General features: G+C 34.4%; 1 non-coding gene across 1 annotated transcript; it reads left to right on the top strand.

Annotated features, from left to right (window-relative positions):
* The first annotated feature begins 54146 nt into the window (after positions 1 to 54146).
* Positions 54147 to 54253, top strand: LOC139856448 (small nucleolar RNA R71). The gene has a single exon (XR_011761931.1). It is a non-coding gene; the product is annotated as a small nucleolar RNA R71 (small nucleolar RNA).
* Positions 54254 to 72089: the final 17836 nt, after the last annotated feature.

Here is a 72089-nt window from a genome sequence, read left to right as displayed (position 1 = left end):
GGATCGAATATTTTGATCGAGAAAGATTTTAAACAGACAAAGTATTGTTTGGTGGTGTCTAAGAAAGACAATTATACACGGACTTGGTTATTGGATTTTTCGAACAGTCTCCAATTATATTGGAACCAAAAGGATCCTGCCTCTCCGTAGTCGGCCTGGTCACCTCGATACAAGTAATCTGTGAGAAGTCCTATCAGTTAAGATATCCGATCTGGTTAGCGACCGAATTTCAAGAATAATTGTTTTTATTAAATTATCGATCCTTTTAGTAAATTAATATTTTCTAAAAGTTACTTTTAAGTCTTTTTAAACAGAAAATCTAAAAATGGAACAACAAGACACCCTTGCTTCTATGCATAAGTCATGCTTAGAGGAAAGAGGAGGACCAATCACCTTAGGAACCGAAGGAATTCCTGAAATTAGTTCACATATGATTAAATTAGTCAGTATGATCTGTAAATTTCAAGGATTACCGACTGACGATCCTAACTTTCATATAAACAAATTTATCAGTCTGGTTGACTCTTTTAAGAAGGAATTAAATGAGAAAAACATTTTAAAACTTCATCTTTTTCAATATTCACTTTCTGCACACGCTTCAGCATGGTTTGACGCACTTAACCCGAATTCAATCCATACATGGGAGGAATTAGCCACTAAATTTCTAAACAAATTTTATCCACCCTCCCTACAAACCTGTTTAAGGAATGACATCACTAACTTTTCTCAAAAAGAAAATGAGTCATTGTGTCTAGCATGGAATAGAGTAAAGATGATGCTTAAAAGTGGTCCGAATCATTCGTTAAGTCGGGCAGATATAATCTGTACGCTTTACAATGATTTGACTAAGGATGATAAGTCTCTCCTAGACATGGCCTCGCAAGGCAATTTCATGTCTCGAACAGCAGATGAAACATGGGATTTCTTGGACACAATAGCTGCACAGCAGGAAGATTGGAACAATGAAGCTGCTGAGAAAGATGACGTCTTCGTTCATACGGTAAAAATGCTGGAAACCGGGTTACAAGATCTCACCCCCACTCTTCAAAGTTAACAAATTCCTAGAAACTCCGATGCTACTAGAACCAATCTAAGGTATCCTTACCCTAGATGGGCACACAAACAGCAAAATATCTCGGATCATAATATTATTTTCCCATTGCATAAACCTACTCTCCACTCTAAGGAAATTTTAGCTGAATTTATGAAAAAGCAATATATGATAAACCTTCAAGTCATAGAATGCCAGAATAAGTTCGACACTTTGATAAATACTTTTGAAGAATTAATCACTAACTTTCAGCTTACGCTTAAACGATTAACCACTAAAATTGATATAGAGTGTAGTGAGTTTGATGCCCTAGTAATTACTAGAGGAGGGAAAGAAACAACTGTCAATAAACCCATACAAGATTTTTCCGATAAGGAACCTGTGTCAAATGACCCTGTCGTCAATCCACCGGACCCTATCTCTCCTAAAGCCCAGGAAATTATTCCGCGCGCCCGCATACCTTTCCCAGGTAGGCTTAGGAAGGAAAAACAAGAAGCACAATTTGCTAAGTATTGGAATATTATTAAGAATTTACATTTGAATGTACGTCTAGTTGATGCTTTAGTAGAGATGCCAAACTGCGCTAAATTTTTCAAAGAACTGCTTTCAAACAAAGAGAGATTAAGAGAGATAGTTAGCTTACCCTTAAGTGAAGAATGCTCGTTAGTGTTACAACATGGAATTCCCCTTAAGTTAGGAGATACAGGAAGATTTACGGTACCTTGCTACCTGCAGGATGTCCAAATTAGCAATGCGTTAGCAGACATAGGAGCCAGTGTAAACCTAATGCCCTATTCATTATTCAAGAAGCTTGGATTAAATGACTTAAGGCCAACCAGCATGACTATCCAACTCATGGACAGATCAGCTAAGATTCCTTAGGGAATAGCTGAAGATGTCCTAGTTAGAGCGGATAAGTTCGCGTTTCCCGTCGATTTCGTCATTATGGATATTGAGGAAGAGACGAAGGTCCCACTCATTCTTGGCAGACCATTCCTGAATACTGCCAAGGCTGTAATTGACGTTCACGAGAAATCTCTGAAGTTAAGGGTTGGAGGAGAAGAAATCACATTTAATGTTGATCGCCTCATGAACCATCCTAAGGAAGAAGATGTGAATCTCTCTGATTCTTTTCAAGAACTCGTCACAAATACCTGGAAGAGACTATGGCTATATGCAGTCAAGATCAAATTTCTAAGGATATGTTCTTTACACCTCCTGAAGAAAATCTCGACAACTATTCCGCCATAGACCTTAGTCAACACAAATCTCCCCTCTCTGAAAGTAACTTTCTTGGCAATACTATTCAAATAGCACCACTAGGACAATTCATTCCTTTACCTCTATTAAGAAAAAGACCGAATGAAGAAACAAACTTCATTCCGGTATATCAGGAACCCCAGTCAAGGGAAGACTGTGAGGAATTTTCCGAACCTACCTTCGAAACTAAAGAAGAAGTTTCTGAAGAGGAAGCATTAAGAAGGACAATTTCCAGAAATGAAGAACAGATAGCATCAGTAACCGCTACTGAAGAATCAGAATTCCAGGAGAAGTACGACTCGTTAGACTGAAAAGAGATAGTTAGGATGAAGCCATCTATCGAGGAGCCTCTGGAGTTGGAATTGAAGAAGTTACTCGACAATCTAGAGTATGCATTCTTAGAAGGAGAATCGAAACTCCCTGTGATCATATCGAAAGACCTCACGCCACAAGAGAAGGCGAAATTGATTCAAGTTTTGAAATCACATAAGAAGGCAATTGCGTGGAAGATCTTCGACATCAAAGGGATCAACCCAAACTATTGCAACCACAAGATCTTCATGGAAGATGATTTCAAACCATCAGTTCAGAGGCAAAGAAGGGTCAATCCTATGATTCAAGAAGTCATCAAGAAAGAAGTAATCAAACTTCTGGACGCCGGTCTGATCTATCCCATCTCTGATTCACCATGGGTCAGTCCTGTTTAAGTAGTACCCAAAAAGGGAGGGACAACCGTAATTCAAAATGAGAATAATGAGCTTATTCCAACTCAGGAAGTCAGCGGTTGGAGGGTTTGCATAGATTATCGTAAACTAAACCATGCAACCCGAAAGGATCATTTTTCATTACCTTTCATCGATCAAATGTTGGAACGTCTATCAGGAAATGAATACTACTGTTTCCTATACGGTTTTTCCGGCTACTTTCAAATTCCCCTCGATCCAAAGGACCAAGAGAAAATAACCTTTACCTGTCCTTAGGGAACATTTGCATATCGTCGTATGCCCTTTGGGTTATGCAATGCACCAGCTACATTTTAGCGATGCATGGTGACAATATTCCACGACATGATTGAGCGTTGTATGGAAGTCTTCATGGGTGACTTCTCAGTCTTTGGTAGTACCTTTGAATCGTGCCTTTCAAACCTTGGCAAGATGCTCACCCGGTGTGAAGAGTCAAATTTAGTTCTGAATTGGGAAACATGTCACTTCATGGTAAAAGAAGGGATAGTTTTAGGACATAAGATTTCGAAAGGAGGAATAGAAGCTGATAAGGCTAAGATTGAGACCATTACTAAACTTCCGAAACCTACCACAGTAAGAGCGGTAAGGAGTTTCCTAGGACACGCCGGTTTCTACCGATGTTTCATTAAGGTTTTTCAAAGGTCACACAACCTCTCACTCATCTCCTAGGAAAGGAAGTCCCGTTTGTCTTCGATGAAGAATATAGAAAAGCATTCAACTATCTGAAAGAGCAGTTAACACATGCACCAATCATGATAGCTCCTGATTCGAGTCTACCCTTTGAGATCATGTGTGATGCGAGTGATTTCGCAGTTGGATTAGTGCTTGGACAACGGGTAGATAAAAACTTTCATCCAATCTATTACGCAAGCAAAACCTTGACCGGAGCTCAAGAGAATTACACTACCACGGAGAAGGAGCTGCTAGCCGTAGTACTCGCCTTCAACAAATTTCGTTCCTACCTCATCCTGTCCAAGACTACAGTCTATACAGAACATTCAGCCCTCAAATATCTATTCACAAAGCAAGACGCGAAACCAAGACTCCTACGATGGATCTTACTCCTTCAAGAATTCGACGTTGAGATTAAAGACAAGAAAGGAGCAGAGAACGTCACAGCAGATCATCTTAGTCGTTTGGAGAACCCAACGATGGAAAAACTTGCAGAACAAGATATCAGAGATAAATTTCCAGAAGAACAGCTTATGAGTTTAGGACAAACTCACATAGGATCACAATTTACTGACACTCCTTGGTATGCCGACATGGCCAACTACTTAGTTGCCGGAGTAGTACAAAAGGGAATGAGTACCTCCCGAAGAAGGAAGTTCTTCAGGGATGCCAAGTACTACTACTGGGAAGATCCCTACCTATTTAGAATTTGCCCTGATCAGATAATCAGGAGGTGCGTAGATGAAAAGAAAGCAGCAGGGATTCTTCACCAATGTCACCATGGACCAACTGGAGGTCATCATGGAGAAAATTTAATCGCGAGAAAAGTCTACGAATCAGGATTTTATTGGCCGTCTATATTTTGAGATGCGCAAGAGCTTGTGAAGCGTTGCGACGCATGCCAAAGGCAAGGCATTATCTCTATGAAGAACGAGATGCCTCGGACTAATATCCAAGCTTACGAAATCTTCAATATATGGGGATTAGACTTCATGGGCCCATTCCCAAAGTCTAACGAGAAAGAATATGTCCTCGTAGCAGTAGATTACGTCTCTAGATGGGTCAAAATTAAAGCATTTCCAACTAATGATGCCAAAGTCGTCACAAATTTCCTGAAGAGACTCTTCTGCAGATTTAGAGCTCCCCGTGCGATAATAAGTGGTAGAGGCACACACTTCTGTAACACTCAGTTTATGAAGGTGATGCAACAATACGGAGTTACCCACAAGATGTCCACTGCCTATCATCCGCAGACCAACGGACAAGCAGAGGTCACGAACAGAGCACTCATAAGAATCTTGGAACGAACTGTCAGCCATCATGGATATAAATGGGCCTAGAAGCTAGATGATGCTCTGTGTGCATTCTGGACTGCCTACAAGAACCCTGTAGGAACTACACCCTACCGCATGATCTATGGAAAAGCTTGTCACCTTCCGCTAGAACTTGAATATAAAGCTCTCTGGGCGCTGAAGACCTGCAACCTCGATCCCTCAGTTATCGGAAGACATAGGAAAATGCAAATGAACGAACTCGCCGAATTGAGAGACCAAACATATGAAGCGTCATACATCTACAAGGAATGAACAAAGCTTACGCATGATGCAAAATTAATTTCTACAAAGTTCGCCCCTGGAGATAAAGTTCTTCTCTTCAATTCTCGATTCAAGAAGTTCACGGGAAAATTTAGGTCAAGATGGAGTGGCCCATACAAAGTTGTACACGCTTTTCCACATGGAGCTGTGGAATTGGAAGGACCTACTGGTAACTTCAAGGTCAATGGCCACCGGTTGAAAGCTTATCTAGAAGACCACGATAAGGAGGAGCATCTCTTCTCCTTTGATCCATTATGAAGATCTGACAAGGAAAAGTCGAGCTGTAACGACTTGATAAACAAAGCGCTCTTGGGAGGCACCCCTTGCTTATCCTTTTTATTACTTATTTTTATTTTTATTTTATTTTCAGTCTTAAGATATTACCTCTGTGCACTAACAACTAAGCGCCATACTTGCGCTTAGTACTTACAAGTTTGTTGAATGTGTTTAGGCAAAGTGCCAAGTTCAGGAGCATCAGCTTACATTCCCGTTCGCAGGAGGAGAACTCCTGCAGTTTACTCTTCCGGAAGCAGTGCTGATTAGAACAGGCCATCAACAGGGCAATTAGGCCCAAGGCGTTTGATATTAGAGAGCGTTAAGGAGGATAACAGCACATCACCGCTAGCTCCTCCCGTCCGACCATCTAGACGTTTAGCAAGGAGACCAGCCGAGCATACACAGTTGCCAGATACGCATGAGTCAAAGATAGTGATACATTACGGAGCTACTTTGAGTGACCCTGATGTTGCATGGGCACTACTCAGAGATCAGCAGAGACTCTACAAAGCTCTGAGAGTATACCTCCAGCGCGAGGGGATGCCACACAGTAATCTGGGCCCATCTTCATTTAGGCTAGCGCGCCGTGTTCAGCCAACACGAAGAGCTACACCCAAGCGTTCCACACTGGCCTTAGTTCACTCAGTTGCCTCAGCTGCTATGCCTGCACATGCTACTACTATTCCTATCACGCCGCCTGCTCCAGTCATCTAGCCAGTTCCAGTCACTGAGTTACCAGAGGGTTGTCACCTAGTCACTATTCCTATTTCAGTGGAGCCACCAATGGACCAGGCATTTAAGATCACTGGGAACATACCTGACGAGGAGCCTTTTCCAGACTTATCCCACCTGGAGATGCCAACAGACTTATGTCTAGATTCTTTACTTTGCCCTGAGTTGGATATAGGGAAACCTCTCGAGTACTTGCCAAACCTAGAGGATGATGAGATCTTCAGATACTTCGCAGAGCCAACACAGCGCATTGACCAGGATAGTATCCCATAGACTACTTTATCTTTATCTTATTTCTATCTTTTTGAAGCATTGTACTGAAAAATTATATATAGTGGAAATGCTGCCTTTCTCTTTTTGTTTCTCATGCAGAAATATTATCAAAAGAGACCGGTATGTAGGAGATTGACCGTACGAAGGCCCAGCACTAAGAAAGTAACACGACCATAGGGAAGTAATCCTTCCTCAAACCTATTTCAATTATAACGCACTAAAATCTCTAAGTGTAGGGTAACCCCCGCAACTAACTTAGAATTTTAGAAGTCAATGTCCTTAATTTATAAAGTATCAAAATATTCTTTCTAGAGAACATTAGGGATAATGTTCTTCTAAGTGTGGGGTAATGGGTAAGGTCGAAGTTTTAAAGTCAAGTAACCATAAAACGCCAAGTTTTGAAAAATTCTTTTGTCCAAAAAGTAATTAAGAAATGGATATTGGGTAATTTTGAAAAATTCTTACTTTGTCTTTGCCCAAAAGATCTAATAAAATTGCTAGAAATCGGTTTTCGGAACATTTATTAGAACGGAACGATTAAGCTGAAACTAATATTTTGTTTCAAAAGATTTATTTTAAGAAAATATGTAAAAGGCTACGCATGATCAAACACGACCCCTACTCTAAAAAGTGAGGAATATTAGACCCAAAGTATCTGTATGACCCATCAAATCTGCAGTGCTTTGTTATTTCAATTGATGAGCGTGCTGGTGTACGATTCAAGTTAGAACTTGGTTCAGTCATAAGTTTTAAGACCAATGGTTAGTGAGCGCCATACGTGGTGCAGGTGCGATACTCCTTCCAAAATCATTCTGAATAGAGAAGACAAAAAGCCCTCCATTTCCGTTTCCACTCCACGCAATTTAAACCTACCAACTCACATAAAGAGTTGATGAATCAGAAATATTCACCCCCAAATTCACTCCCAAAATACACCATTCACATTCACTCCCCTTTCCATTCATCTAAAGATCCAGAGATTGATGAAGAGATAGATAGATCAAATTTGCTTCAAAAGCACTAGTCGAAAGATTCCGAACCCCTGATTGTTTTTGATAGGTCAAAGACCTATTTTCAGTGGATTATCACTTCCTCTCTGGGCACCAGGTTCGAAAGACAAAAGTTATGAAGAAAGGGTATGCTAAAAAAAAAATTATTATGAAAGAGCAAAGTCTCTAATAAGGCAAAAAGAAACCCAGGAGAAGCCCTGAAGAAGAATACTGGAAGAGCAAAAGAAAATTCTAGACAAAGTCTTAGCAAAATCCGCCTCTTCTGAAGAAAACCTTTACGGAATTCTAAGCCATTATCTATCATGGATACTCTGAAAAATCAAAGTCTATCAATTCTCTCAAATCAAGAGATCTGGATCTCTTTCACCAAATTCATAAATTTCCAACCAAACCCTACAACCCGTCTTCCTCTTGGAAGAATGCTTAGGAAGAATATCAGTGCCGTCCTTACTTAACCGGTGGAGATATCGATGCTTTACCAAACCTGTGATGAGAACTGTTACACGACTGGCTTCTGAGCGACAATACAATTAGAATAGGACACCCTAAACACTTGAGTGAAATAAGTGATCCGTCAGTGAGGAGCCTGATCATGTATACTCTACATCCGAGAGTTGGAAAGTACGCCTTTTCCACTATGGACACAATTGAAATCTAGCGACCAAATCATCGAAGCTCAAAACTTTTTCTAATACTTTCGAAATATATGCCGACTTCTGATGAATGGATAATAAAAAGATCTACAGGTGGGGCAAGGGAGAGTCTATTAGAAAGATCCTTATATTCCAGCTTTCTTGCTTGAGGACAAGTAAAGCTAAGTGTGGGGTATTTGATATCGGGCAAAAAGTCACGTCTTTACCCCCTTTATTAAACCCCAAAACAATAAAGATTAAAACTTTTTCAGCAAAATTATCTCTTTTTCGGTTGATTTTGTAGATTAAGTAATTACAAAGGCGATGCAAAAAGAATCAAGTAAAACGGAGCTAAAACGAAGATTCTAGAGCGAAAACGGTGAAAGACAAGAAATCAAGTTACGATCCAGTAAATCAAGGCTGACCAGCACCAGATACGGCCTGCCATACGGGCTACCGTACAGCCTGCCAGTATGGAGTACGGCCTGCCAAATGGCCCAGCAAACGCCCCCAAGAAACGGCCTGCCAGTCAAACGGCCTGCCAAATAGGGCCACCAAACGAGCTGCCATACGGCTTGCCAGCCGTATTTTGGCAAAAACCTGGTCTATTTAAAGGGCCTTCTCCATCCATTCCAAAACACACTCAACTTGCAATTCAATTTATATTTTTAATCTTTTAGTTAGTTTTTAGTAGTAGTTAGCTTAGCTTTTATTTTCCGGAGGATATCCCGACGAGTCCCTGCGATCTCGGGCAGATTTGTTCAGCCTTTTCAGGTTTTTATCCGAAACGCTTGTCTTTTGTATTAAACATGTATTCTTACCTTTTATGTTTAATAATGCGTTCCGATATTGCCATGATAGCTTAATTTATCTGTATGTTGCCATGATAGAAGTTTGGGTTAGCGTAATTATGTTAATTTAGTACGATTACTGTTATAATACTGAACTAGGAAGTCTGATAGATTTGTATGCTAGCATCTTAAGGATTGACCAACTTAGGTTGTGATCAGGACTTATCCACCTATATGAAATTAGCTACTTTATAGGATTAAGACCCCTGGTTATACTGTATCTGAAGATTCTATGAACTCGGTATGGCCGGAGTTCCCGAGAGGCATCTAATGCACTTTTAGGACACGGAACCTAGGAATTGAGACATGAATGACCTAGTATGCCTATTGACTATTCCGAAGAGACCTCTTAGGAGCTATTAATATCTAGTTAGTGCCTTTACTGTATGACCCAAGCCTATTGCATGTTCTTGTCTGATTGTTGCCCTAGGTCTTAGTCATATTAACTGTTTACGTATTCATTAGGTTTCTATCTGCTTTACTATCAGTATGTTAATTGTAATGCTGTATAATGTTTGATTTGTTGTGATCTCATTAGTATGATGGAATGGTTGTTAGTTTTCATTTAAGGTTTTGTCAACTTAAACTGATGGACTCCTTCCGTTTGTGACCAGTGTTCAATCAACACGGCACGTTGTTATCCAGTTACCTAAACTGATAATAAGGGTTAGGATTAGAGCTTGACTCACTAATAAACCTAGTATTCTACTGAGGATAACCTCCGAGGTATTGTTACACTTCAGTTATACGACAAAGTGACATACTTCTCACTGCTCAAAGAGAACTCCGAGAGTTCAGAGACAAGTAGGTATGTGTAATTGGCTCATCCAACCAGATCTGCATCAACCCAAGCATAGTCTTAACATAAGCATAATTACCTTTCCCTAACCCAATACTGATATCTTGGTCAACATTTCCCTGATCTGCATACTCCGGATATCCTTCCACTTTATTTACTTTTCTGCATTTAGGACCTTTAGCTAAAATCAACTACTATCTTTTATCCAGGTAATTTAACTAAAAGACAATTATCCCCTTGATCTTCAATTCGTTAATCAGCATAAAATTCGACAATAGGTTAACTTACACCTTCTACACCTTAGAAAGTAAAAGTAAATTTAGGCCTCGCATAATATAAATAAACAAAACCACTGTGTGCTACCTTGATTAACTGAATCAGACGTCTTGTGGTCTAATGACACCGCACGAATATAACCGTCCATTTCGGCCATATCAATGTGTGTGTGGTTGAAATGAGACAGAAGCAGCTCACTGCTCTTTTTGTTCCTGACAAGCATTTGGTCCCCATGCGATCGCATGGGTTCCAAGTGCAAACCCCATGCGATCGCATGGGGTGTGGTATTTTTTTATATATATATTTTTTTATAAATCCTTTAACTTATAAAACAATTAATTAATAAATTTTAAAAATTTGTTTCTTTTTTGAATGAGGGTGTTTCGGTACGTTGACCTAGTTCGTCCCTCGACAAAATTTTAAATTTTGTCATTTTAAAGCGATTGTTTTAAAAGCAAAGATTTTTGGGTTTTTTTTAAATGTTTTTGGCATACTTTAAATCAATAAGATTAAAAATAATGATAATAAAATTTCTCGTCCCGCCCTCGGGTAAAGTAATTTCGGTTCAACGACCTAGTCTTTAACTCACGGCGAATTTTAAATATCAAATTTTTAACTTAATGAAATAAAGTAAATTTTTGTTTTTAAATTCACACCAAACTTAAAATGCAAATAATTTTATATTAATAATATTTATATATAGTAATTTTACAAAATTTCATTTAAAATATTATAATTATATATTGGTTTTAAAAATTTACAATAATAATTTAATATTTATATATTAATTTAAAAAAAACTTGATAAAAATAAAATTAAAATCTTTTTGGTCTTTTATCCCACTTTAATCAATGAAATATTAACAAAAATATACGGCCCTCTTTTGGGTAAAGTAATTTCGGCTATATTACCTAGTTTTACTCATGACGAATTTCTGAAATATTTTGAATTGATTGATTAAAGATATTTATACCTTATGAATAAACGGTAAATTTCGCAGTGATGTAATAAATTTTTGTATGATATCAATAATTTCGGTTTCGCATACCTAATTTTATTGAATATCAATTTAATACTTTATAGCGAACGATTCGGCGTTTATTATCAAAAGGTTAAAAGCAATAAAATAAAATAAAAAAATAAAAACTGTACATACCTACCTGTGAGATAAAATTCTCAGAGACATGCTTTAGTTGACTCATAGGAGAGTCGTTCGATTTGGTTTTCCATAGCTACATAAGCGTAACCTCGATTTTTCAATAACTTTTCTTCTAAACATATGAACGGTCATTCTCTGCATAAAGTAACGAACTCAGTATTGGAATGTGTTTGATTGTTCGAACATTTCCCTTCGTGTGACCATTTTCTGCATTTATGACATCTTTCAAGGTGTCGTGCTCTTCTTTTTGTTGCGGATTTTGATTTTCCTTTACCAAAATGTCTCTTATGATGATTCTTCCCGAGTTTTTTCCTCACTTCGTCCATTTTGTCTCTTATGAATGATACCAGTTCACTCGGGAAGATATTATTATTACGTTTAGTAATCATAGTGTGTAGTAGTAGACCATGGTTCAGATCAAAGGAATTCTTCATCTCGTAAAACCTAAAAGAAATAAAAATTCAGAATGGAGGGAGAAGATTAGTTCTTTAGGGTCTGCTAGGGAAAGAACATGCGGATTCCATTTTTGAGAATTACACGAAAACAGAACATCTAACTCTAACAGAATTTCATATTACCCTTAAAAGATTCGAATCTTCCCACACTTAGTTAGCTGTGGTGTCGAAATTGTGTTTAACTTCATCTTCAACTTCCATTGGTTTTATCTATGTAATGTTTAACTCTGTGACCATTAACTTTAAATTCAATCCCATTTGAATTTATTAACTCTACTGTTCCGTACGGGAAAACTCTTTTGACTATAAATGGTCCAGACCATCTTGATTTCAATTTTCCAGGAAATAGCTTGAATCTTGAATTGAAAAGAAGAACTCGGTCTCCTTCCTTGAATTCTTTTGAACTTCTGATTCTTTTATCATGCCATTTCTTCATTCTTTCCTTATAGATTAACGAATTTTCATATGCATCATGTCTTAAATCTTCTAATTCGTTTAGTTGACTTAACCGTAGATGTCCAGCTTCATGTAAATCAAGATTACACGTCTTCAAAGCCCAAAATGCTTTGTGCTCAATTTCTGCTGGAAGGAGACATGCTTTTTCGTAAACGAGTTTAAAAGGTGTGGTTCCAATTGGATTTTTGTAGGTTGTTCTAAAAGCCCAGAGTGCATCCTCCAATTTCATGGACCATTCCTTTGGATTTGATCCTACGGTTTTCTCTAGAATACGTTTTAATGCTCGGTTGGTATTTTCAACTTGTCCACTTATTTGTGGATGATAAGCGGTTGAGATTTTATGAGTTACTCCATATCTTTTGAGAACTTTCTCAAGTTGATTATTACAAAAATGAGTACCCCGATCACTTATTAAAGCTTTCGGTGTTCCAAACCTAGCAAAAAGACATTTTAAGAAGTTGACTACAACTCGTGCATCATTAGTTGGGAGAGCTTGTGCTTCCGCCCATTTAGATACATAATCAATGGCAACGAGAATGTAGAGATTATTATGAGATTTTAGAAATGGACCCATAAATTCAATACCCCAAACGTCAAATACTTCACATACTTGAATGACATTTTGTGGCATTTCATCACGTTGACTTATTTTCTCGGCCCTTTGACATGAATCACAAGATTTATAAAGAAGGTGTGCGTCTTTGAAAATTGTAGGCCAATAGAATCCAACATCATAGACTTTTCTTGCTGTGAGTTGAGGCCCATAATGCCCTCCTGTTGGTCCTGTGTGACAATGGTTTAAGATTTGACTAGCTTCATCTCCGAATACACATCGGCGTATTATTCCATCGGGACAACTTTTAAACAAATGTGGATCTTCCCAAAAATAGTGTTTTATATCACTAAAGAATTTCTTTCGTTTCTGGTAGGACAATCCTTTTTCAAGGAATCCACATACTAAGTAGTTTGCATAGTCTGCAAACCATGGAATTTTATTATAATCGATTTTAAAAGATATTCATCAGGAAAGTTGTCTTGTATGGCCGATTCATTTAGAACTTCTAATTCAGAATTTTCAAGGCGAGAAAGATGATCAGCGGCGAGATTTTCTGCTCCCTTTTTGTCTCGGATTTCAATATCAAACTCTTGTAAGAGCAATATCCAACGGATTAATCGTGGTTTGGCATCTTGTTTTGAAAATAGATATCTAAGGCAGAATGGTCAGTATAGACCACTGTTTTAGCTAGAACGAGATATGAACGAAATTTTTCAAAAGCAAAGACAATAGCAAGGAGTTCTTTTTCAGTAGTTGTATAATTTATTTATGCTCCTTGTAACGTCTTACTAGCGTAATAAATAGGTTGAAATCATTTTTCAATCCTTTGTCCTAAAATGGCTCCCATTGCAAAATCACTTGCATCGCACATGCGTTCAAATGGTAGATTCCAATGTGAAGTTATCATGATCGGTGCATTAGTGAGTTTTTCTTTAAGAATATTAAAAGATTTGATGCATTCATCTAAAAAGATGAATGGAGCATCCTTTTCTAGGAGTTTGTTCATAGGAGTGGCAATTTTGGAAAAATCTTTTATGAGACGTCGGTAAAAACCGGCATGCCCTAGAAAACTCCTAACTCCTCTAACATTGGTGGGATGTGGAAGTTTAGCAATTACATCTACTTTAGCTCTATTCACTTTAATTCCTTCCTTTGAAATTTTATGACCAAGAACGATGCCTTCTCTAACCATGAAATGGCATTTCTCCCAATTAAGTACTAGATTTGACTGCTCGCATCTAATAAGTATTCGTTCAAGATTAACTTGACATATTTCAAAAGTATCACCGAAGACTGAAAAGTCATCCATGAAAACTTCCAAGCATTCTTCTAGCATGTCGTGTAAAATTGCCATCATGCACCTTTGAAAGGTTGCAGGGGCGTTGCATAGTCCAAATGGCATGCGTTTGTAAGCAAAAGTACCATAAGGTCACGTGAACGTGGTTTTCTCTTGATCCTCGGTGCTATTGGAATTTGAAAGTATCCGGAGAAACCGTCAAGAAAACAATAGTAGCTATTTTCGGCTAATCTTTCCAACATTTGATCAATGAAAGGTAAGGGAAAGTGATCTTTTCTGGTGGCGTCATTTAATTTTCTATAATCAATACAAACACGCCATCCTGTTACAGTCCTAGTAGGAATAAGATCATCTTTTTCATTTGTGATGACAGTCATGCCACCCTTCTTAGGTACACATTGAACTGGGCTTACCCATGGACTATCAGAGATTGGATAAATTAAACCTGCATCAAGCAGTTTAATAATTTCTTTCTTAACAACATCTTGCATATTTGGATTTAGTCTTCGTTGGTGTTGCACATATGTTTTATGACCTTCTTCCATAAGGATTTTATGTGTGCAATACGAAGGACTTATGCATTTAATGTCATGAATCTTCCATGCAATAGCTGGTTTATGAGCTTTTAGCACAGAAATGAGTCGAGATTTTTCATTTTCAGTAAGAGAAGACGATATTATTACAGGTAATTCAGATTCACCATGTAAATAAGCGTATTCCAAATGGGTTGGAAGTGGCTTTAACTCTAATATCGGTGGTTCTTCTATCGATGATTTGTATCGATATCTGTCTTCCTCTTTTAACATTTGAAGTTCTTCTATTGTTGGTTCGTATTCATTAGCCTTAAGTGTAGCTAATATTTCAGCTTCATCAATTGGTTCAGTTCCTTCTCCTAAAGAACATTCTCCTGTTCCTTGTAATTCTGGAAATTCTTGTAACAATTCTGCAAGTGAATCTATAGTTTGAATATAATAACATGTATCATCTGCAGATTGCGGTTGTTGCATGGCTCTATCAACAGAAAAGGTAACACTCTTGTCCTCTATACTTAGGGTCAGTTTCTTACCAAACACGTCTATTATTGCTTTAGCCGTGTTTAAGAATGGTCTTCCCAATATGAGAGGAACTTGAGAATCTTCCTCCATGTCCAGAATAACTAAGTCTACTGAAAATACTAAGGTACCAACTTTAACTAGCATGTTCTCCATTATTCCTCTAGGATATTTTACTGATCGGTCGGGTAGTTGTATGCTTATTCTTGTTGGTTTCAATTCTCCATGGTCTAGTTTAGCGTATAGGGAATATGGCATTAGATTTATACTAGCACCTAAGTCTGCCAATGCTTCTATTGAACTAAGACTACCCAGAAAATATGGAATTGTGAAACTTCCTGGATCAGAGAGTTTTTCTGGTAGCTTATTCAACAGCATTGCAGAATAATTAGCATTCATAGTAACAGCCGAGAGTTCTTCCATTTTCTTTCTATTTGTGATTAGATCTTTAAGGAATTTAGCATATCTTGGCATTCCTGAAATCACATCAATGAAAGGAAGATTTACATTTATTTGTTTAAACATATCCAAAAATTTGGATTGCTTTACTTCAAGTCTTTCTTTTCTCATTTTACTCGGGTAAGGAAGTGGTGGTTGGTATGCTTTAACATAAGGTTTAGGCTTAACTGTGACGACCCGGAAATTTCCGATCAAATTTAAACTTAATCCTTACATGATTCCGACACGATAAGCAAAGTCTGTTAAGTTAAATCTCAAACATTTTGAACCATGTTCATGTAATCATATGACCTCGACCAAATTCCGACGATTCATGAACAACTATTTATAAATAGATATATATATGTATGTATCATAATTTGTACTATAATTTAAAATAGTATAAGATTTAATTATAGAAAAAAATAAATATGTAAAATAAAATAAGATATAATGAAATCTGTTATGAATCTATGTATATACATATATAAAGTATATATGGAACATAATTATTAATTAACTTCAATACTCGTTTATCATCTCGTTGATATTAAACAAGTTAAATACGAAATTAATAAACGAATAATTATATATGTTGATATTAAATAAGTTAAATACGAAATTAATAAACGAATAATTATATATAAACAATTATAGATATCAAATTATACTATACTATAAGTTCTATACATAACTACTATAGGTATATTGTAATTTATAGATATTGTATGTAAAATTTATAATATCTATTTTTTTTATATATAGTTATTATATGTATGTAATTATTATTATTGTTATTACTTATTAATATTATCATATTATTATTATTTATTTTTTTATTAGTATCTTTACCATAAATATATTTATTATTGTTATTATATTATTATTATTATTATTATTATTATTATTATTATTATTATTATTATTATTATTATTATTATTATTATTATCATTAATAATATTATTATTATCAAATTCACCAAAATTATTATTATTATGACTTATTATTATTACAATTATTATTATTAATATTATTATTAATTATTAATATTATTATTATTATTATTATTAGTATTTTGATTTTTATTAATTATAATTATTAATTATTAAAATTTGTCATATAAATCATAGAGAAGGATTTAGAATCAGAATTGGTGGTAGGTTGCTTTCATACTGTATTGTATTTCCAAAAATTCATACCAATCACAGATATAATCGATATTTTTGTTAGCAATCCCTTTCATCTCTTATTATTTTTTATTTATTTTTGGTACCTGATTGATATTACTGTCGACGAAATTCATTCACTTTAAATCTATCAATATCAGCTGCTAAGTAATACCATTCGAATGTATATTTATTTTTTTATTCAATTGAATTGAAACAGAAAAATGAAGAACACCCATTTACAACCTCTGTTCTTCACAATTTTTGTCAAATTTTGATTTCGAATTAAATTTCAAAATATAGTAATGCAGGAGTGTTAGGAATGATCTAATTAATCTATCTGTAAGTTTTCATGCTCTAAATCTTTTTATTAATTTCGAATTTACAAAGTCAAAGTTAAAATTAAAAAGTCAACAGTTTTTGTCATCAAGAAATTCGTAATGAGTTTGATGTTTCTTGATCAATGGATGATTCAAAAAGTATCTAGGAGTGATTTACTACCTATTTCAAGTTGAAATGTTTATCTAAAATGACTTAGAATTCAAATTTTGATTTTTAGTTCATGTTCATGAACTTTGAAAAAGCAATTGGTCAGATACAAAAAAGAATTAAAAATCTAATAACGCTGTTAGGTTAGGAGTCAGTTAGTAAATCTTTCTGTAAAATATCATCCTCCAATTCTTCAAATCAAATTCGAATTTTGAAGTCAAAATTTTGGTTCTAAAAAGGTCAAAGTTTGTTCTATGATCAAATTGAAAGTTTATGAGGTGTTTCTGTTATAATTAGCATTTTCAAAAGTTTATATGAATCATTTGAAACACAATTTATATTATAATTATTATTTAAAACATACTCAAATCCAAAAACCGATTTATATTTTTTTTTTGTTTTGTGAACACAGTCGCAACAACAAGTATGCTGTTTGAATTTTTTGTTTTTGTTTTTACGCTTGTTTTCTAATAATATTAATTTGTAAATAAGTGATGTTAATTGTGTTTAAGTATCAAAATATTTGATGAGAAGATTGGAAAATAGATGGTCGATCTCCAAGTTTGAAGAAAAAGAGAAATAGAGATAATAAATAATACGGTTAAATAAGTCTGGTTCTGTAATATTTCGAAAATGAGGCAATATCCCAACTGGTTTAGAGTGTTTGAGGGTATGCGAGAGGTCACGGGTTCGAGCCCCGTCTTGGGCAATTTTTTTTGGAGAAGGTTTTGGAAGGGTATACTCTTTTTATTTTTCTTTACTATTATTATTATCATTATTATTATTGTTGTTATTATTAGAATTGTTATTATTAAATTTTTGATATTATTACTTGTATTATAATAATTATAACTATTATTATTATTATTATTATTATTATTATTATTATTATTATTATTATTATTATTATTATTATTATTATTATTATTATTATTATTATTATTATTATTATTATTATTATTATTATTATTATTATATTATCATCATTATAATTACTAACATAAGTATTAGTTATCATTTATTAATATTATCATTACAATTATGATTATTATTATTATTATTATTATAGTTATTACTAAAATTATTATCATTACTAGTAATATCATGAAGTATTATTATTAATTATTATACATTTATGAACTACAATTGGAAATTTTGGAAAAATCTTGTGATCTTGAATAAGATAAGTATTTAAATAAATATAAGGTTTACATTGATTAGGATATAACAAGGATCGTGCATATTGTAAACACAGTATCTATACATATGTAAGAATAGATATAACACCGTTAAGTTCTTAGGATATTAATAAGAATTATTATTAATAACATTATTATTATTATTATTATTATTACTAATATTATATTATTATTATTATTATTATTATTATTATTATTATCATTATTATTACTATCACTGTTAATATTATTATTTCAAATAAATATTTCAAATATATTAATATAATGTTTTTAATACCTAATATGATATTTCCTAAAACGTCAATATAGGATAGGTATAATACATGACATATCTATTACTTTAAATCCATTATATATATAAATGTAGTTATACAAATTTTAAGTATTTAAAAAAATATAAACAAGTAGTTAATAGATTACTAATATAAGAAGTATATCAATATACAAATTTATTCAATTTCGATTATATGTTTTAATATATATATGAATAATATAGGTTCGTGAATCCGAGGCCAACCCTGCATTGTTCAATTTAGTCATATGTATTTTTACTACAAAATACAGTATGGTGAGTTCATTTGCTCCCTTTTACTCATTACATTTTTGGGCTGAGAATACATGCACTGTTTTAATAACAATTTTACAATATTTATATGCGTGAGTTCATTTGATTCCCTTTTACTCTTTACATTTTTGGGACTGAGAATACATGCGCTGTTTTTACAACTGCTTTATTAAATGCTTTTGAAATATATTTTGAACTGCGAATACATGAAATGCTTTTATAAATGTTTGACGAGATAGACACAAGCAAAACATTCCTCGAATGAATTATTATGCAGACAGAAGTTCTGTTGATTATTATGGAATTAGTTGGACGTGATATATAACGACCCGTCCTAATCCATCTGGACGAATACATTACATTTGGTTACATCGCGAGGTACTTGACCTCTATATGATACATTTTACAAACATTGCATTCGTTTTTAAAAGACAACCTTTCATTACATCGAAATTTGACGGCATGCATACCATTTCATAATATATCCAACTATAATTGACTTAGTAATAATCTTGATAAACTCGACGACTCGAATGCAACATCTTTTGAAATATGTCATGAATGACTCCAAGTAATATCTCTAATATGAGCAAATGCACAGCGGAAGATTTCTTTCATACCTGAGAATAAACATGCTTTAAAGTGTCAACCAAAAGGTTGGTGAGTTCATTAGTTTATCATAATCAATCATTTTCATCATTTTAATAGATCACAAGATTTTCATTTTCAGTTCCCATAAATATACGTCCCATGCATAGAGACAAAAATATCATTCATATGGATTGAACACCTGGTAACCGACATTAACATGATGCATATAAGAATATCCCCATCATTCTGGGACATCCATCGGACATGATATAAAAACTCGAAGTACTAAAGCATCCGCTACAACGGATGGGGTTTGTTAGGCCCAATAGATCTATCTTTAGGATTCGCGTCAATTAGTAGACTGGTTTACTAATTCTTAGGTTACCAAGTAAAAAGGGGCATATTCGGCTTCGATCATTCAACCATATAATGTAGTTTCGATTACTTGTGTCTATTTCGTAAAACATTTATAAAAGCGCATGTATTCTCAGTCCCAAAAATATATATTGCAAAAGCATTTAAAAGGGAGTAATGAAACTCACTATACTGTATTTCGTAGTAAAAATACATATGACGTCATTGAACAAGTGCAAGGTTGGCCTCGGATTCACGAACCTATATCATTTATATATATTAACACATATAATGGTAATCGAACAAATTTATATATTATTAGTGATTTAATTATTATTTTAATCATGTGTTTCATTAATAACTTTATTAATTATGTTTAATATATAAATAAATGTAGTATTAATATAATTATAGTATATGTAATAAGTATATTTTTGGTATACAAAATATATATTTGTTTTAGTATAATAATAATAATAATAATAGTTATAATAAAAATGATACTTTTTAAAAATGTTGATTTTAATAATAATGATAATAATAATAATGTTAATAATATTAATGATGATAATAAAAATAATGATAATTATTAATAATACTAGTAGTAATATTTATAATGATATTTTTAGTAATGATAATACTAATAATGATATTAATAATAGTAATCATAAAATAATAATAATAATGTTAAAAATAATAATAAAAGTTATAATAATAATAATAATAATAATAATAATAATAATAATAATAATAATAATAATAATATAGTTGTAATAATAATAATAATACTTATTGATAATACTTAGTAATAACAAAAATGATAATAATATTAATTATACTAATAATCTTATTACTAATATTAGTAATAATAATAATTACTTAATAACCACAATAATATTAGTAGATAATAATAATAATCATAATAATAATGAAATAATAATAATAATAACAATAAGAAAAAAGGGCTACCTTTAAAAGTTTTCCCAACAAAAAATGCCGCAGACAGGGCTCGAACACAAGACCTCTCGTTCACCCACCAAACGCCCAACCATTCCTCTGTTTATTATTAACTATTTTAACTACTAACTAACAACATATATCCCGTGTATCTTCATCCTAGTCTCATATTTCTCGGCCCAATCAAGATAATGAAATGGCAGCCCAATAGAACCACCTAGCTGAATTCTCGGCCCAATAACATAATGGTCCAACATCAAAAAGTTCGGCCCAAATAACTATAGGAATTCGTTTGGCTTTTTTTTTTTTTAGTTTAATTATCTACAACAACTTATGAATCTATATCTCTATCCCATGTATATAATATTAAGAAACACTCCCCTTATGTCTGCCACCTTCTCAACCACACTATAAATAATATCAAAAGTGATATTTACGTTCACTGAACCGAAATAGAAAGGGAAAAGGAAAAAAAATGGATTAATGAAGTTTTGTTGGGTTTTGATTGAAATAAATAATTTGCAACCCAATTAAAAGTCCAACCAACTCTTGCGGTCCAAGAATCAAGTTAACAAACCCAAGTAGCAAAAATTAAATGGGGTTTCAGTTTATAAACGAAACAGAAGCTGGAGTCTTGTAGGTGGGTTTCGTTGATGTAGTAAAAATAAGTGATGTTCGGATGAAACATAAACATAACCAGCAATGGGTTCGATCAGTGGCCGGCTATTGTAAAAGCTGTTTCATTTAGGTTCAAGGCATGGAGTCTAAAATAATTGACAAGGTACGCATGAGAACACTCTTTTGCTTCCATTATATGTTCCTATATTTTGAAATGGTCTTCAATGGAGTCTACACCAGCGTTTTTTTATACGTTCTTTTATCATTATTTTAAACTTTTTATTGAAAGGTGGATCCAAAAGAAAATGAGACATTAAAGGTGTTCCAACAATTACCCTTGCTTTACCGAGAAAAAGTAAAGAAACATGTTATGCTTTTTGTAAAAAAGTTTCTCTACAAACCTCCTGGAATGATGCCTTTTCGTTTTTAAACCCTCGGTTGATTTGAGTTTTGTTCCTAATTTATCTAAGTTTAATTATTGCAGCTTGGTCAACAGAAGGTCAAACAGAAAAGTAGCGTACATGGGGTTTGTTAGTTTTGGTTTGGAGATGATGAATTGTTGGTGGTTCTTTTGATTGGAACAAAAGTAACCGAATAACAAATTATTCGAATAATATAAAATCTAAGTGGGTTTCGGTAGTGGTGATGGTTATGGTTGCTATTAAGGTGGTGGTTTATAAGGTGAAGGTGGTGACGGTTGTGATTGAACTCAATTGAAACAGAAGGAAAGTACACGCTGCAGTTGTAGGGTGGTTATGGTGGTTAGAAGCTAACGGCTGATTATTTGCATATGGGTTTCACAAAAAAAAATACAAGGTATTGGATGGTTGTTAGGGTGGTATAAGGTGGCAGTTCTTTATGGTGGTGACGAGGTGGAGACAGCGGTGGTTGGTGGTTGTGGAGTTTGGGTGGTGGATCCTTGGTGGTGAAAGATCATGAAAGAGAGGAGATCAAGTGTATATATGTATGCTTGTATTCATATATATATTTACACTATGATCTTTTGTTTGTGAAGAAAAAGAAAGCATACACAGTGACATAAATAGTTTAGCCGCCCCCAATATTGTATTCTTATTATCGACAGTTTCCCCGGATAGTGTATCGTACCCCGTTGCTAATCAGTAACGGATAAAAGTCTTCGGAAAAATCCCAAATTTTTAGATTAACTATATTTGTTTATTTTGGTCATTATGGTATAAAATTTAGTCATTAATTTAATAAATAAAAATTACATCAACTGTCCCTCTCATTTATGAGTAAAATATAAAAAGTGTTAAAATTAAATAATTAGATTCTAAATATACTTTTAATAAGCCTATAACTTATATAACTCATTTTCGGATCACCGTTTATTTTAAATTCATATAAGTTTGAATTAAACTTGCTTTATATTGATCGACTGACAAACGAGTGCTATTATAGTATACTAAATGAATTCAAAACCATATAAATATACATACAATATACCTTACATATACATATAGATTTATTTTAATATCATATATAATTAATTAACTCATATAATGTTTTAATTTATAATAAGTAATATATATATATATATATATATATATATATATATATATATATATATATATATATATATATATATATAGACACACACACATAATGGTTCGTGAATCGTCGGGATTAGTCGAAGGTCAAATGAATATATGAAACAGTTCAAAATTTTTGAGACTCAATATTACAGACTTTGCTTATCATGTCGAAACCATATAAAGATTAAGTTTAAATTTGGTCGGAAATTTCCGGGTCATCACAGTACCTACCCGTTAAAGAAATTTCGTCCCGAAATTTGAGTGAGGTGGTCATGGCTAACAATAAAAATGTTTTCATGACGAATATGAGTTGATAAATAGAGTTGTATCATCATTGAGTAATATGGATAAAACATTTCAATTATTCGAAGAGTACGAATGAAGCTATCACAAAAAAATGAAATGAATAAATACAGATTCGTCTTGTCTGGTGACGTAGTCACGGTTGATTTCTGGAAATTAAGGAATTTATAGGAAATCTTCGTAATAAGATTTGGTTCTTCGATAGTTAAGGAAATTAGGATTCTTCTAATTAAATGCAGAATCTGCTTTGAATCCTTTATCGAATATTTTACTATAAATTAGCTTCTCCCGTTCCATTTCTTTTACCACTCCTATACTCAATTCTTAAATTCACAAGATTATGAAAATGCTTAATCCAGTTCTGATCCTTGTCTTTATCCTTACTATCGCAACAATCATTCTCCTTTTCCAACTTCCACCGGAGGAATCTGTTTTCTTCTACTTCACCCTTGGGGTTATAGTGTTTTTAATTCTCCCGTGTCTTTATGTTGCGATAAATATTAATATACACGGTTTGTAATTTATGTGTTGTTATCGGGCTTTATATTTTCCCTTATATTTCGGAGTTCCACGTTTTTTTTGGTTTTCTCTTCCCAACTTTAGGTCAAGCGAATAATAGTCCAGAATTCGTAGATATGAATTTCAGGATGAACATAGTTGATGTTCCAAAAGAGATTGTAACAGCACGATCTTGATTGGTTAATTTACCAGTAAGGTTGAATTATCAAGAATTTATATTCTTGATATGTTTGAAGATTAGGTAGAATGTAAGAGTCGTGTAACATGGCACATGATGATGGTATGGTCTGTGAATCATCATGTTCCATTCAGCATGACTTACTGTAATATAATCACGTTGATCAAGTGTCATTATATTATAATAACTCATGCATCAATTTCCAACACTACTTCAAAAACATTCATATTATAAATTCGAAGTTTTCAGAATTTAGAAACTAAACAGTTTCCTTTCTGATGTAATACATATATCGTGAAGAGATAAATGATTTAAGATAAGAACAGTTATGAAAATATCTTCAGAATTATCGAGGACATTTATAATGGAAGATACGATAATATCTTAGAATTTTAGAATTAAATTGTGATGAAGAAATTCATTCACGATGATTTAGAGCGATTAAGGAGCAAGGTATTCGCTAAAGATTTCATCAGAAACAGGATCATCAGGATTCTTTATGTACAAGTTCAGTCCTTGTGATTTGTGCAGAGTTTCAGAATAAGAGATCATAATTTTAAGAGATAAATGTTATATGTATATATAACTTTTGATGTAGAAACGCTGCGAAATTCAAAATACTGATTGTTGATTTCCCGATACTTGGTATGGTAATTCTCGTTACAAGATGTGGATGAGTATATGATAAGGTTTTGATAAAGATAATGATTTTTTAGAAAATTAAGGATCAACAAAATTGTTGGTAAGTTTTCTGCTAATGTAGTGGGACCTAAACAGTTCTCCGGTAACGATGATGAAGGGGCAAATGTATATATCAAAGTTATAATAAGACTTATTCGAATGAAAATTGAAGTTAATTTTTTGGAGCTGTGACAAAATTGGCTAATTTGAAAAAGAATTGCAATGTTATTTTTGGTAATAACAACGCCAAAGGAGCTAGCACAGATACGTGTTAAACGTTTACTCAGTTTCTGAGTGTTTTTCAGGTGCATAACTGTATGCATCAATCTTTTCTTCCGTAGATGAAATGCGGTTGATTCATCCTTTTGATTGAAGTGTTTTCGTGAATCATGAAAGGTTTGAACGTAGATTGTAATCGTCAAGATACAAATGAGTTTTAAGATGAAATCAAGTGGCAAACTTGAAGAAATGTTTAGTTTCATATGTTATAATCAATATTTTAATTCATTTTAATTGTCCAATGTTATTAGTCCACAGTCGATAGTCCACAGTTAACAGTCCAATAATTCATATATAGTTTAATATATAATATTCGAATTAATTAATACGTATCGTGACCCGTGTACATGTCTCAGACTTGATCACAACTCAAATTATATATATTATTGTAGAATCAACCTCAACCCTGTATAGCTAACTCCAGCATTACTGCATATAGAGTGTCTGTGGTTATTCCAAATAATATATATAGATGCGTCGATATGATATGTCAAAACCTTGTATGCGTGTCCCGATATTTAAATGCGTAAATAACAGTATTTAAATGACGATAAATAAAGTGCGTAAAATAAATAACAAAAATTAAATGACGAAAAATAAAATTGCGAGAATATAAATTGTGATAAATAAACTGCGATAAACAAAATGTAATCAGTTAGCTAGGAACAGTTAGCTAGAATTTTGTTAGCGTGGATTCTTAACAAAATTTTTTCTCATAGTTAAATTGTTTGTTTCTAACAAATTTTATTTTGTCCAATGTTTTCTTCATTATGCCACTTGTTGGATTCTGATAGGTCAAAAATCTAAATATGAAATTGAATGAAATTGGTTATTCTGCGATGAACGGATACGTATATCGGTGGTTGTAAATAGGATAGTAAATGACTCTTGAACTAAATTTGAAAGAATGTACAGTGTACTTATTAATGTGAAATCTAAATATTTCTCGGGTATTACCTACCCGTTAAAATATTTTCACCATTAACAGTTTGTACGAAAGAATTTTTAATTGCAGTCTTTATGAAAAAATATATATACATATATATTTTCTTTAGATGTAATCATGGATTTAATGAGTCAATATGATATTAAACTCATTTGATTTACCGTTAGAACAAGAATATATAATCTCTAAAACATTAGAGATTACATAATCGCCATGTCAAACGAAGATAAATGATGTAGAACGATTCGCAGATTGATGATTATGCTCGAGGTACATAATGAGATGTTGAGGTGTGAGATGTTGAACTTGGGTTGTTGGTGGTACTGGTATTGATATTGATGGTACTGTTGGTGCCGTTGATGTCGCTGAAGCTGGTACGTTTTGCACCATATTTTTCAAGGCTACAACTCGGGCGCGTAGTTCGTTGACTTATTACTTCAGGATGATTGCCTATAAGAACGAGCGAATGAATAAGGTTTAGAATCTGAGTTATGATATAGTCGTGGCGAGATATTCGGGAAATGAGGGTGAAAATGTTGTTACGAACAGGTTCTCCGGTAAGTGCTTCAGGTTCTTCATCAAGAGGTGAATTCGGTTAGTGGAAGGGATCGCCTTCTACGCGTCTCCATTGATTAAGTTGACTACGAACCCATCAGATGAATTGGGGATGGATGATTGATTGATTCATTCTGGTGACACTGCTTTAGGAGCTTAGGTGAAACTCCATATCGAAATAGCTGTCAGAATCTGAGGAATTCGAACTGGTTGAGGGATTCATCTCGTACGATCAGATGAAGGATTTTTGATAAGAAATAGATTATAGGATGTAGATTAGTACCCTGCAATACATAATTTACATATGCATATATAATACTAAAATCCCATAAGTTACGGAGGAATCTACGAAAGCTGCCTGCCAAAGGTAACGATAACAGATACTCTAAGATATGAATTTATCTATACACTATCTATGTAATAGAGGCAGTAAGTGTGACGATCGCTCTAAATCCATATGGACGAACACATCATTCATTGATTTCATTTCGAGGTATTTGACCTCTATATGATACGTTTTGTAAACATTGCATTCTTTTGAAAAGGCACACCATAAATGAATATTTAAATCAAAGGTTTTCGACATCTGATGATATCTACATATAGACAATCACCGTAAATAATAGTTTACAATGGTACTTCCGTTGACAATGCAGTTAAAATAAAATACATGGTGATGATTTGGTGAATGCAACGTTTCCTTCAAAAAATATGCCATGTAAGACTCCATGCACATAGCTTGTCTAACATATAAGCAAACAGTGGAAGACTTCTAGGGAACCTGAGAATAAACATGCTAACAATTGTCAACACAAAGGTTGGTGATTTCATAGTTTTAATGTTTTGCATAATCTGTACATAAAGGTGGATCACAAGATTTCAGTTATTTCATCCAGAAACGTTTATCAAAATATTCTACAAGACTGAGCACCCTAGTAACTAAACTTTAATGTCTATATAATAAGTACCCCTATTTTAATATACATGCAACCAACATGTACAATACACGCAAACCAACGTGTACTAAACTCAAATAGCATACGTCTGTTTAATAGTTCAGGCTAGGGTTTCTATACCTGGAACAGACGGGGATGTCAAGCCCTATGGATCCATATACTACTACTCGCGCCCACCAGTTCTTATAACTGGTAGTTACTAGTTACCAAAGCTAAGGGATTTTCGGTTCAAACTCAGTGTAGAGTTTAGTATGTACTTGTATCCATTGTGTTTAAAATAAAGTACATGTATTCTCAGCCCAAAAATATATATTACAAAAGCATTTAAAAAGGGAGCAAATGAAACTCACCTTAGCAGCATATAAAGTCGTTCACCAAAATGTGACTGAAACTCGGATTACCAAATAACCGTAGATCTCAACCTAGAGAACATATGTTGGTCAATAAATGTCTATCAAGCTAGGTCTGGTCATAGTGTATCACAATCCTAATGCTCGAGATCGACATGCAAAAGTTATCCAAAGTCGTTTCAAAAAGTCAATTTTGACAATAGTTCTACAAAACGAGACATACCTTATATAAGGAGTCATTTACTCGGTTGGTAATATTCAAAAATCCATTTTATCAATCTCGTAAACAAGTTATTTAAATCTTAATTGTAGATTCAAAAGCAGTTTCAATTAACGTCAATCATAATTCAGTTGATCATATCTCTTAATCCGTTCATCGAAACTATTCGATATCTAAATGAAAAGTCATTGATTTTTCACCAGCTTTCCAAAAACATGCATATCATATATTTTTTACCAGTAACATATGTATTTAATTCATGATTCAACATAAACTGTTTAACGACGAAATTTAGCATACAAGCATGTATAAATATATATACTCGAGCACTAGACATGGATACATAATTAATATATAAAAGATAAAATATGAGTGCTTACGTATCAATATTGACATTCAATATTGTAGGAAAGTACATAGACGCAACAGAGATGATAAACATAGTTTGACTCACGAGCAAAACCCTCGAACAATACCCATAACCTCCTTAGTAATAACCCATATTTTCCTTAGCTCTATCACGCTTGAAAACCCATTTTGAAAGTGACACGCTCATGACTTCGTCGTAGTATTTTATGTATAATACTACTAATAAAAATAATAATATTAATAATAATAATATTAATCTTAATAATTATAATTATAATAATAATAATAATAATAATAATAATAATAATAATAATAATAATAATAATAATAATAATAATAATAATAATAATAATAATAATAATAATAATAATTATATGTGTGTGATTGAACTGAAATCGTTTGAATTTATAGAACCAGACCTGTCCCAGCCCACCATGCGATCACATGGTTTTTGGGCATCAAGGCCATGCGATCGCATGGCCCTCTAATCTAGCTCACATTGTTTTATCGTATAGCTTGTCGACATATTTAAATATTAATATATAATTTATATAATATATATAATTAATTATATATTATATTAAATTCACGTGCATAGTTGACTTGTAATTTTCATTCCGATGACTCGTACGTCGTCACTCGACTTATGTCCCAGTTCCGGTTTTTCGAACGTCCCTTCGTACGCTGAGAAAACTTGTAATTTACATTTTGGGACACGTACAATTGTCAAAATATAGCCTTAAATTATACCTAAATTATATCACTCAAAATATAATTTATACATTTGAGTGTTTTGGTCATTTACTTATATAAATCATCGTCTCGTTATTTATTAATATAACAGAATTTATCAAACGTTTTATAACCAAGTTAATATCTATTCTCAATATTTTTTAACACGTTTTAAAATATATATCGCAAGTTATTCATATAATTAATTCTTAACAATTAATATTCTAATTATTGTATGTGTCCATATTATGTTATTTAAACAACCACCCTTTACCATTTATTCCGAATACCGTTAAACATGAATGATTTTTCAAATCAGCGTGGATCTCACAACAGAGACCCATAACAATAAGGGACTCAATAAATATCTTTTAATTCAATCGTTTGGCATAATCTTTTAACTCCGTAGTTAAATATATCAATCAGATAATCAAACCAATAAGTTTAATGCACAGTATCATTTACTTAACACTTTGTTACGTTTTCAAGTTATAGTATATATATGTATCTATTTACATATATTTGTTCACGAATCGTTGAGAACAATCGAAGGGTATTTGAATAGTTCAAGAATTTTAGGATTTAACTTCATAGACTTTGCTTATCGTATCGGAAACGTTAAAGATTAAGTTTAAATTTGGTCAAAAATTTCCGGGTCATCACAGTACCTCCCCGTTAAAGAAATTTCGTCCCGAAATTTGAGTGAGGTCGTCATGGCTAACAATAAAAATGTTTTCATGACGAATATGTGTTGATAAATAGAATTTTTATCACCGTTGAATAATATGGATAAAAAAAATCCAATTACTCGAAGCGTATGAGGGAAGTTATCGTAACAGAGTGTAATGGAGAATAGAGATTCGTCTTATCTCTTGACGTAGTAACGATTGATTTCTAGAATTTAAGGAATAGAAAATCTTCATAATTTAAATAAGATTTGATTCTTCAGAATTTAAGGAAATTAGGATTTCCTTTGATTAAATGCGTAATCTGCCTCGATTGCTATGTCTGATATTTTGCTATAAATTGACCTTTTCCGTTTTATTTATTTTCACCATGAAGGTATTTCGTATGCCCGAGAGACATATTAAATTAATGTGGCCATTATGTTTTGATCCAAGTCGGGTCATACCCAATAACAAGCTTACCGACGCCTTAATCGTATTTTGATCTTAATGATTGAATCGTTGATTAAATTATGCAACACTTGAAATTTAAGAAAAATGGTTTTCTTAAATAATATTACTTGATGTGTATATATAAATTATGGAATAATTTATATAATAAGAATTTAATTATTTATAGGTTAAATAATTAATAAAGTTATGTTACATTTTATAAAATTGGTTTTATAAAATAATGTTAACATAACTTACAATATGGAAATCATAAAAATGAGTTTTATAAATAAGTTTACATAATTTATAAAATGCAAGTTTATATAAATATGTTTTATAAAATCTAATTTTATAAAAACAAGTTTATTAAATGAGCAAGTTTATAAAATATGTCTTGTTATATAAAATCATATTTTATAAAAACCATTTTATTTAAATGTTTGGAAGTGGCATGGGAGTCTTCACAAGCATGCCATTCTTTTACTTGGTTACTTGCATTCAAAGTGCATATTAACCAAGGTATTGTTGGAGACCACCACACATGCATTTTACACATCAAATACTCGTAAAAAAAAATTGCATTCTTTCCTTTGAGCTGCTGAACCAGGCCGTGGCCTTCAAGGGGAGAAAAAGGTTTCATTTTTCTTTTTCCAAGATTATTTTCAAGTGTTAATAAAATCCTAACCAAAGTACAAGGTGTTGGTGGGTAGCTTGGGGTATAACTACTTGAGGTTTCATCCATTTGAGGCTCCATTCATCATCATCATCTTCATCACTCATCAACAAGCTTGGAGTAGGTATAAACTCTTTTCTTGCTTGTAGTTTGTAAGTATGTTTCACAACTTGATCCTAATTGGGATTTAACTTTAATTGGTTAAAGATTAACAAGTTCTAAAATGGTAACACTCCATGCTTCCGCTATATTTGATTCTTAAAAGGTTTTAAGTATTATGAAACTTGTTAAATCCCAACAATGGTATCTAGAGCCGAAGTTGTTGAAATATTCTTCCAGATGGTTATAATACTCACTACATATTTTGCATTTTATGTACATGCATGAAAGTAAAATGCGAAAATTATAGGTGTTGGGTGGGTTTCCTATTTTGGCTGATTTTAAAGGGTTCCAAAATGGGTTTTGGGCTCTTCCATTTTGGTCATATATGTTGTATGTTAAATTTCACAATCAAGCCTTGACCTCGTGTTTGGATGGTTGCATGTTTGGTTGAATTAATTCATTTATTTGGTATGTAATATTAATTCATTCATTTGGTTTGTAATAATATTATTTTGGTTATGTAATTTATTTTATATTTGGCATGTAAAATAGATTAGGTTGTATTTTCATTTTTTAGAGAAAAATGTATTAGGATATATATTTTTTGTAAAAGATGAAGATGCAAGATGAAGAACACAAGAAGAAGCATTTGGATGCAAGATTAAGTGGGAGATTTAAAATCTCCTACTTTATGTTATAACCCCTTAACCGGTGGCATTTGTTTTCGGCTAAACAAATGTCTACCGAATTGGCTTGATTGAGAACATATTGTTTTGCATGTGTGGTTGTTTATTGTATGATTGTGGATTGTATGTTTGTATGCTATAAGTTAATCATACAAGTTAACAACAAGCAAAATGGCAATTTAATTGGTTAAATTAAACATTATTAACAACATGCAAAATGTCAATTTAAATGGTTAAATTAAAAACGGCTAAAAGGACATTAATAAACGGTTATTAAGAACATGATAAGGATCATATATATAAAATGGTTTATATCAAGTAATTGGCTAAAATTACAAGACTTGAAAATGGATTTCAAATGAACCATACACTAAATGCATGTTGGTGTATGGCATAAATGTTTTCTCAAACTAGAAATAATGAAAACTTAAAATCCCTTTTAAACAAGGCAAACAAGTTAAACGCCATCCTTTTGTGCAACACTTAAAAATATTAGGGAACTCATATTGGGATAAAGGTCACCTAACCGTTATGAGCAAACTAATATGATTAAGGAGAATTTCACACACTTGTGGGATAAAGGTCACCTAACCACTTGTATGTTAAATTTACACGTTTACACAAGTAGGACGACTTGATTTGGGAATCATGAACTTAGGGTCACCGAAGCGTGAGGAAAAAATAGGCGTTGATGGGATAAATATGCCATGCAAAAGGAATGCATGATCCCATAACTTAGAAGTTGCAAAAGGATTGCAATTGTCATACAATGACTACCTAGCTAAATCAAATGATGGGATAAAGGTCACCTAACCGAAATTTGGTTTACCGTTAGATTCTAAAATTTAATAAATATCAATTGAATTTAAAGAGTATTGATTGTTAAATTAAAATTAATACTTAAACAACTTTGTTAAATTTTGTAGATGGCCGCCAATAACAACAACAACATTCCAAGTGCACCTATCAACTTTAACAACCTATCGTTGAGGTCAATCCTCGAAAAGGAAAAACTCAACCATGCAAACTTCATGGATTGGTTCCACAATCTAAGAATTGTCCTCAAACTAGAGGATAAGGCGTATGTGTTGGAAGACCCCATTCCCGATCAACCCGATGAGGATGATACGGAAGGCATGGCTTATTGGGAGAAATATTGCACCAATTCGGTGCAAGTTTCTTGCCTCATGCTTGGGACTATGATACCAGAATTCCAAAAGGATTTCGAGCATCATAGTGCATATGACATGATCACACAGTTGAAGGAGATGTTCCTTCAACAAGCTCGTGTTGAGCGCTTTGAAACGGTCCGAGCGCTTCATGCATGTCGGATGGACGACTCCCAATCCGTTTCATCTTATGTCCTTAAGATGAAAAGCCTAATTGATCGAGCGAACCGTCTAAACTACAACGTGTCTAATGAATTAGCCACGGACCTTATCCTTAATTCCTTGTCAAAGTGGTTTGACACATTTGTAATGAATTACAATATGAATGGTTGGGTCCAAAACCAATAACACTTCTAAGCCAAAGGTGACTAAGAGGAAAGGACCCGCCTACCAAGGCAAGGGTAAGGGAAAGGGGAAGATGGTTACCCTAACCAACAACAACAAGAAGCAAAAGGTTGCCAGAAAGGCTAACCTCAAGGAAGATCCGTGTTTTGGTTGTGGTGAAATGGGTCGCTGGAAATGCAACTGCCCGGTCTACCTAAAGGAGTTAAAGGAGAAGAGGGACGCAGGTGATGTTATGCGAGGCGTATATGAAATAGTGTATATTTTACTAGGAAAAACTATTAAATACGAAACAATTTTACACAAGATATTTATTTATTTATAGAATGGATATACCTAAACCTTGCTACAACACTTATAGGCAGTGTACCTAATCGTATAGTAGTGTAGTTTATAGTAAGTCCGGTTCGTTCCACAGGGAAATCTTTAAACAAAGCTTAACGCTATATTAGTTTTAATTATAAAAATACAAATATATATATAAGTAATATTATTATTATTATAAAGGGGGGTTTTTATCGTTTAATGAACGGTTTGTCGATTTTTAAAACTTTAGTCGCAGTTAAAACCTAATGTAAAATATTAAATAAATAAAAGACTTAATTTAAAGTGTAAAGTAAATAACGATAATGAAATTGCGAATAATAAAAGTGCGATAAAATAAAATTATGATAATTAAAAAGTGCGATAATTAAAAGTGCAATTAAATACAATGACAATAAATAAAAATGTGATAATTAGAAGTGCAATTAAATATGAAAATAAAGGAATTATGCTTATTTAAACTTCCGTAATCTTGATGTTTGACGCGTTGATTTTAGTTTTATGCCCATGGGTTAATTGTTCTTTGTCCTGGATTATTCAAATTGTCCATATGGTTTTTGTCCATAACAGTCCATCAGTCATAAATATAAAGTGCGAGTATCCTCGTCAAATTATCCTTATACCCGAAGTCAAATATTCCAACTAATTGGGGACTTAAACTGTAACAAGGTCTTAATACTTTGTTTAATAATTACACCAGGATATCGACTGCGTGTAACCCAAGGTTTTAATACTTTGTTATCAATTATGCCAAGTGTCCTTGTACATAATTTCACCCCTGTTTTAATAATTCTAGTGACTATTAATCCATTCCCGTGTCCGGTTAAATGAACGATTATTCGTACATATAAATATCCCGCCCATCGTGTCCGATCGAGTGTATATGGTTATTTATAGGTACGTCCAATTGTAAATCTTTATATTAAAATTAACAAACTATCATTTAGTTAAACAAATATAAAGCCCATTAATAGCCCATAGTCTAATTTCCACAAGTGTCGTTCTTTTGTCTAAACCCCAATTATGGTACAAAGCCCAATTACCCAATTTTAATATTTTTAGCCCAACATCATGATTACTTCGACTTAAATAAGCATAATAATAACTTAGCTACGAGACATTAAATTAAAAAGGTTGAACATAACTTACAATGATTAAAAATAGCGTAGCGTTACACGGACAGAAGTTTGACTTACACCCTTACAACATTCGCTAACATACCCTTATTATTAGGATTAAAATTAAAATTAAAATTAAAATTAAAATTATAATATATTATATATATATATATATATATATATATATATATATATGTATATATATATATATATATATATATATATATATATATATATATATATATATATATATATTACGTATGATGAAAAGAAAATAAAGTAAATAATCCGTCGAATTGCATGGCCTTTTATAGGTGGATTTCTGATTTTGTGGGCTCTGCGAATGCGGCCTTTTTGGGCTTTATAAGCTCCGCGAGTGCGAAGCTGTGGAATCCAGCTCACACAAGTTTGGCTCCTAGCTTGCCGACGGATTTTATTATATAAATATAATATAAATATATAATTTATATAATTAATTATATATTATATTATATTTATATACATAATTAATTTGTAACTTTCGGTCCGTTGCATCGTACGTTGAAAGTTGGTTCATATCTCGGTTCCGGATTTTCGAACGTCCTTTCGTATAATTTAATATCTTGTACTTTGCGTTTTGCGTCTTGTACTCTTGTAATTTTGAGACGTTTCTCATCAATAATTTGAACCTCTTTGCTTGTACTTTGTACTTTTTAGCTTTTTGGTCGTTTGCGTCTTCAATTCGTCAAATCTGTCTTTTGTCTTCACCTTTTAATATTTAAACAAATATTCCTTGTAAATAGAACAACTGCAACTAAAAGCTTATCTTTCGTGAGGGATAATGCGATGAAATATATGTTCATTTTTAGCATTATCAATTATTCCCACACTTGAGCTTTGCTTGTCTTCAAGCAATATAGTCTTGAAATATACTAGAATCACTTCTTTATTCTTCACACTTTGTACATCAATGATTTCATTACGGTGGTATGAACAATGGTAGTAATGTTATGATTTACAGTCCCACATGACTATAAAAATTTAGATCCTTTAAGGAAATTGTGTCATAACCCGACCTTAACCATAAGGACGAATACAATAACATATGATTTCATCGCGAGGTATTGACCTCTATATGCGACATTTTTCAAAAACTGCATTCATTTTTACAATACAAAGCATAGCTTTTATTACAAATACAAGGTTTAAACAACTTAATAATGATTATCGTTTAGCGATAATCTTAGACTTACAAACTTTACATGTGATAATAACAATACGACCTCCAACATATTTTACATTACAAATCCTCCGATATGCAGTTTTATTTTTGACACAAATATGCATACTCAAGATCTTGCTTAAATTCAACATGTTGCAGCGGAAGCTTTTAGTTATCACCTGAGAATAAACATGCTTAAAACGTCAACATAAAGTTGGTGAGATATAGGTTTAATGCCGGCAGCATTATGAATATAGACCACAAGATTTCATATATAAACGTTTTAATAAAAATATTCTAAGTTGTTGAGCACTTGATAACCATACTTAACATTTAATCAACGTCGCATATTCCCTTTATTATGAAATCTTACTACACTGTACCAAGTGTAGTCACCGAAACGAAGTACTGTGCAACCGTTGAATACTAGTCGTCCAGTCCGGTTGGGGTTGTCAGGCCCGATAGATCTATCAACAGAATTCGCGTTTACAATACCTCATGTAAATAGTAGTTACCAAGTTACAGGGAAGTATGCCAGTGGTACAACTCAACGTAGAATATATATTTTTAATCACTTGTGTCCATAACGTAAATCATAAAATGCATGTATTCTCATCCCGAAATATTTAAGAGTTTAAAAGTGGGACTATATACTCACTTTTGTCTTGAAGGTATTTAACTCGACTTGGTCTCCGATAGATATCACGAACCTAACCATATATATAATATATCAACATATTTTCTTTTCAAGTAATCGTTACATATATATATATATATATATATATATATATATATATATATATATATATATATATATATATATATATATATATATATACTTTTAATACTTTTAATATTTTCTTAGTCCGTAGTTAGCAGTCCGATGTTAGTGGTCTACAATTAGTTGCTTAAATAAAATAAATAAAGACCCCATCGTATTCGTATTGATCAGAATTAATCTTGACCCATGGTACCATGTTGTCAAATGACGTGTTGCGTACATAAAGTACCGTGTTGTCAAATGACGTGTTGCGTACAATCATGAGGTCTTATGATTAATCTTCTCGTGTTGTTTACGGGTGGTCCTAAAATATATAAAATCAAATCATAAGTAAATATATATTAAATATTATGTTAATTAGCCAAGATATGATTAATCCGATTTTGTCATAATATGATATATTACAGGTCTTGAAGTGTTTTTAAAAATCAAATTAGAAGGATCTATTTAGTTTGCGAACAAGTTTGAAATCACTCAAACTATGTTCTTGTTGTTAAAATTTTATAACACAAAATAAGATAGCTATATAAATATGAATCGAATAAGGTTATGAATAAGGTTACTACCTCAAGTTACTTGAACAAAGCTACTGGAAAAGGTAAGAAAAATCTTGGAATCAAAAGAGTGGTGGAGTGGGATTGAAAGATTGGAAGTAATCTCCTTGAAATCGGATGACTATATTGATACGTTCTTGAGTAGGTAAATGAAGAGAGATTAGGGAGTGAATTAACTTGAAAGAAAATTGGAAATGAAATTGTATGTGTGTGTGTGCAAAATAGCATGATTATGGGATGGATATATAGGAGATTTAGTTTGTTTTCTTGCACAAAAGTCACACATGAGGTTAAATGGCTGGTTCCCACATGTAACATCATGTCTAGTGGCTGATCATTGAAGTTTATTGTTGGTATATACCAATAGTAAATATGTATAGAAGCTGGGTATGATACGGTTACATATACCCTAGATATACTTGTAGAAATTTTTGAGGAATCGGAACGAGAATTCAAATATGGACGGGTTTATAACTGTAAAAGAGGCTCAAAACTGGGCTTTTATTTTTGGGTCAAACCGGGCCAAAATAAAATTTTAAGACATTTTTAATAAAGCAATGTTAGCCCAAAAAAAATTTCCAAGCTGACCTGGACCCCGCCAGGGGTTGCCACCCCTTGGACCCCGCTTATCGGGGGCGCTGCCCCCGAACCCCCGTCATAATCAAGATAAGTTCAAACAAGTGTGCACTCCACACTTCCCCAAACTTGTTCGATATTTATCAAGATTATTTTGGTTACAAATTAATCCCATTACACTTAAATCATATTGGTGACATAGATCACCAACACATTATATATTGTAAGTATATATGTCAAAGAATGTTACATATAGTTATCGTTTTGAAAACTTAAGTTAGTGGTCTCAAAGTATACTTATAACTCATTGTTGTTAGTTCACAATGAAATGTTATACCATCCTTAAATCATGTTAAATATGTATAGATATGTACATATACATAATCGTATAATTATCGTGTGTTATATAGTTCGTGATATCCTCGGTCAAATTGGACGGGCAAACGTTGTGTGAAACTCTTTTCAAAAACATAAGTCTCAACAGTTTGGATTGCTTATCATGTTGGTAAGGTTTATTTTATGTAAATATTAATCTCATAAGTATAAAACGATAGGAAAAATCTGGGTCGTTACAGTACCTACCCGTTAAATAAATTTCGTCCCGAAATTTTAAAGTTGTACCTATTTTGCGTTGTCCGGAAACAAATGTGGATACTTTTGTTTCATCTGATCCTCTCGTTCCCAAGTAAACTCGGGACCCCTTCGAGCATTCCAACGAACCTTAACGATTGGTATGTTGCTCTGCTTGAGCCGTTTAACTTCACGGTCCATGATTTCGACTGGTTCTTCTATGAATTGTAGTTTCTCATCGACTTGGATTTCTTTAAGAGGAATGGTGAGATCTTCCTTTGCAAGACATTTCTTGAGGTTTGAGACGTGAAATGAATTATGTACCCCGGTGAGTTGTTGTGGTAACTCGAGTCGATAAGCTACCGGTTTGATGCGTTCGATGATCTTGAACGGGCCTACATACCTTGGGTTCAGTTTACCCCTTTTTCCAAAATGTATTACACCTTTCCAAGGTGACACCTTTAGCATAACCATGTCACCGATCTGAAACTCTAATGGTTTCCTTCGGACATCGGCGTAGCTCTTTTGGCGACTACGGGCTGTTTTCAATCTCTCCTTGATTTGCACTATCTTCTCAGTAGTTTCATGGATGATCTCGGGACCAGTTAATTGTCGATCTCCTACTTCATTCCAACAGATAGGGGATCTACACTTCCTTCCATACAGTGCTTCGAATGGTGCAGCTTTAATGCTAGCATGATAACTATTATTATACGAGAATTCTGCTAATGGTAGATATTTATCCCATCCATTTCCAAAATCGATCACACATGCCCTGAGCATGTCTTCAAGAGTCTGAATTGTTCTTTCACTCTGCCCGTCAGTTTGCGGATGGTATGCGGTGCTCATATCCAAACGGGTTCCCAGGGCCTCCTGTAGTGATTGCCAAAACTTTGATGTAAATCTACTATCACGATCGGATATAATGGAAATAGGTATTCCATGCATTGAAACAATTTCCTTTATGTATAATCGTAATAGTTTCTCCATTCTATCCGTTTCCTTTATACGCAAGAAATGTGCAGATTTGGTGAGACGATCAACTATTACCCAAATGGTGTCATAACCCCAGGCAGTCTTAGGTAACTTTGTGATGAAATCCATGGTAATACCATCCCATTTCCATTCTGGGATTTCTGGTTGTTGAAGTATCCCTGACGGCTTCTGATGTTCTGCTTTGACTTTGGAACAAGTTAAACATTCCCCAACATATGTTGCAACATCTGTCTTTAAATTAGGCCACCAATAATGCGTCTTAAGATCTTGATACATCTTTCCAACTCCAGGATGTATCGAGTATCTTGTCTTATGTGCCTCATTCAATATCAACTTCCTTAATCCACCCAACTTCGGTACCCAAATACAGTTTGCAAAATATCGAATTCCGTCTTCCCGCATAATGAGTTGCTTCTCATACTTCTTCATTATTTCATTTCCTATGTTTTCTTTAGTAAGAGCTTCTCGTTGAGCCTCTTTGATTTGTGAGTTGAGATTCATGCGAATTTTTATGTTCATTGCTCGTACTCGAATTGGTTCCCGTTCCTTTCTGCTTAGAGCGTCGGCTACTACATTCGCTTTCCCGGGATGATAGCGAATCTCACAATCGTAGTCGTTTATCAGCTCGACCCACCTACGTTGCCTCATGTTCAGCTGTTTTTGATCGAAAATATGTTGAAGGCTTTTATGATCAGTAAACACAGTGCATTTAACTCCATATAAATAGTGTCTCCATATCTTCAATGCAAACACTACTGCCCCCAATTCTAGATCATGCGTTGTATAATTTCGCTCGTGAATCTTCAATTGTCGAGATGCGTATGCAATAACTTTCTTTCGTTGCATAAGGACGCAACCAAAACCTTGTCGCGAAGCGTCACAATATATCTCAAAATCATCGTTCCCTTCAGGTAACGATAAAATAGGTGCCGTGGTTAACTTCTTCTTGAGTAATTGAAATGCACTCTCCTGCTCAACGGTCCATTCGTACTTCTTCCCTTTTTGTGTTAACGCTGTCAATGGTTTAGCTATTCGGGAAAAATCTTGAATAAACCTTCTATAATAACCGGCTAAACCCAAAAATTGGCGTATCTGCGTTGGTGTCTTAGGAGTCTCCCATTTTTCAATGGCCTCAATTTTAGCTGGATCAACCTGAATTCCTTTGCTACTAACAACGTGGCCAAGAAATTGCACTTCTTTCAACCGAAATGCACACTTAGAAAATTTGGCGTATAACTGTTCTTTTCTTAACAATTCTAATACCAACCTTAAATGCTGCTCATGCTCTTGCTCACTCTTGGAATAGATAAGAATATCGTCAATGAAAACGATAACAAACTTATCTAAATACGGACTACAAACTCGATTCATGAGGTCCATGAATACAGCTGGCGCATTAGTCAACCCAAACGGCATGACCAAAAATTCATAATGACCGTAGCGTGTCCGAAAAGCAGTTTTCGAAATATCTTCTTCTTTGACACGTAATTGATGATAGTCCGATCTTAAGTCGATTTTCGAGTACACACATGATCCTTGCAATTGATCAAATAAGTCATCAATTCTCGATAGTGGATACCGATTCTTGATAGTTAACTTATTTAATTCACGATAATCTATACACATTCGGAAAGATCCATCTTTCTTCTTGACGAATAAAATCGGAGCTCCCCACGGTGAAGTGCTCGGTCGAATGAAACCACGGTCCAGTAATTCTTGTAACTGGCTTTGTAACTCTTTCATCTCAGATGGTGCAAGTCTATATGGAGCACGAGCCACTGGTGCAGCTCCTGGTACTAGATCTATTTGAAATTCTACAGATCTAAATGGAGGTAATCCCGGCAACTCTTCCGGAAATACTTCAGGAAAATCTATTGCCACAGGCACGTCGTTGATGCTCTTCACTTTTTCCTTCGTTTCGACTTTATTAACATGTGCTAGGATAGCATAGCACCCTTTCTTCAAGCACTTTTGAGCTTTCAAACAACTAATGAGTTTTAGCTTTGAGTTACCCTTCTCTCCATAAATCATTAATGGCGTTCTATCCTTACGAGGAATGCGAATTGCCTTCTTGGCGCACACAACTTCAGCTCCTATTTTGGACATCCAGTCTATGCCGACTATTACATCAAAACTTCCTAATTCTACGGGTATCAAATCAATCTTAAATGTTTCTCCGGCTAAATTTATTTTACAATCACGGCAAATTTTATCAGCTTTAATTAGTTTACCATTAGCTAACTCAATCATGTACTTAGCATCTAGAGGTAATGATGAACAATTCAATTTAGCGTGAAAGTCTCTACACACGTAACTTCTATCAGCACCAGTATCAAATATAATAGATGCGGATAAGTTATTAATGGTAAACGTACCCGTAACAAGCTCCGGGTCTTCATACGCCTCTCTAGAATTAATAACAAATGCTCTTCCACGTGCAGATCCATTATTCTTCTCTGGATTCGGGCACTGACTCTTATAATGACCCTGTTTCCCACACCCATAACAAGTAACAGTGGCCAAGGCAGTTCTATTTGCATTGGTGGCAGGAGTCTTGGTACCGTTTGTATTTGTAGCGGGAACCCTACAATCTTCAGCAAGATGACCTTTTCGATTACAATTGTTGCACACCACATTACAATAACCAGAGTGATGTTTGTGGCATCTGTTACATAAAGGATTTCGTCCCTTGTAACCTGAGTTCGAACCGCTACCCGCACCTTGCGTGGTTTCTTGTTGGATTGTTGATGATTACCTTCCCACTTTATTTTGTTTCCCGATGTCTTGACATCGGTGTTCTTATCCAGAATAATTTGGTCCATCAACTCGTTAGCCATGGTGATAGCTTCATGAATAGTCTTGGGTTTGGATGCTGTAACATTTGCCTTGACCTTTTTAGGCAAACCGTCTTTGTACAGTTCAATCTTCCGTTCTTCGGTTGGTACCAATTCGGGACATAGCAAAGCTAATTCCATGAATCGCTGATTGTAGGTGGTGAGTTCAGTACCAACAGCTTTCAGGCTTCGTAATTCAGCTTCCAACTTCCTAACCTCGTTCCTTGGACAATATTCGTTGATTAGCATTGTTTTGAATTCTTCCCAAGGAGTATCATAAGCTACATCTCCTCCTACGGCCTTCACATAGTTTTTCCACCACGTGAGTGCACTATCTTGTAGGGTGCACGATGCATACTTGGTCATGTCCTTCTCAATACAACCACTGATTTTAAACACAGACTCAATCTTTTCGATCCACCGAGTTAAACCAACCGGTCCTTCTGTTCCACTGAATGATGAGGGCTTGCAACCTTGAAAAGTTTTGTAAGTGCACCCCACACGAGGATTTGGGTTAACTGCAGCACCTCTTGCAGCCTCGACCCATAACATTCTGTCGTTCACTCGCTGATTGATGAGTTCCTGGATTTCTTGTTCCTTCATTCGGTTCAATCGCGCCATAATCTTCAACAAGAATGAAAAAAAATAATTATTCACATGGAATATTATAGATGTAGTATGTATTTACAGTACATCGTAGCTTATTAATAATATGAACCAGTTATTATTATAAAAGCCTTTTCTTCTTATTAGCATTTTATAATTATATCTAGTGTAGTACCTACCCGTTAAAGTTCATACTTAATAGCTTAGTACGAAAATCAATTACTACCACCCAAATAATACTTAACCATGGAAAATTATTGCATTTCACACTTCACTATTTTACATATGCTTATCTTACATCAAACATTAAGCAAACCACACTAGTAATATTATACAAAACATTATATGATCCCATGGTTTAAAACAACAGCGCATCATTTAACCCAAAGCGTTTGTGTTCAAAGAAATCGTTTAAAGGTTATCCTGGTTGTCTCCCTGCGTTTTGGCTGAGGAACCGAAGAACTGGATGTTGGGATAGAACTAATAGGAATAGCGGGAATAGGTGTGGAAGTATCTGGTGGAGTTGGTGCCACAACATCCTCTCTAGACTCGGGATTTAGATTTTCCATTTCAGTAGCCTTTCGTTTCTTTCCTTGTTCGAACTTGTCTTTTGTAATTTCCTGTATTTCTTCCTCCTCAGGATCACTTTTCGGTTCCTCTTCAATTGATTCATCCAGAACTTGTGAGTCTTCCCCAAAGGTATCGTTTTCATCATCAGATAGATTAATGACTGGAACACCATCTGAAGAGTCTGGTTCAGAGTCGCTGAATGTGATAATAAGTTCTAAGCCAGACATCTATCACATAACAACTAGCACGTTAATACCACATAATATTTAAATATTAATTTTTAACCAACAAGGATAAACAATAGTTTTCGAAATCAAACACGGTCAAAGTCCAGACTCACTAATGCATCCTAACAAACTCGATAAGACACACTAATGCAAATTCTCTGGTTCTCTAAGACCAACGCTCTGATACCACATGTCATAACCCGACCTTAACCATAAGGACGAATACAATAACATATGATTTCATCGCGAGGTATTGACCTCTATATGCGACATTTTTCAAAAACTGCATTCGTTTTTACAATACAAAGCATAGCTTTTATTACAAATACAAGGTTTAAACAACTTAATAATGATTATCGTTTAGCGATAATCTTAGACTTACAAACTTTACATGTGATAATAACAATACGACCTCCAACATATTTTACATTACAAATCCTCCGATACGCAGTTTTATTTTTGACACAAATATGCATACTCAAGATCTTGCTTAAATTCAACATGTTGCAGCGGAAGCTTTTAGTTATCACCTGAGAATAAACATGCTTAAAACGTCAACATAAAGTTGGTGAGATATAGGTTTAATGCCGGCAGCATTATGAATATAGACCACAAGATTTCATATATAAACGTTTTAATAAAAATATTCTAAGTTGTTGAGCACTTGATAACCATACTTAACATTTAATCAACGTCGCATATTCCCTTTATTATGAAATCTTACTACACCGTACCAAGTGTAGTCACCGAAACGAAGTACTGTGCAACCATTGAATACTGGTCGTCCAGTCCGGTTGGGGTTGTCAGGCCCGATAGATCTATCAACAGGATTCGCGTTTACAATACCTCATGTAAATAGTAGTTACCAAGTTACAGGGAAGTATGCCAGTGGTACAACTCAACGTAGAATATATATTTTTAATCACTTGTGTCCATAACGTAAATCATAAAATGCATGTATTCTCATCCCGAAATATTTAAGAGTTTAAAAGTGAGACTATATACTCACTTTTGTCTTGAAGGTATTTAACTCGACTTGGTCTCCGATAGATATCACGAACCTAACCATATATATAATATATCAACATATTTTCTTTTCAAGTAATCGTTACATATATATATATATATATATATATATATATATATATATATATATATATATATATATATATATATATATATATATATATATACTTTTAATACTTTTAATATTTTCTTAGTCCGTAGTTAGCAGTCCTATGTTAGTGGTCCACAATTAGTTGCTTAAATAAAATAAATAAAGACCCCATCGTATTCGTATTGATCAGAATTAATCTTGACCCATGGTACCATGTTGTCAAATGACGTGTTGCGTACATAAAGTACCGTGTTGTCAAATGACGTGTTGCGTACAATCATGAGGTCTTATGATTAATCTTCTCGTGTTGTTTACGGGTGGTCCTGAAATATATAAAATCAAATCATAACTAAATATATATTAAATATTATGTTAATTAGCCAAGATATGATTAATCCGATTTTGTCATAATATGATATATTACAGGTCTTGAAGTGTTTTTAAAAATCAAATTAGAAGGATCTATTTAGTTTGCGAACAAGTTTGAAATCACTCAAACTATGTTCTTGTTGTTAAAATTTTATAACACAAAATAAGATAGCTATATAAATATGAATCGAATAAGGTTATGAATAAGGTTACTACCTCAAGTTACTTGAACAAAGCTACTGGAAAAGGTAAGAAAAATCTTGGAATCAAAAGAGTGGTGGAGTGGGATTGAAAGATTGGAAGTAATCTCCTTGAAATCGGATGACTATATTGATACGTTCTTGAGTAGGTAAATGAAGAGAGATTAGGGAGTGAATTAACTTGAAAGAAAATTGGAAATGAAATTGTATGTGTGTGTGTGCAAAATAGCATGATTATGGGATGGATATATAGGAGATTTAGTTTGTTTTCTTGCACAAAAGTCACACATGAGGTTAAATGGCTGGTTCCCACATGTAACATCATGTCTAGTGGCTGAACATTGAAGTTTATTGTTGGTATATACCAATAGTAAATATGTATAGAAGCTGGGTATGATACGGTTACATATACCCTAGATATACTTGTAGAAATTTTTGAGGAATCGGAACGAGAATTCAAATATGGACGGGTTTATAACTGTAAAAGAGGCTCAAAACTGGGCTTTTATTTTTGGGTCAAACCGGGCCAAAATAAAATTTTAAGACATTTTTAATAAAGCAATGTTAGCCCAAAAAAAAATTTCCAAGCTGACCTGGACCCCGCCAGGGGTTGCCACCCCTTGGACCCCGCTTATCGGGGGCGCTGCCCCCGAACCCCCGTCATAATCAAGATAAGTTCAAACAAGTGTGCACTCCACACTTCCCCAAACTTGTTCGATATTTATCAAGATTATTTTGGTTACAAATTAATCCCATTACACTTAAATCATATTGGTGACATAGATCACCAACACATTATATATTGTAAGTATATATGTCAAAGAATGTTACATATAGTTATCGTTTTGAAAACTTAAGTTAGTGGTCTCAAAGTATACTTATAACTCATTGTTGTTAGTTCACAATGAAATGTTAAACCATCTTTAAATCATGTTAAATATGTATAGATATGTACATATACATAATCGTATAATTATCGTGTGTTATATAGTTCGTGATATCCTCGGTCAAATTGGACAGGCAAACGTTGTGTGAAACTCTTTTCAAAAACATAAGTCTCAACAGTTTGGATTGCTTATCATGTTGGTAAGGTTTATTTTATGTAAATATTAATCTCATAAGTATAAAACGATCGGAAAAATCCGGGTCGTTACAAATTGGATCTTTATGAAAACATTTGATCTTTTTGAAAATTCAATCTAGTTTTTACCCTAGATAAGTTTTCCGGAATAACCCTTCACCGGTGTTTGCAAATTCTTTTTGTGGGTTTGGTGGGTTTCAGATTTGAAAACTTTAGCTCAAAACTTGCGATGTTGTATCACCCACTTGCTAACCTTGTATTGGTAAAGCAACACGTCCAGTATACTTGCTCCGTATATTACCTTTCGGTAAACTACCGTTCAGTTGTAAAGGAAAGCGTTGAACAAGCAACTGTTAAGGCAATGTCCCCTGACATGCTTTTAATTATGGTCTATAACGTGTCGGATGCAATTACTATCCTTGGTAGGAGCAATAGTAAAGCTCACCCTTATAATTTTCCGGTCTGGCACAAGGTCCTGTCTTTGACAATGCTATGCAACTACCGTTCTTACGGTTGACACCCGATTTGGTTCAGGTGACCTAATGAATTCCAGGTGAATTCCTAGGATTTTACGTTCAATGGTAATGAACGCATTGAAAATGGGTTTTCAGAAAACAAATCGGTTTGAAATTTTGATCAAAATATTTTCTCGTTCAAGCTCGAGCTTAGATATCATTGAATTCCATGAGTTTGTAATTCTCAATCTTTAAGATCAATCTCAAGGATTGAGTAATATCAGTCTTAAAAGCTGATTTTTGATCTTTAAGGAGATTATCCTTTCTGGGGATCTGATTCATTAGTCTTATCAAGCTAATTTGCACGGCGTCCTCCCCATTTTACAAGATAGATCCTCTCATGGTTAGGATAAGTCTGACCACTTGGCGACCCTGTTTGATGCTGAGGTCCGTGGATTTCCTGCTGATTTTAGACATGACTTTTCTAGATTTTTCGTCAAGCTACAGCTGGTCTGGACGACAACTTCATGACCTAAATCAAGAAGCGCGTTTCTTTTTCGGAAGACTTTACTTCCTTTTAATGATGGAATTGATTCATCGTGTAGATCCATCTTTCTTACAGTAAATCGGGTAAAACTGTTTAGTTTAGTCCAAAGTAAAAGTATCTTCAATTATTTGTTACAAAAATATGTGACTTATGTTTTAAATAACTTGGTAAATTTTCCCACACTTGGCTTTTATTTTCTTTTATTTGCCTTTTTATTGTCCTCTATTCCATTTTAAATGAATTCTAACATTTTGGTTTTTTCTCAATTTATGTCCTTTCCGAGGTATCAATAATTTCGGTGTTAACAACTAGTTTTATCGTTCATAAATATGTATAAACATGATTTTGAATTCATTTAATTGAAAATTTTGAAAAATTTTACTAGAAGTGGGTAGTCAGTATATAAGACTAGGGCTGTTCTTTGTTATCAGAGAGCACTAGATTCTAATACAACTACTACGTTACTAGTATTTTTAATGGTAATCAAGTGTTTAAGTTAAAAATTTTAAAAATCCGAAAGAATTTAACCGCTTCCCACACTTAAGATCTTGCAATGCCCTCATTTGCAAGAAATTAGTAACAATTTAAATTATTGTGGGTGATTAGCGTAGAAATGATTAAATTTTACCAAAGGTTCCAAACAGGTTTTTTTTTTTTTTTTTTTTTTTTAAAGTTTTTTGGCATACTTTAATTCAATAAGATTAAAAATAATGATAATAAAAGTTCTCGTCCCTCCCTCGGGTAAAGCAATTTCGGTTCAACGACCTAGTCTTCAACTCACGACGAATTTTAAAAATCATATTTTTAACTTAGCAAAATAAAGTAAATTTTTGTTTTTAAATTTACACCAAACTTAAATTTAAAATGCATAAAATTAAAAATTCATATTAAAAATTCACACCAAACTTAAATTATATTTTTGTTTTAAAAATATTAATTTTTCAAATATTTACAATTTTAAATATATATTAATTTTAACAAGTTTACAATATTATTTTAATATTAATTTTAAAAACAAAGTAAAAATAAAATTAAAAATCTTTTTGGTCTTTTATCCCACTTTAATCAATCAAATATTATCAAAAATATACGCCCCACTTTTCGGTAAAGTAATTTCGATTCCATAACCTAGTTTAACTCATGACGAGTTTTTGAAATATTTTGGGTTGATTGATTAAAGATATTTATACCTTAAGAATAAACGGTAAATTTCGCAGTGATGTAATAAATTTTTGTATGATATCAATAATTTCGGTCGCAAGATCTAATTTTATTGAATACCAATTTAATACTTTATAGCGAACAAATTAGCGTTTATTATCAAAAGGTTAAAAATAAAAATAAAAATAAAAACTATACAAACTTACCTATGAGATAGTATTCTTAGTGATATGCTCTAGCCCACTCATAAGATAGTCGGACTAATTGATTTTCCATAGCTACATAGGCGTAACCTCGAGCATTCAATGTTTTTTTCTTCTAAACATATGAACGGTCCGTCTCTGCATAAAGTAATGAATTCGGTATTGGAATATGTCTGATTCGTCGAACATTTTCCTTCGTGTGACCATTTTCCGCATTTGTGACATCTTTCAAGGTGTCATGCTCTTCTTTTCGCTGCGGATTTTGATTTTCCTTTACCGAATTGTAACTTATTATTTTCGCATCTGGATTCTTTTCTTACTCCGTCCAATTTACTTCTGATTAATGATACTATTTCACTTGGAAGGGTGTCATTATTACGTTTAGTGATCAAAGCGTGTAGCATTAGACCATGGTTTAATTCACAGGAAGTCTTCATCTTGTAAAACCTAAAAAAAATAAAAATTCAGAATGGGGGGAGAAGACTAGTTCTTTCGGGTCTGCTAGGGAAAGACCATTCGGGTTCCATTTTCGAGAACTACACGAAAACAGAAAATCTAACTCTAACAGAAATACATATTATCCTTTAAAAACTTGATTCTTCCCACACTTAGTTAGCTGTGGTGTCGAAATTGTGATTAACTTCGTTGTCAACTTCCATTGGACTATCTATGTAATGTTTAACTCTGTGACCATTAACCTTAAATTCAATCCCATTTGAATTTATCAATTCTACTGTTCCGTACGGGAAAACTCTTTTGACTATGAATGGTCCAGACCATCTTGATTTCAATTTTCCAGGAAATAGCTTGAATCGTGAATTGAAAAGAAGAACTCTATCTTCTTCTTTAAATTCTTTTGAACTTCTGATTCTTTTATCATGCCATTTCTTCATTCTTTCCTTATAGATTAACGAATTTTCGTATGCTTCTTGTCTTAATTCTTCTAATTCATTTAGTTGACTTAATCGTAGACGTCCAGCTTCATGTAAATCAAGATTACATGTCTTCAAAGCCCAAAATGCTTTGTGTTCAATTTCTACTGGAAGATGACATGCTTTTCCGTAAACGAGTCTAAAAGGTGTGGTTCCAATTGGAGTTTTGTAGGCTGTTCTAAAAGCCCAGAGTGCATCCTCCAATTTAATGGACCATTCCTTCAGATTTGATCCTACGGTTTTCTCTAGAATACTTTTTAATGCTCGGTTGGTATTTTCAACTTGTCCACTTGTCTGTGGATCATAAGCAGTGGAGATTTTATGAGTTACTCCATATCTTTTAAGAACTTTCTCAAGTTGATTATTACAAAAATGAGTACCCCGATCACTTATTAAAGCTTTCGGTGTTCCAAACCTAGCAAAAAGGCGTTTTAAAAAGTTGACTACAACTCGTGCATCGTTAGTTGGGAGAGCTTGTGCTTCCGCCCATTTAGATACATAATCAATGGCTACGAGAATATATAGATTATTATGAGATTTTGGAAATGGACCCATAAATTCAATACCCCAAACGTCAAATACTTCACATACTTGAATGACATTTTGTGGCATTTCATCACGTTGACTTATTTTCTCGGTCCTTTGACATGAATCACAGGATTTACAAAGAAGGTGTGCGTCTTTGAAAATTGTAGGCCAATAGAATCCAGCATCATAGACTTTTATTGCTATGAGTTGAGGCCCATAATGCCCTCCTGTTGGTCCTGTGTGACAATGGTTTAAGATTTTACTAGCTTCATCTCCAAATACACATCGGCGTATTATTCCATCGGGACAACTTTTAAACAAATGTGGATCTTCCCAGAAATAGTGTTTTATATCACTAAAGAATTTCTTTCGTTTTTGGTACGACAATCCTTTTTCAAGGAATCCACATACTAAATAGTTTGCATAGTCTGCAAACCATGGAATTTCATTATAATCTATCTTCAATAGATATTCATCAGGAAAGTTGTCTTGTATGGCCGATTCATTTAGAACTTCTAATTCAGGATTTTCAAGACGAGAAAGATGATCAGCGACGAGATTTTCTGCTCCTCTTTTATCTCGGATTTCAATATCAAACTCTTGTAAGAGTAAGATCCAACGGATTAATCTTGGTTTAGCATCTTGTTTTGAAAATAGGTATCTAAGAGCAGAATGATCAGTATAGACCACTGTTTTAGCTAGAACGAGATATGAACGAAATTTGTCAAAAGCAAAGACAATAGCAAGGAGTTCTTTTTCAGTAGTTATGTAATTTGTTTGTGCTCTTTGTAATGTCTTACTAGCATAATATATAGGTTGAAATCGTTTTTCAATCCTTTGTCCTAAAACGGCTCCCATTGCAAAATCACTTGCATTGCACATTAGTTCAAATGGTAGATTCCAATTTGGAGTTATCATGATTGGCGCATTAGTGAGTTTTTCTTTAAGTATATTAAAAGATTTGATGCATTCATCTGAAAAGATGAATGGAGCATCCTTTTCTAGGAGTTTATTCATAGGAGTGACAATTTTAGAAAAATATTTTATGAAACGTCGGTAAAAACCGGCATGCCCTAGAAAACTCCTAACTCCTCTAACATTGGTGGGATGTAGAAGTTTAGCAATTACATCTACTTTAGCTCTATCCACTTCAATTCCTTCATTTGAAATTTTATGACCAAGAACGATGCCTTCTTTAACCATGAAATGGCATTTCTCCCAATTAAGTACTAGATTTGATTGTTCGCATCTAATAAGCATTCGTTCAAGATTAACTAAACATGTTTCAAAAGTATTACCGAAGACTGAAAAGTCATCCATGAAAACTTCCATGCATTCTTCTATCATGTCGTGAAAAATCACCATCATGCACCTTTGAAAGGTTGCAGGGGCGTTGCAAAGTCCAAATGGCATGCGTTTGTAAGCAAAAGTACCATAAGGGCACGTGAATGTGGTTTTCTCTTGATCCTCTGGTGCTATTGGAATCTGAAAATATTCGGAAAAACCATCAAGAAAACAATAGTAACTGTTTCCGGCTAATCTTTCCAACATTTGATCAATGAAAGGTAAGGGAAAGTGATCTTTTCTGGTGGCGTCATTTAATTTTCTATAATCAATACATACACGCCATCCTGTTACAGTCCTAGTAGGAATAAGTTCATTTTTCTCATTTTTAATGACAGTCATGCCACCCTTCTTAGCACGCATTGAACTGGGCTTACCCATAGACTATCAGAAATTGGATAAATTAAATCTGCATTAAGTAGTTTAATAATTTCTTTCTTAACAACATCTTGCATATTAAGATTTAGTCTTCGTTGGCGTTGCACATACGTTTTATGACCTTCTTCCATAAGGATTTTATGTGTGTAATACGAAGGACTTATTCCTTTAATATCATGAATCTTCCATGCAATAGCTGGTTTATGAGCTTTCAACACAGAAATGAGTTGAGATTTTTCATTTTCAGTAAGAGAAGACGATATTATTACAGGTAATTCAGATTCACCATGTAAATAAGCGTATTTCAAATGGTTTGGAAGTGGCTTTAACTCTAATGTCGGAGATTCTTCTATCGATGATTTATATCGATATCTGTCTTCTTCTTTTATCATTTGAATTTCTTCTGTTGTTGGTTTATATCCATTAGCCATAAGTGTAGCTAACATTTCAGTTTCATCAATTGGTTCAGTTCCTTCTCCTAAAGAACATTCTCCTGTTCCTTGTAATTCTGGAAATTCTTCTAACAATTCTGCATGTGAATCTATAGTTTGAATATAATAGCATGTATCATCTGCAGATTGCAGTTGTTGCATTGCTCTATCAACAGAAAAGGTAACACTCTCGTCCTCTATACTTAGGGTAAGTTTCTTACCGAACACGTCTATCATTGCTTTAGCCGTGTTTAAGAATGGTCTTCCTAATATGAGAGGAACTTGAGAATCTTCTTCCATGTCCAGAACAACAAAATCTACTGGAAATACTAAAGTACCAACTTTAACTAGCATGTTCTCCATTATCCCTCTAGGATATTTTACTGATCTATCGGCTAGTTGTATGCTTATTCTTGTTAGTTTCAATTCTCCATGGTCTAGTTTAGTGTATAGTGAATACGGCATTAAATTTATACTAGCACCTAAATCTGCCAATGCTTCTATTGAACTAAGACTTCCCAGAAAACATGGAATTGTGAAACTTCCTGGATCAGATAGTTTTTCTGGTATTTTATTCAACAGCACTGCAGAACAATTAGCATTTATAGTAACAGCCAAGAGTTCTTCCATTTTCTTTCTATTTGTGATTAGATCTTTCAGAAATTTAGCATATCTAGGCATTCCTGAAATCACATCAATGAAAGGAAGATTTACATTTATCTGTTTAAACATATCCAAGAATTTGGATTGCTCGGCTTCAAGTCTCTATTTTTTCATTTTACTCGGGTAAGGAAGTGGTGGTTGGTATGGTTTAACATAAGGTTTAGCTTTAACTGTGTTATCTTCATTAACCTTTTCAACTACCGGTTCTTTTTCCTTATCTTGATTAGGTTGTGGTTCTTGTGGAGTAGGAATAGCTTCATCAGAAATTACAGGTATTTCAGGTGGTTTAAGTGTAATACCACTTCTTGTGGTAATGGCTTTAGCTGTTTCATTCCAGGGGTTAGCATTTGTATCACTAGGTAGACTTCCCGGTTTTATTTCACCTATTAACCTTGCTAGGTTACTTACTTCTTGCTCCAGATTTTGAATAGAAGCTTGTTGATTTCTAAATGCTTGAGCATTTTGTTCATTGGTTTGTTTCTGAGATGTGAAAAACTGTGTTTGAGATTCAACTAGCTTCGTCATCATATCTTCTAAATTCGGATTTTTATCATAGGTTTGTGGTGGTTTGTTTTGAAAATTAGGTCTTTGCTGATTGTAAGTATTATTAGATACTTGTTGATTGCTAGGACCTTGTTGGTTGTTGTATGGAACATTTCGATTATAATTCTGGTTTTGATTGTAAATTGGTCTTGGCGGTTGATAATTATTTTGATAATTATTTCCAGTCCTTTGGTTTATGTATGAAACATTCTCTCTTTGTTCCATTGTTAGTTCAATAATGAGACAATCTTTTGTTAAATGTGGTCCTCTACACTGCTCACAACTAATTCGTATTGAGTGGATATCTTTAGTCATCTTTTCCATTCGTCTCTCGACAGCATCTATCTTTGCGGAAATGGAATCTAAGTCATGGCTAGAATCGGCTCTAGCTACTTTAGATGATCTAACGATATCTTTTTCTTGGTGCCACTCATGTGAGTGGGAAGCAGTGTTATCAATAATTTTGTAAGCACCAGTTTCTGTTTTCTTCATAATGGAACCACCAGCTGCTATATCGATGTCTTTCCTTGTAGTGATGTCGCATCCTTGGTAGAATATTTGTACTATTTGACAAGTGTCTAAACCATGTTGCGGACATCCTCTCAATAACTTTCCAAATCTTGTCCATGCCTCATATAGAGTTTCATTTGGCTTTTGTGTAAACGTAACAATTTCTCCTTGAAGTCTCACGGCTTTAGATGCCGGAAAGAATTGTTTAAGAAATTTTTCAACTAAAACGTCCCATGTATCAATCGCCCCTTCAGGTAACGATTCTAACCAATCTTTGGCTTCTCCCTTTAAAGTCCAGGGAAATAACATGAGATATATCTGTTCATCCTCCACTTCTCTTATTTTAAATAGAGTGCAGATCCTATTAAAGGTACAAAGATGTTCATTTGGATCTTCCTTCGGCGCCCCACTAAATTGGCATTGATTAGTTACCATGTGTAGAATTTGTGCTTTGATTTCATAATCTGGTGCATTAATGTCTGGATGAGTAATTGCGTGACCTTGGCCAGTGCGTTTAGCTCTCATTCGGTCTTCCATACTTAGAGGTTCCAGATTCTCCATAATTGAATTTGTTGAATTTGAATCACTAGAGGATTCTAATTTAATGGTTGGTTCCTCAACAATCTCTGTTTGAATGATGGGTGGTTCCGGAGGAAAAATTAATGGTTCAGGATCTCGAAATCGTCCCTGAATATTCTCCGAATTCTCAATTGTGAGGTTGGGTTCAAAAAATGGATTATCAAAAATTTGAATTGGAGTACTTGGTCGACTGGATGATAATTCTGAAGAAAAATCAACGGCGACAATATTTGCTAGATGTCTTGATCGAGTTACAGGTGGTGAACGTACAAAAGGTGGTGAACATTTTGCTCGGTGCATTCACTAAATATCCTATTAGTTTTTAAAAAGAAAGAAAAATTATATAAGTTATCCAATTAATAGACTTTTCTGATTTTGCCCACGTTTCGAATAGCCAAAATATGCAGCAGAGGGATAGGATTCGTTTGGTCTCAATATAATTGAGTACTGTTTGGCTCCAATAACCCGGTCCACGTACAAATCCAACTATTACTACGAACCAGAAAATTTTGATGTCTATCAATTTAACCACTTAAAAAAAAAATTCTTTTGAAATTTAAAGAAATATTATATAAGAAATAGAGAAAATTCTAAGTCCTAAAAACTAGAATTGCGAGAAATAAGAGAGAAAAATAGTGCGTCGAAAAATGTCGGTGAATAAAAGTTAAGAAAGTAGCGCGTCGAAACTTAAAAAGAAACTAAAATTTGTAGCATCATAAAATTCTAAAGCACCTAAATCTTAGTCTAAGAAAAAGCACTTAAGGGATTTTACGGCAAATCTTAAAAATCTAGAAATAAAATAACTACGGCAAAAAACTATGTCTTAAATTAAATACGAGCGAAAAAATTTAAAAATATTACAAGAAACGATTAAAAAGGTACGAAATATAAAAAATAAAACTAAAGTTTATGAAAATATAATTTTTATAAAAATATAATTTTTATATTATTTATTTTATAAAACAATTAATTTTATAAATTATTAAAACATAATATAACTTAAAAATACAAATTAAAATAAAACTAAAACTAATTTTATTTAATTAAAACCCTAATTATTAATAATAATAAAATTTTAAACCCTAATTTCGTATTAATTGCAGTCCTAGGTTTGACCTGTCAGAAGACCTCCGCGAGTGCGGTATGGTCCAGTTCAAATGCTCCGCGAGTCGCGGAGGGTTCTATTTTAGCTCAAAAGGGGTCGATTTTTGTAGGTTCAGTTTTTTTTATATTTTTATTTTTTTACTTTTTATATTATACATAAAATATAAATATAACTTAAATAAAAATTTAGTTTTAAAACTAAAATAAAAATACTTATAAATATTATAAACTCTTAAACATATAAATGTATTTTTCTTTCTTTTTGAATTTTTATATTTTTATTATTTTTAAAACTTATATTTATAAAAAGAACTTAACAAAAACTTTTATAAAAACTTTTTTTTATTTTTAGCGTTGCGCTTTCGGCGTTTATGTTCCTAGGCAGCGGCGCCAAAAATTGCTTGATGTTATGCGAGGCGTATATGAAATAGTGTATATTTTACTAGGAAAAACTATTAAATACGATACAATTTTACACAAGATATTTATTTATTTATAGAATGGATATACCTAAACCATGCTACAACACTTATAGGCAGTGTACCTAATTGTACAGTAGTGTAGTTTTTAGTAAGTCCGGTTCGTTTCACAGGGAAATCTTTAAACAAAGCTTAACGCTATATTAGTTTTAATTATAAAAAAAAAAATATATATATATATATATATATATATATATATATATATATATATATATATATATATATATATATATATATATAAGTAATATTATTATTATAAAGGGGGGTTTTTACCGTTTAATGACCGGTTTGTCGATTTTTAAAACTTTAGTCATAGTTAAAACCTAATGTAAAATATTAAATAAATAAAAGACTTAATTTAAAGCGTAAAGTAAATAACGATAATGAAATTGCGAATAATAAAAGTGCGATAAAATAAAATTACGATAATTAAAAAGTGCGATAATTAAATGTGGAATTAAATACAATGACAATAAATAAAAATGTGATAATTAGAAGTGCAATTAAATATGAAAATAAAGGAATTATGCTTATTTAAACTTCCGTAATCATGATGTTTGACGCGTTGATTTTAGTTTTATGCCCATGGGTTAATTGTTCTTTGTCCTGGATTATTCAATTTGTCCATCTGTTTTTTGTCCATAACAGTCCATCAGTCATAAATATAAAGTGCGAGTATCCTCGTCAAATTATCCTTATACCCGAAGTCAAATATTCCAACTAATTGGGGACTTAAACTGTAACAAGGTCTTAATACTTTGTTTAATAATTACACCAGGATATCGACTGCGTGTAACCCAAGGTTTTAATACTTTGTTATCAATTATGCCAAGTGTCCTTGTACATAATTTCACCCCTGTTTTAATAATTCTAGTGACTAGTGACTATTAATCCATTCCCGTGTCCGGTTAAATGAACGATTATTCGTACATATAAATATCCCGCCCATCGTGTCCGATAGAGTGTATATGGTTATTTATAGGTACGTCCAATTGTAAATCTTTATATTAAAATTAACAAACTATCATTTAGTTAAACAAATATAAAGCCCATTAATAGCCCATAGTCTAATTTCCACAAGTGTCGTTCTTTTGTCTAAACCCCAATTATGGTACAAAGCCCAATTACCCAATTTTAATATTTTTAGCCCAACATCATGATTACTTCGGCTTAAATAAGCATAATAATAACTTAGCTACGAGACATTAAATTAAAACGGTTGAACATAACTTACAATGATTAAAAATAGCGTAGCGTTACACGGACAGAATTTTGACTTACACCCTTACAACATTCGCTAACATACCCTTATTATTAGGATTAAAATTAAAATTAAAATTAAAATTAAAATTATAATATATATATATATATATATATATATATATATATATATATATATATATATATATATATATATATATATATATATATATATATATATATTTACGTATGATGAAAAGAAAATAAAGTAAATAATCCGTCGAATTGCATGGCCTTTTATAGGTGGATTTCTGATTTTGTGGGCTCCGCGAGTGCGGCCTTTTTGGGCTTTATAAGCTCCGCGAGTGAGGAGCTGTGGAATCCAGCTCACACAAGTTTGGCTCCTAGCTTGCCGACGGATTTTATTATATAAATATAATATAAATATATAATTTATATAATTAATTATATATTATATTATATTTATATACATAATTAATTTGTAACTTTCGGTCCGTTGCATCGTACGTTGAAAGTTGGTTCATGTCTCAGTTCCGGATTTTCGAACGTCCTTTCGTATAATTTAATATCTTGTACTTTGCGTTTTGCGTCTTGTACTCTTGTAATTTTGAGACGTTTCTCATCAATAATTTGAACCTCTTTGCTTGTACTTTGTACTTTTTAGCTTTTTGGTCGTTTGCGTCTTCAATTCGTCAAATCTATATTTTGTCTTCACTGAAATGTCCCGTTCTTATTGATTAAAAATGTTCCATATTAATTGATTTCGTTGCGAGGTTTTGACCTCTATATGAGACTTTTTTCAAAGACTGCATTCATTTTAAAACAAACCATAACATTTATTTCATCAATAAAGGTTTAAAAAGCTTTACGTAGATTATCAAATAATGATAATCTAAAATATCCTGTTTACACACGACCATTACATAATGGTTTACAATACAAATATGTTACAACAAAATAAGTTTCTTGAATGCAGTTTTTACACAATATCATACAAGCATGGACTCCAAATCTCGTCCTTATTTAAGTATGCGACAGCGGAAGCTCTTAATAATCACCTGAGAATAAACATGCTTAAAACGTCAACAAAAATGTTGGTGAGTTATAGGTTTAATCTATATATATCAAATCGTGATAATAGACCACAAGATTTCATATTTCAATACACATCCCATACATAGAGATAAAAATCATTCATATGGTGAACACCTGGTAACCGACATTAACAAAATGCATATATATAAGAATATCCCCATCATTCCGGGACACCCTTCGGATATGATATAAATTTCGAAGTACTAAAGCATCCGGTACTTTGGATGGGGTTTGTTAGGCCCAATAGATCTATCTTTAGGATTCGCGTCAATTAGGGTGTATGTTCCCTAATTCTTAGATTACCAGACTTAATAAAAAGGGGCATATTCGATTTCGATAATTCAACCATAGAATGTAGTTTCACGTACGTGTGTCTATTTTGTAAATCATTTATAAAACCTGCATGTATTCTCATCCCAAAAATATTAGATTTTAAAAGTGGGACTATAACTCACTTTCACATAGTTTTACTTCGTCGGGAAGTAAGACTTGGCCACTAGTTGATTCACTAACCTATAACAATATATACATATATATCAAAGTATGTTCAAAATATATTTACAATACTTTTAATACATTTTGATGTTTTAAGTTTATTAAGTCAGCTGTCCTCGTTAGTAACCTACAACTAGTTGTCCACAGTTAGATGTACAGAAATAAATCGATAAATATTATCTTGAATCAATCCACGACCCAGTGTATACGTATCTCAGTATTGATCACAACTCAAACTATATATATTTTGGAATCAACCTCAACCCTGTATAGCTAACTCCAACATTCACATATAGAGTGTCTATGGTTGTTCCGAAATATATATAGATGTGTCGACATGATAGGTAGAAACATTGTATACATGTCTATGGTATCTCAAGATTACATAATATACAATACAAGTTGATTAAGTTATGATTGGAATAGATTTGTTACCAATTTTTACGTAGCTAAAATGAGAAAAATTATCCAATCTTGTTTTACCCATAACTTCTTCATTTTAAATCCGTTTTGAGTGAATCAAATTGCTATGGTTTCATATTGAACTCTATTTTATGAATCTAAACAGAAAAAAGTATAGGTTTATAGTCGGAAGAATAAGTTACCAGTCATTTTTGTAAAGGTAGTCATTTCAGTCGAAAGAACGACGTCTAGATGACTATTTTAGAAAACATAATTTCACTTTGAGTTTAACCATAATTTTTTGATATAGTTTCATGTTCATAATAAAAATCATTTTCTCAGAATAACAACTTTTAAATCAAAGTTTATCATAGTTTTTAATTAACTAACCCAAAACAACCCGCGGTGTTACTACGACGGCGTAAATCCGGTTTTACGGTGTTTTTCGTGTTTCCAGGTTTTAAATCATTAAGTTAGCATATCATATAGATATAGAACATGTGTTTAGTTGAATTTAAAAGTCAATTTAGAAGGATTAACTTTTATTTGCGAACAAGTTTAGAATTAACTAGACTATGTTCTAGTGATTACAAGTTTAAACCTTCGAATAAGATAGCTTTATTTGTATGAATTGAATGATGTTATGAACATCATTACTACCTCAAGTTCCTTGGATAAACCTACTGGAAATGAGAAAAATAGATCTAGCTTCAAAGGATCCTTGGATGGCTTGAAAGTTCTTGAAGCAGAATCATGACACGAAAACAATTTCAAGTAAGATTTCCACTCGAAATAAGATTGTTATAGTTATAGAAATTGGATTAAAGTTTGAATATGATTATTACCGTATATATGAAAGATAACCTACTGTAAGTAACAAAGGTTTCTTGATCTTGGATGATTACTTGGAATGGATTTAGAAAACTTGGAAGTAAACTTGCAATCTTGGAAGTATTCTTGATTTTATGAAACTAGAACTTTTGGAATTTATGAAGAACACTTAGAACTTGAAGATAGAACTTGAGAGAGATCAATTAGATGAATAAAATTGAAGAATGAAAGTATTTGTAGGTATTTTTGGTCGTTGGTGTATGGATTAGATATAAAGGATATGTAATTTTGTTTTCATGTAAATAAGTCATGAATGATTACTCATATTTTTGTAATTTTATGAGATATTTCATGCTAGTTGCCAAATGATGGTTCCCACATGTGTTAGGTGACTCACATGGGCTGCTAAGAGCTGATCATTGGAGTGTATATACCAATAGTGCATACATCTAAAAGCTGTATATTGTACGAGTACGAATACGGGTGCATACGAGTAGAATTGTTGATGAAACTGAACGAGGATGTAATTGTAAGCATTTTTGTTAAGTAGAAGTATTTTGATAAGTGTCTTGAAGTCTTTCAAAAGTGTATGAATACATATTAAAACACTACATGTATATACATTTTAACTGAGTCGTTAAGTCATCGTTAGTCGTTACATGTAAATGTTGTTTTGAAACCTTTAGGTTAACGATCTTGTTGAATGTTGTTAACCCATTGTTTATTATAACAAATGAGATGTTAAATTGTTATATTATCATGATATTATGATATATAATATATCTTAGTATGATATATATACAGTTAAATGTCGTTACAACGATAATCGTTACATATATGTCTCGTTTCGAAATCATTAAGTTAGTAGTCTTATTTTTACATATGTATTACATTGTTAATACACTTAATAATATATTTACTTATCATTTAACATAATTAACCAAGTGTATCAATATCTTAATATGATTCATATGTACCTAGTAAGACGTTGTTATAACGATAATCGTTATATATATCGTATTCGAGTTTCTTAAATTAATAGTCTCATTTTTTTATGTATATAACTCATTGTTAAAATACCTAATGAGATACATACTTATAATAAAATCATGTTAACTATATATATAACCATATATATTTCATCGTATAGTTTTTACAAGTTTTAACGTTCGCGAATCACCGGTCAACTTGGGTGGTCAATTGTCTATATGAAACCTATTTCAATTAATCAAGTCTTAACAAGTTTGATTGCTTAACATGTTGGAAACACTTAATCATGTAAATAACAATTTCATTTAATATATATATAAACATGGAAAAGTTCGGGTCACTACATTCACCTTTTAATATTTAAACAAATATTCCTTGTAAATAGGACAACTGCAACTAAAAGATTGTCTTTCTTGAGGGATAATGCGATGAAATATATGTTCGTTTTTAGCATTATCAGCAGGGCAAACCTCAGGTAATGTATATATGGTATACATTGAGCTTAGTATTACTTCTTCTAATACATGGGTATTAGACACAGGATGTGGAACTCATATTTGCAATTCTTTACAGGGGTTCAAAAGAAGTGATCAAGATGCGGGAACAACAAGTCTCTTCATGGGAAATGGAGCAAGGGTGCAAGTGAAAGCTCAAGGAGACTTTGTTTTAAAGCTACCAAGTGGTTTGGAGCTTATTTTGAAAAATGTTTTGTATGCACCCGATTTATCTCGAAACATTATTTCTGTATCCCGTTTGAAACAATATGGTTTTAATCTTAATTTCATTAATGATGATATCCATGTTTCTTTAGATAATGTGTTCTATTTTAAGGCTTCGCCTTCGAATGGTACTGTAAGACCCAAATATTTATTGTACATAATGTATTCATGGTGTACGATGCGTATATGAAGTGTACGAAGCATGTACGTGTTGCTTGCTCGAATGTCGAAGAAAACTGGACGTAGTTTGAGGTACAAGGTGTGTACGTATCTTCTCAACCCCAAATAAAGTGTGAGTTGATGTTTCAAAGCCTTACCATTGGAAAGAATATCTTATTACGTTTCCAACGATATTTGATTCATCGAAAACGGAGCTACGGTAAAAAAGTTATGGCCAAAACAAGTTTCTGAAATCTGACCTGTAGGGTGGAGCGGCGCCCCACCATTTGGCGCGGCGCGCCGAAGGCGTCTGATGTGTTTTTTCAGCATTTTAAAGTGTTTAAATGAAGGGTATTATGGTTCTTTCGCATATGGAAGGTTTTAGGCCACAAAAGGCTGTTTGGGGGACTCATTCACCTCCACAATCTTATCCATATCCTCTCATCTTCAACCTCAAGTTCTAGAGAGAGAGTAGAGTGAGAAAGCTTGAGAAAAGGAAGAAGAAGCTTGAGTTCCTCAAGTTAAAGCTCATTTCTTGTGTTGTTGTTGTTCTAGCTTCGTTTTCTTCAAAAGGTAAAACCCTAATTCAGATTTATTTGTGTTAATTCGTTTATTATGCTAGGGTTTGTGTTAATGTAGATGTAAAACCCATTTCTTGGAAGTTTGGGGTAAATGGGTTAAGTTTTGATGTAAGAACCCTAATATTGGTGGGTTTAGGATTGGATGATGATATTGTTAGTTTGTAAACTAATTTTGTTGATGAAATCACTAGCTAACTTGGATAATTAGTGATTTGGGGTGTAAGTTCACAAATTTGGTGTTTTGACTAGTTTTTAGGTCAAAATGGGTTTTTGTGTAAATGTTGGTCTAAAATGCATTTAAAGCCTAAAAGAGGTGTATTTAGGTATTTCGGGAACGTGGAAAATGGTCTCGTTAGTTTTGGACTTTCGAGTATCGTTAAAAGTGCAAAAAGGCATAGATTGCACTATATGTCAATTTGGACGGGTCGTGAGTCCAAATGGGGGATTGGTTGATTAAACCTTGTGCAAAATGTATTAGTGGGACATAATCACTATTCGATTGTGATTATGAGTGGTTCGGGTGAGATTTGACTTAGTCAAAGTTGGTCAAGTGTATATAGTCGAAATTACACTTGTGAAGTGTTAAGTCGAATAGGCTTAAGTTGTGGCTTATTTGCATGTATGATTTGCGTAGGTGATATACATAAAGTCGGTGGAAGGATTTCAAGTTTGCGAGTTGCACTTCTTCAAGTAATCGAGGTGAGTGGAATATTTATACATGTATGTATGTGGTTTATTTACTCGTACGCGATGTGGGCCTTTGGTGCCACATCGTGAGTATTGGGCGTTGTATCACAAGACGGTGACTTATCGGGGTTATGGGTGAAGAGGATTACGTGTAGGTAATGTCTTGTTAGGACACTCACGAGTCAGTGACACCCCCACGGTGGTTCACGAGGCGGTGACCCTTAGTAGTTGGTTGGTGTTTCACAAGTCGGTGGCACCATAAGTTGGAGAAGTGATTTACGAGTAGGTAACACTTCATAGTGTTCACTAGTCGGTGGCACTTAGTGGTGTTTCACAAGTCGGTGACACCTCTTGGAGGTTCGCAAGTCGGTGACCTCATATGTATTGACGGGTGTTTCACAAGTCGGTGACACCTTATAGTGCTTCACAAGTCGGTGATGCCACATGGCGTTCACAAGTCGGTGAACCATAAGTATTAGTGGTGATTCACGAGTCGGTGACACCAAATGACGAGTCACAAGTCGGTGACATAGTACGAGTGAGACTCGATGATCTTGGTCGGCTACAAGTCGGTAGTAGCAAAGCGGTGAACGGTTAGCGTGTCTATGCCTTTTATGTTTAGTTTATAATTGCGGTAATTTATATTCTAACGTTGTTGCTAGTCTTGTGTTTGTTGATGCTAGCTCGTTTATATATTGTATGCATGGTATTGTAAGTGGATGCGTGTAGGTAAATTACATATGCATATGTATAAGTATTGCATTCACTAAGCTTTAGCTTACCCTCTCGTTGTTTTCATTTTTAGGTACAGAAGCGGTTTTGGCAAGGGTATGCTCGGGATTTAGATGATTTTCCCTTTTGATGCTTGCATGGATTACTTTTGTATTTGACCTAGGATTGGGTAGTTTATCCCCAACATCATGCTCGTAGTTTTGTTGGAACTTAAACTTTTGTGTTCGAATTTGTATTTTGTACTTGAAGGGTAAATTGGGCGTATGTGGGCTCGGGTTTGTAAAACTTATTTTATTAATGGAATGTGTTAGTTTTACATACATGAATATGTGGTTGAAAGCGTTTCATCTAAAAATGTCGGGAAAGGGTCAAACATTTTCGTGTTTTTGGCAAAACCGGACAGCGGGCTGTCCAGGTGGTTTGGCGCGCCGCGCACCCAACTGGCGCGCCGCGCAGATGGCAGTCACAACAAATTTTTTTTATTTCATATTTTTTGCGTGTTTGTTCGGGCGTTGGTTTGGGTTGTTACAAGTGGTATCAGAGCATGGTCTAAGGGATTTAGGTGACTTGAGATAGGCGCCTAGACTTCGACTTTTTGTGTGGACTATTATGCGGGACTTGTAGGATTACAGGTCGGTTCGGGTTTCTAGTTAGTGCCTTTGAGAATAGGTGCTTTAACTACGTGTTGATTATGTGTTACTAATCATGTTGTGTTGTGTTGAACATCTAGCGAGATGATTGTTGTATTCATGAGTTTAGCATGGCGTGTGAGCGTAATAATGCTTCACGACCATTATTACGGTTGCAAGCCAAGTCATGCAAGTGATGTACAACAAGTGTTGAACTAGATGGGATGTACGAACGGTGGCATATTATATGTTTGTGAACGATTGATCGTGGTGGTGTGTGAAGGTTATTCATGTTGTGTTCCTAACTGAGTTCATTTCTTAGAATGACGACAAGGAGCAAACAAGCCAACGAAGATCAAGACGAAGACATTGAGTTCACGGCTAAGGTTGAGGCCATCTTTAAACGTCAAAAAGCGGAGTTTCTCGAGGATGTTAGAAAGGTTTTCCGGGAACGGTTGATGGGCAAATAACCGATCTAATTGATGAAAGGGTGAAGGTCGCAATCGAGGAAGCGCTTGATGCTAGAAATATTTATCCCCGAGGCGAAGGGAGTGAAGGAAATGGGAGGCGGGACTTCCATTACAAAAACTTCAAGGATACACAACCTCCTATGTTTAATGGGGTAAGGGATCCGTTGAAGAGTACATGTTGGGTTTCCGACATCGAGGGGGCTTTCAGTACTAGTGAATATCCTCCCGAGAAGAAAACGAGGTACGGTTCTAGTATGTTACGTGAAGAAGCCAAGTTGTGGTGGGATGACAAGATTCAATTGTATGGCGAGGAACAATGTATGAGCTTGTCATGGGATGAGTTCAAAAAGGAGTTCTTTGATAAATACCGAACTTCTTCCGATCTTGATAGAATCCGGGACGAGTTACACAATTTGCGACAAGGTTCGATGGACTTGGTTACTCTCAAGTCTACCTTTTTAGCAAAGACTCGTTTTTGTCCGGAGTACGTTGGTGACGATCACAAGTTGATGAAAGATTTCTACCGTACACTGAATGACGAATTTAAGGGTAAGATTAGTCGGGGAATGGCTAAGTCTTTTGAAGAGTTGTTTGAGTTGGCTCTGGGTTTCGAACCAGAGGTGTCGAAGCCAAGTGTGTCCGGTGTTAGTAAACGGAAGTTCGAAGCGACGGTGTTTTCGAACAAGAAGAGTAAAAGCGCTACCGAAGGTGTCGGAAGCGTAAAGATGGGTGACACGGGTGGTTCTAAATTTGCGTGTTATAATTGTGGACAAACGGGGCATAAGTCTCGTGATTGTTCGTCGGGCAAGGTCACATGTTTTAAGTGCCGGAAGGAGGGACACCGAAAGTCGGAATGTCCCGAGTGGAATAGTGACGGGGCGCGAAAATCTGGCGACGCTTGATTCAGGTACTATTCGATTTTAGTACTATCTATGTGCGGGTGATTTGGGTAATGATTGAGTTTATCCATGTGTTGTAGTGACTAGCTAGGTCGAGTTAGTCCATTGCGGTTTGACTAACCAGGTCAGGTTAATCAATTGTTGTTAGGTGTTGACCGAGTCGGGTTGACCAAGGGTATTTGACTAACCAAGTTGGGTTACTCAAATTGATTTTAGGGGTTTGACCGAGTCGGGTTGATCGAGATAGTTTGACTAACCGAGTCGGGTTAATCGATAAATTGTTAGGAGTGTTGACCGAGTCGGGTTGACCGAGTGCATTTGACTAATCAAGACGGGTTAATCAATTTTTGTTAGGACTTAACCAAGTCGGGTTGACCGTGTGTGTTGACTTAACTAAGTAGGGTTAATCGATTGTTGTTAGGTGTTGATCGAGGCGGGTCGACATAGTGTATTTGACTTGACCGAGTCGGGTTAATTGGGTTGGTGTTGGAGGCTTAACCAAGTCGGGGGTAACCATGGGATGATTAGAGGGTTACTTGTATTGTTCTTCATAAGGGTTAGCGTAGGATGGCATGCCGTTCGAGAGGCGCTTACGTTGATCATGTAGGTGTGCGAGAAGAGTCACGATTGTTGACTATCTTTGTTGTGTGTAGGTAACCGTGTTAACGGTTGAGAGGATACGAGTTGGGGTGTAAGTCTTGGTGGCACCAAGAATCACCATTGTAAGTGAAAGGATTGCTAGGCTTGCTTTGCGGCCTAGGCGGATAGTGACAAGCAGGCGTCACTAGAAAGTTGTAGGCGTTGAGCCGTAATGTCCATTAGATTTGTGTGACTTTGAATAGTCAAGTGTCATATGACACCGAGGAGGGACCCGAAAGGGTCGAGTGATTGAGACTTGGTGGTAGTAATGGGAGTTGCATAACACTACGTCAGGTGCCCTCCGTATACCTGCAAGTGGAATGCTTCACTCTGGTGTTGTGATTATTTTGTACTTGGGTACCGACGAGAAAACCCGAAGGTACGAAGATGGTTTATTGTGAAGATTAGCGGGCGTCGACGTTTGACCGATTCAAAAGGTCGAGTTTCATGTATCTTGTGGTAAGTCCGCTGAAGATTTTAAGTATGACCAACGTTGATACTGGGCGTGTGTGATGTAGAATGTTGAAATTTCGCAAGGTATTATCATCTTGACGGTGATAGCGTGGGGTTAAAACCCTAAGTGGGGGAGTATGTACCTGGAGAGTACGGTGGTCCCTCAGTTTGGTAGGCGTGTTTGGGTCATTTGCCGATAGTTGCCTCGTTTTGAGAGCCAACTAGAGACGTAGAGTGTTAGTTTGGACTGTCTCATGTAGGGGCGTGTTAGTGTAGAGTGCGTTCGGGAACGAACTCTCTAGAGTATTGGCGGTGGGCGTTAGAACTCTAAGTCGTGAGTTGGAGTACGCCAAGGAAATCCTGAAGGATAGTTGTGCGATTGGAACGTTGCATGGTGGTAAGGCATGATCGATAGGATGAAATGGCGGCATCAAAGGGGTCCGAGATTGTGTGAGAACTCAAAGACTTGAGGAAAGTGTGTTGTTTTTGTTCGCGATGAGGTTTAGATCGCGAGGACTCGATCCAATTTAAGTGTGGGAGAGTTGTAAGACCCAAATATTTATTGTACATAATGTATTCATGGTGTACGATGCGTATATGAAGTGTACGAAGCATGTACGTGTTGCTTGCTCGAATGTCGAAGAAAACTGGACGTTGTTTGAGGTACAAGGTCTGTACGTATCTTCTCAACACCAAGTAAAGTTTGAGTTGATGTTTCAAAGCCTTACCATTGGAAAGAATATCTTATTATGTTTCCAACGATATTTGATTCATCGAAAACGGAGCTACGGTCAAAAAGTTATGGCCAAAACAAGTTTCTGAAATCTGACCTGTAGGGTGGAGCAGCGCCCCACCATTTGACGCGGCGCGCTGAAGGCGTCTGATGCGTTTTTTCAGTATTTTAAAGTGTTTAAATGAAGGGTATTATGGTCCTTTCGCATATGGAAGGTTTTAGGCCACAAAAGGCAGTTTGGGGGACTCATTCACCTCCACAATCTTATCCATATCCTCTCATCTTCAACCTCAAGTTCTAGAGAGAGAGTAGAGTGAGAAAGCTTGAGAAAAGGAAGAAGAAGCTTGAGTTCTTCAAGTTAAAGCTCATTTCTTGTGTTGTTGTTATTCTAGCTTTGTTTTCTTCAAAAGGTAAAACCCTAATTCGGATTTAGTTGTGTTAATTCGTTTATTATGCTAGGGTTTGTGTTAATGTTGATGTAAAATCCATTTCTTGGAAGTTTGGGGTAAATGGGTTAAGTTTTGATGTAAGAACCCTAATATTGGTGGGTTTAGGATTGGATGATGATATTGTTAGTTTGTAAACTAATTTTGTTGATGAAATCACTAGCTAACTTGGATTATTAGTGATTTGGGGTGTAAGTTCACAAATTTGGTGTTTTGACTAGTTTTTAGGTCAAAATGGGTTTTTGTGTAAATGTTGGTCTAAAATGCATTTAAAGCCTAAAAGATGTGTATTTAGGTATTTCGGGAACGTGGAAAATGGTCTCGTTAGTTTTGGACTTTCGAGTATCGTTAAAAGTGCAAAAAGGCGTAGATTGCACTTTATGTCAATTTGGACGGGTCGTGAGTCCAAATGGAGGATTGGTTGATCAAACCTTGTGCAAAATGTATTAGTGGGACATAATCACTATTCGATTGTGATTATGAGTGGTTCGGGTGAGATTTGACTTAGTCAAAGTTGGTCAAGTGTATATAGTCGAAATTACACTTGTGATGTGTTAAGTTGAATAGGCTTAAGTTGTAGCTTATTTGCATGTATGATTTGCGTAGGTGATATACGTAAAGTCGGTGGAAGGATTTCAAGTTTGCGAGTTGCGTTTCTTCAAGTAATCGAGGTGAGTGGAATATTTATACATGTATGTATGTGGTTTATTTACTCGTAGGCGATGTGGGCCTTTGGTGCCACATCGTGAGTATTGGGCGTTGTCTCACAAGACGGTGACTTATCGGGGTTATGGGTGAAGAGGATTACGTGTAGGTAATGTCTCGTTAAGACACTCACGAGTCGGTGACACCTCACGGTGGTTCACGAGGCGGTGACCCTTAGTAGTTGGTTGGTGTTTCACAAGTCGGTGGCACCATAAGTTGGAGAAGTGATTTACGAGTCGGTAACACTTCATAGTGTTCACAAGTCGGTGGCACTTAGTGGTGTTTCACAAGTCGGTGAAACCTCTTGGAGGTTCGCAAGTCGGTGACCTCATATGTATTGACGGGTGTTTCACAAGTCGGTGACACCTTATAGTCCTTCACAAGTCGGTGACACTTGGTGGTACTTCACAAGTCGGCGATGCCACATGGCGTTCACAAGTCAGTGACCCATAAGTATTAGTGGTGATTCACGAGTCGGTGACACCAAATGACGAGTCACAAGTCGGTGACATAGTACGAGTGAGACTCGATGATCTTGGTTGGCTACAAGTCGGTAGTAGCAAAGCGGTGAACGGTTAGCGTGTCTATGCCTTTTATGTTTAGTTTATAATTGCGGTAATTTATATTCTAACGTTGTTGCTAGTCGTGTGTTTGTTGATGCTAGCTCGTTTATATATTGTATGCATGGTATTGTAAGTGGATGCATGTAGGTAAATTACATATGTATATGTATAAGTATTGCATTCACTAAGCTTTAGCTTACCCTCTCGTTGTTTTCATTTTTAGGTACGGAAGCGGTTTTGGCAAGGGTATGCTCGGGATTTAGATGATTTTCCCTTTTGATGCTTGCATGGATTACTTTTGTATTTAACCTAGGATTGGGTAGTTTATCCCCAACATCATGCTCGTAGTTTTGTTGGAACTTAAACTTTTGTGTTCGAATTTGTATTTTGTACTTGAAGGGTAAATTGGGCGTATGTAGGCCCGGGTTTGTAAAACTTATTTTATTAATGGAATGTGTTAGTTTTACATACATGAATATGTGGTTGAAAGCGTTTCATCTAAAAACTTCGGGAAAGGGTCAAATATTTTCGTGTTTTTGGCAAAACCGGACAGCGGGCTGTCCAGGTGGTTTGGCGTGCCGCGCACCCAACTGGCGCGCCGCGCAGATGGCAGTCACAACAAATTTTTTTTATTTCATATTTTTTGCGTGTTTGTTCGGGGGTTGGTTTGGGTTGTTACAAGTGGTATCAGAGCATGGTCTAAGGGATTTAGGTGACTTGAGATAGGCGCCTAGACTTAGACTTTTTGTGTGGACTATTATGCGGGACTTGTAGGATTACAGGTCGGTTCGGGTTTCTAGTTAGTGCCTTTGAGAATAGGTGCTTTAACTACGTGTTGATTATGTGTTACTAATCATGTTGTGTTGTGTTGAACATCTAGCGAGATGATTGTTGTATTCATGAGTTCGGCATGGCGTGTGAGCGTAATAATGCTTCGCGACCATTATTACGGTTGCAAGCCAAGTCATGCAAGTGATGTACAACAAGTGTTGAACTAGATGGGATGTACGAACGGTGGCATATTATATGTTTGTGAACGATTGATCGTGGTGGTGTGTGAAGGTTATTCATGTTGTGTTCCTAACCGAGTTCATTTCTTAGAATGACGACAAGGAGCAAACAAGCCAACGAAGATCAAGACGAAGACATTGAGTTCACGGCTAAGGTTGAGGCCATCTTTAAACGTCAAAAAGCGGAGTTTCTCGAGGATGTTAGAAAGGTTTTCCGGGAATCGGTTGATGGGCAAATAACCGATCTAATTGATGAAAGGGTGAAGGTCGCAATCGAGGAAGCGCTTGATGCTAGAAATATTTATCCCCGAGGCGAAGGGAGTGAAGGAAATGGGAGGCGGGACTTCCATTACAAAAACTTCAAGGATACACAACCTCCTATGTTTAATGGGGTAAGGGATCCGTTGAAGAGTACATGTTGGGTTTCCGACATCGAGGGGGCTTTCCGTACTAGTGAATGTCCTCCCGAGAAGAAAACGAGGTACGGTTCTAGTATGTTACGTGAAGAAGCCAAGTTGTGGTGGGATGACAAGATTCAATTGCATGGCGAGGAACAATGTATGAGCTTGTCATGGGATGAGTTCAAAAAGGAATTCTTTGATGAATACCGAACTTCTTCCGATCTTGATAGAATCCGTGACGAGTTACAAAATTTGCGACAAGGTTCGATGGACTTGGTTACTCTCAAGTCTACCTTTTTAGCAAAGACTCGTTTTTGTCCGGAGTACGTTGGTGACGATCAAAAGTTGATGAAAGATTTCTACCGTACACTGAATGACGAATTTAAGGGTAAGATTAGTTGGGGAATGGCTAAGTCTTTTGAAGAGTTGTTTGAGTTGGCTCGGGGTTTCGAACCGGAGGTGTCGAAGCCAAGTGTGTCCGGTGTTAGTAAACGGAAGTTCGAAGCGACGGTGTTTTCGAACAAGAAGAGTAAAAGCGCTACCGAAGGTGTCGGAAGCGTAAAGAGGAGTGACACGGGTGGTTCTAAATTCGCGTGTTATAATTGTGGACAAACGGGGCATAAGTCTCGTGATTGTTCGTCAGGCAAGGTCACATGTTTTAAGTGCCGGAAGGAGGGAGACCGAAAGTCAGAATGTCCCGAGTGGAATAGTGACGGGGCGCGAAAATCTGGCGACGCTTGATTCAGGTACTATTCGATTTTAGTACTATCTATGTGCGGGTGATTTGGGTAATGATTGAGTTTATCCATGTGTTGTAGTGACTAGCTAGGTCGAGTTAGTCCATTGCGGTTTGACTAACCAGGTTGGGTTAATCAATTGTTGTTAGGTGTTGACCGAGTCGGGTTGACCAAGGGTATTTGACTAACCAAGTTGGGTTACTCAAATTGTTTTTAGGGGTTTGACCGAGTCGGGTTGATCGAGATAGTTTGAC

Source organism: Rutidosis leptorrhynchoides, chromosome 6, assembly GCF_046630445.1.
Source record: "Rutidosis leptorrhynchoides isolate AG116_Rl617_1_P2 chromosome 6, CSIRO_AGI_Rlap_v1, whole genome shotgun sequence".
Classification (NCBI taxonomy): domain Eukaryota; kingdom Viridiplantae; phylum Streptophyta; class Magnoliopsida; order Asterales; family Asteraceae; genus Rutidosis; species Rutidosis leptorrhynchoides.
Note: the sequence above shows the minus strand (reverse complement) of the source record. Positions and strands in the feature narration are given on the sequence as shown.